Genomic DNA, 61,816 nt, shown 5'->3' on the forward strand with positions numbered 1-61,816 from the left:
CTTTATATTTTAAATTAATTCCCTTTAAAAATAGGAAGTTTATTTTAGACATTTAAAAAAATAAATGTTTCTATCAAATTTCTGTGTTACAGTAATACATGCACCTATGTTGCAGGGGCATAGAAAATATCTGGAGGCAAGATCACCACCTTATGAGTTTTGAACTGTCCAAAGAGGACAATTTAAAGAGTCACACTGTGGTAAATACTGGAAGTTTTCAATAGCAATTCTTTCAGAATACAGTCTATGTGAGCCTAGGGTTTTTTATGGCCACTGTTCCAGGTGAGAATTTAAAGGAAAGCTGAATTTCTCTGCTGTAAGTTCAGTAAGTGGGTGCTGTTAATAACTCTAGTAGGTTGGGGATGACTGCACATGACTTACAGCTTTGTTTACTCATTGCATTTTTTTTTTTTTTAATGACATGGCATAAGTCCAAAGGGAAACAATTAGTATCCATGTGCTGAGAAACAAAGCAGTGCTGGCTCTTTTACTCCTAAACTCAGAGGAGTGACCAAAATCTAGATTCAAGAAAGAGCTGTAAGTCACAGAAGTGAGACTTAAGTCCACCAAATCAAAACGACATTCTTGAGCATGTCCCCTTCCCTGTAACCACCTTTAAATGATCTCAGCACCTTCATTTTATCCAGAAGCTATTTACTGTAAAACACATTACTACTGAGAGGTAAGCAGGCTTCATCACTGAGTCACTCCAGCATTAGGATGCAAGGTCTAGGTTCCCCTTTCTCACCCAGCAAGTCTCTTAATGACTGTTTGCATGAAAGGGCCAGGTCCAAGAGGGATCCTTGCCTTCAACTTGGCTTTGTGTCATGGTCTCAAGGTGGGAGATGTTGGTCTGAATATTCTGGGTGAGGAAGAGGCTGACTGTGCTCCTATTTTGAGTCCAAATGCTCCCACCATTTCAGTGTTGTCTTTAGGATAAAGCTTCAAGAGACACTTCAGAGAGATAGACAGGGCACCTCAGACAGGGCTTCATCCTTCTCTCCATTATTTCCACATGCCCAGCTTAAGGCAGCTGTACATTTTTATTTTACTCATAAATCAGTGTAATGACTGCATTGGAAACCAGTAAGAAAACCTAAAAATTTAGATTCACAAATGAAGCTATCATCAAATGCGCACAAGGCCTATAAGAGCTCAAAGAGAAAGGTAACATATGGGTAAGGCTGAAAAAGCTAATTTTAACATGATTTAGTTCAGTGAAGAACACATCCTGATTCAAAATGTGGCTTTATTCTTATCTCACATTTGTTATACTGAGGGGTTTTTTTCCTGAAGATTGATTCTCACTTTTAGCAATTATTAAGACATGCTGTTTTGCAAGTAAGTGAGGTGTTTTTACTAAATTTGGCACTTTTTCTTTGGTAACTAGAAGAATATATAATTAGATAACTTAATTTTAAGACTGTATTCTATTAGAAAAAGGCAGATAATGCTTATTTCTAAGAGGATTCCTTTTTATTCATGATTTGAGTTAAGCTAATTAGGATGGAAATTTCAATTACATATAAAAGGCAAAAACTTGATATGCTTTAATCAATTAAATATAATTACATGAAATATTATGAATAATAAAAAACATTTATTGAATTATATTTTGAAGTTAAAACTATTTGGATAAGGAATTCGTTGTGGCCATCTGTCCTTCAAGGTATCTAGAAGCAGAGGAGGTTAATTCCTCGTCTTCAAGGTTTATTCATTAGGTTGTAAATTCCTTCACCCAGGTTTCAACTCTCAATCAACTTGTCAAGTTCTAACGGTCCTTGTATTGAATTCAGGTTTTCATGCAACAGAAAGCAGGAGAATCTACATACACTTTATTATTTCAGCAAATCTTACATGCAAAATCACTAGAGGTGATTTCACCTATTTCATTGACTGGACTTTTGTGACTGGCAACAAATACAGACCTTGTCCTAGGTGTAATTTACAAGGATTTAATAAATAATTCTAATCTGCAATGTACATTTTCATGGCAATATTCAGGTCATAAGCTGTAAACACATTTTAGTAGACAATATTCATGACAGTGGGCCCAGTTGCATGTCTTTTTTTGAAGCTGCCATTGTTTTATTCTGTCTTTTCACACAAAGACGGAAAAATAAAGCATCAAAATTACATTTTGTTAACCTACTCCTAAGTTAGTCTGGAAATGGGTCAGTTAATGCTCTTTCATTCTGCTTAAGATACTTTTCTTATAAATGAAGCAAAAGAGTTCTCTATCTTTATTTATAAAGCTGGTTTTGCTTAAGGCTCTTTATCTCTTCTTCTCAATCAGCCAAGACTAATATGTGTGACAAAGTAGGACAAAGTGACCAAAAAAATGAAATTACAAATAAGCTGGAAAAGATGCAGGGTCATTTCCCTTTCAGCTTCAGTGAAATACCTTGCTTTATGATTCAGCATTGAAGACACAAATAGTTTGCAATTATAAAAATAGTAAGATGATGAACACCAGACACTCGCAGAATGTATTTTGCCACCCCGGTTTAGCAAGGCAGGAACAAACAGGACTGATTGCTCTGAGATATCACAGTTAAAAAGCATAAACCCAGGAGATGAATCTATGTGTTGGTTACCTAATCAAGCAGCCAGAACACCAGGCCCTTATGTGACACAGGCAGAATCACCTCACAGAGAAAAACAGCCAAGAAGTCTAACATTTCGGAAGCTTAGCTTAAGAAACCCTCACATGCACAGAGAAACACGCTCCTAGCCACAGAAATAAACATTTTCTAGGACCTGAGAAAGCTAGAGGTTCATTGCCCCATAGCCTTCACCAGCCATTCAATACTAGCAATGTCCAGTCAAACTGCCAAGAGAATATCCCTTTTTTGATTTCTGAGTGGATGAACAGGTCAAAGTAGTTCAGAAGGTCCACCTCAGCTTGTACATTGAGACCTGACTGCCCTGCAGTAAAACTTGAATTATCTGACTCTGGGTTTTCTTGTTTTCCTTTTATACCAAATTAATCAAGCCAATTTTTACTAGATTTATTCCATTTTCCTATAAGCATAAATAAAATTAAAATGCGTCTGGAAGCATTTATGCTGGGTACAAATATACTCAGTTACTTCCAGTGCATGGACAGCAGCAGAACTTACAGATCTCTCTGAGCTCATGTTTATACATTTCACCCAGATACATATCTTCACGTACCCATGATTTTGACTTTGCTTTAAAACAGCAGCCCTTTTTAAAAGAAATGTGGCAAACTAATTAATTATATTGCAACAAATTATCAGATATGCTTCCCCCCCCCCCCCCCCCCATTTAAAACAAATGTTGAGGGGGAATAAGTAAGATTTTGCAGGTGGAAACAAACAGTACAGATACTCTCACTGATTCTCTCCCTGCCATTCTCAGATGAGAAAATTCTTTTTCCAGGAGAGCTTTAAAGTCATCAGTTCTACGGAAAGTGACAGGTAAATTAAGCCTGATCAAGCAAAGTAAATTACAGCATATTCCAGGGGAAGGCTGGGTCAGGCACATACAGAATTGCTCATGTTAATGCTGGGCAGCTAGTCTAAGTCTGAACATCTTATACAGAGACTGAGGTCTTGTACTGGGAGAAGATGGTAGTAGTGTGAGGTCCAGCTATATAAATCAATATTTTTGTGCACCTAATGCTTGTCATATACCCTCTGTTCCTGAACTTCTCCATCTCTGAGCAGGAATGATCGATACATGTCCACTGGGATATCAAAAAGGTCAGCTGCCTCATGTTTGTAAAGTATTTTGACAGTCCCAGATGGAAGCTGCTCCATGGAGTGTTGCCTTTGCCTCCTTGATGCTGCTGCACTTTTTAATCCACCCTTTTATCAACTGGTATTTCATGCACACTCCCTTGCAGCCAAAGCAGTTAGCGAACAGAAATGACAAAGTGCGCTTCCAAATTTCCCTCCCACTCACCTCTCCTCCATCTGTTGGAGAGAAAGATTTTATTTGCTGCAGAAGTGCTGTCTGGCTAAAAATGTGAGCACTTTTTACAGCATGATCCCACTCTCTCCTCCACACACACCCACTGCCCAAGTGCTTCATTTTGAAATATAACATCGCTTCTCAGCTAACACCCTGTGTAAGAAGAGGCTTCTACAGCACATTTTAATAGGTGCTGACTAAAAAGCTGCTATAAAATCCCACTGCTGATCATCTCCACCCTACCTTTTAGGAACAGAAAGGAACAGAGGATATCCGACAACAAAGACTATTTTTCTTTCTCTTTTTCCCTGTCACAAAGAGTGCAATTCAGTCATTTGCCTCACATTCCTAAATGTTGAAGTTTAATCCTGAGTCTTAGGACCAATTGGTACTTGTCTTTAATACCTGGCTCTGGGAAGGAAGTGCTCACTTCAGATTTTCTGTTTCTTTGAAAGAAAGCAAGAAGCCGAGCACCCCTGGCTGGGGAGGAAAATTAGGTTTGGCTGAAGACACTCTAAAATATTCAGGAAATAAGGGTATATAGAAAGCATCAAAATTTATTAAACACACAATGCAACCCTTTGGTTTTAAGCCAGTATGCAACACTTCTAAGTGGAACCAGCACTATGAGGAGTGGGGGAAGCTTAGGGTCATGAATACAAGATTGTCCACCATGTGTAGTTAAAGGAAATAAAAAGCCCCTGTGTTCAGACAGCTTTCTAGTCCAGATCTCAAGGTCTGGGCTTGAGATACTGTTTAAACAGAAAGCATGAGAGTAATTAGATGAAAATTTATCATTGAGGTAAAACCTCCCAAGTTCAAAAACCTCCCTTATTCTGAATATTGCAGCTTTCGCAAAGAGAAAGGTTTGTACAGTTTGGGACTTCTTTGAGTTCGAATGCTCAAAGGAAGTATCTTTCCCAAGTATGTATAGTGGTCTATCAACTTAACCAGGTAGACAAACAATTTTATTCCATATTTTCAGCTAATTTTTCAGTAATCTTTACAGAATGAGTACAAAATGGGGATGGCTGGAAGATGAGTGTCAGATGAGAAGTGGCATTTTCTCTTCTCTCTCACCCAGTTTTTGTTAGCAGGAATATGGAAATTGAGGTCCACACTACAGCTTTGAATTGGGAAAGGTTGCATCCTGTCTTGCATTAGGATGCAACTTCTTCAGATTGTGCTCTAGCAATTCCTATCAAACAGCTCCAACCAAAAAAGCAGACGCATCACTGATGCCAGTTACAGGCCTAGGCTATATTACCAGGCGATTACAGTCCATATTAAAAGCTCATTACACCTAGAAGGAAATTTCCAAGTGGGGAAGGTGACCAATCCCAAGTGGCGACCCCAGCCTTGGACAAGCTTCAGTCAATCCTGACAGCTGCTCAAGAGAGTTATAGCTCTCCTGGCCAAAGGGGGTTGTCTAACCTAGGTCCCTAAAACACTATTTACTGAAGATTCAGCATCTTTAGCTTGATGACTCACAAACCACAAAAGCTTCAAAAAGATACTCCAGCAAAAACAGGCAGAGACAGTGACTTCTGGACTAGACAACACAAAGCGGGCAAGGTGAGAGGGTGAAGAACTTAGGTCCTGAGAGGGCTGGTGGTAGAAATGGGCAAAATTCTCCTCTCCACACACATATTCACAGTACAGTAACAAACAGTGATCTAATTTTAGTTCTCAACACAAAAAATATTCCACACAGCAACCAAAGTCTTTTCTTCCCCTCTACAAGACTGCTGCAGAGCATGGAGCTATAAATATCCCAGCTCACAGGTACAGTTCATTGTACTACAAGTTTATTCCTTTTTTAACATCAGACACCTCCAGCCAAAGTAAAGAGTGGTGAGAAACTGTGAGTGTAATTAGGAAATTCCTTCCTATTAGCTGGTGTTTAATCTTGTCTGAACAGCATCAGACTGAACAGCAGACTCATTCAAAGTGACAGGGTCAAGAAAAACTGAGAGTTGCCCAGGCATGTTGTTTACAGAGATGAGCAGAGTGACTTGGAAGCTGACAGGGTTTTTTTCTTACATACTTAATTCACTTCAGCTTGATCCCTCTGTTCTTTATGCACGTCTCCAGCTAAGAGTTCCTTGTTAACTGCTCAAAGTGCACCTTTAAGGAAACTTGACCACGTTTTATCCAGGAACTGTGGAAAATGTGGTTCTGCATGACTTGTTAAAACAAAGTATTTAAATGCTTTGTATCTGCCATAATCATGGTTCAAATAAATACAACAGCACTGCTAACTTACTCCAGCTATTTTCAGTGAAAAATTACCACATAAGATTGCAAAGCACCAGTTGTCCTAAATCTCCCAACTCTAAAAATCGATGGGAGTTATGTAAGCACTGTTAGTATCTGCATTTAATAGACACAAGGGCAGGAGTAGCCTCACCAGTATGGGGATGGCCTGTGAAATAGCATTTCTTGCCTTGAAGGTAACGTCGCTTTGAACTTGACCCTGCAAAGGAGCAGACTGCGGGGGGGGAGAAAGGCTTCAGAAGAAAATGGGTGGGATTAGGAGTTGGTCAATACAAAACTGGGCTGCACTGCCCTTGTTCTGACCCAGTACCTCCATTATACATCCAGTACTACTGTACTTTCACAAGGTTGAGCAGCTCAACATGTTACCTACCTGTGAGTCCAAGCAGGATCCAGAAAACAGGCAGCTGTTTCTCATTTTCTACCTTAGTCCAGTAAAGTACTCCCCAAAGTTCCTGCACGCCATGGGCATCCCCATAAAACATAGAATGGTCACTATTGACTAGCCTCTGAACTAGTTCTTGAGGGGAACTGGATTAAACTCCACATCACCCGTAGCAGGCTCAGTAGCCTGAAGTACTCTAGCCACTCATCTGTTATAAACGCACTCATCACCATGTCCTCCCTCCAAGTAAACTTTTTTCTGTCCGTCTCTGTGAAAATAAAGAACTCCCATCCGTTCTTTTGACAGAGAGACTACCAAAGGTTTCCATGCTGCACACTTTACTCCCCTACTCCCAACCCCCCCCAATGATACAGAGAGTCAAAACCTACCTGTATTCAGCATTTTCCTTTCTGCATGTCTTTTGACATCTGAAACACTGTATCAGATCACCAGTACCTCTCAGCTCAGTGCTCTTTTGCTCTGTATCCCATACAGAGGTACCAAACTTTCTCCACAGGATATAGGCACCTCATTTACTTCTGCTTCAGAGTCCTTTCGAGGGGACCCTGTGCAAAACTATTAGAAATGTAAACTTCCTGAGAGAAAGGCTATATAGTGCATGTAGAGTGCTCCAAACTACATAGACAGTGACTTTGCCTGGGACATCACTAAAACTGCAGTAACTCTAAGCTCAGCATATCTAAGCTGACAAGGCAAGTCAGCAGATCTCCTTGTAGCATTTTGCTCCAACCTGTCTATTTCTAGGGAAGCAGTCAACTTTTAAACAGCTCAAATGTTCTATCCCTGATGGTTCAAAGGCAAAAATCTCATTCCATGATTTCATAAAGCATGTTTAGCACAAGCCAAGCAAATGTCACAAGGAATAGTTCACAGAGAGGCACGCAGCACTGAACTGGCATAACGCAGCTTCAGTAAAGACCTACTCACCCATACACAAGAGGGAATTACAAGGATTTACTTCTACAAGATTCAACGAAAACTACATTCTAGCATCACTATTATTTGTTAGCAGAATGTCTTAGAGGTAACTTAACTCTGACAATTGTTTGCTAAAATTTCAGCACTGGTTTACAGGGGACAATTTAGAAACCAGTTGATCAGAAGCCCAATGAAAGTAACTTGTAAGTGTCTGGAGTATTGATATTTAAATCACCAGCAATTTCATCTTTAAACCATAAAACAAAGGATGGGCTGTAGGTACATAAGACTTTCCTATCAATTTCTTTCCAAACACTATTCCTGCAGATCAAGCAGCACAGAATGATCCTAACAGACTTCAAAGACACTACAATGCATCCTCTTACAAGGCCCGATCAACACAGCAAAAATGACAGTATGAACACACACCACCTATGCACATACACATACCATGCTCAGATCACAGGCTGAAAACACTATTAGAAGTCCACATCAGAAAACTGAAATAAACACTGTAATTCTCATACAGTGTTTGTAATAGCTATTGATATGAAAATTCAACTGCTTTGGTGTTTAAGTATCTTACTGTAAATTTAGTTTCACATTGACTTTGAGTGTACGGCATATGAATGTAGTCATGAAAACTACACACCAAAATATCCACTCCCCACTGTACCAGCTCTTATAAATGACCATTAGGGAAGACACTAAAAATTTCTGACATCTACTACACCAAGATAAACCAGTAAAGAGTATGGGTGTTTTCTGGTACTTTGCTAATACCTTTCTGAGTTACATGCTAACTGAAAGCCTGAATGACAGATGTACCACAAATCTCATACACAGCAAGACCTGGAGACACTTAGTAAGTGCAGGTGTGAAGGTTTTCACGGATGCTCCAACAACAAAGGCTTCTGCAACGGCTGTGGTCCCCTTTTGTACAAGGCAGGGTGCTTCATAATCGGTTTTCAGCAAATAGTGTCACAATGATTGCTGGCAGGAAAACCTTTTATTTTATTTACAGTGACATAAGACAATTTCTTCTCTCCTATGTCTTCACTGAGCATAAAGGCATATGGCTCTCCTTTAGGAATGAAAGTAAATACTTAAAAAAACGCAAGTGTTGAAATGTTTTGCTGAGTCAGAGTTTGTAACAGCTAATTGTTAGCAAAGTGTTTTGGAATAAAACATCAGGCAATACTGGCAATATTATGAAACAATGCTTTTAAGAGGAATAAAGTAAAAAGGTGGAGAGTACCCATCACTTACCACGCAGTCCTTTGTATTAATATGAGGTTCAAGCAAGCAAGGGATATTTTTTTTCCCTCAAGAAGTTTGGAATGTAGAGAATTGTCACCTTTCAGACCACACCCCTGTCTCCAACTACAGTAAACAGTCCATTTTTCTTTTTCATTTAGGTGTCATTTTTGTATCACCAGGGGGAGAGATTTTAAGTCAACAGTTTCTGTGCATCTGAAGCCTTTTCTAAATTCTTTTCAACTCAACGTGGCTTAGACAGGCAGAAGTGGGTGGATTAGCTTGACAGCCTGCATCCACTACTCAGTTCCAAGGTTTCAGTGCAGTATGTGTCTCGTGGGTACCAAGGCACCTGTCATGGCTCTTCAGCCCTTTGAGTCAAAGGCATTAGCTGGCGTCAGAACACTGGAGCTCCCACCAGGGATGAGAAAGATTCCTAAACAAAAAAAACTCCAAGGGTCGATCTAGACAACCCCTTTTGCTAAATAAACATTCAAATAGGATTAATGCACACAGATCATTATTATCTGAACAGACTGTCATGGAAAAAAGTTTTATGTTTATTTATGCATACTATCATAGGGGAAAAAAACCCTTTCAGCACTGATATTGGATCAGAGACCCAACTAGATTTCCCATCACCGCTTGACCATTACTGAAATCTCGGCCTAATACAGCTCTGAAACCATAAGCCCTGAAATTTGAATTGCCATTAATTTTGGCTAGCAATCAGTATTTCACATGCTATTGAAATAAGTTCCACCTGGGAGTGCTGACTCAAAGTCAGAGAACGACCGGTGGTTTGTATGGAACCATATCAAGGATCACAGGCCCCTGCACCAAGGAAATGTACCCAAGATGAAGTTCTTGATGCAATACAACTTCTCTTCTAACTTCTTCTTTGTTTTCCCTTTGCTTGGTGTTTTGCAATAATGTTTTTAAAGCTCCATTTTTCCCATGAAGAAAAAGTATGATCACTAGATCTTTAGACTGCGGCCAGCAAGGATTTTTAAATTGTAATTGTCCTTAAAAAGTTTAGGTAGTGTTTACTGCCACAAATATAAATACTCAAGCTGAGAAACTAATCAGGAAAGTTTCTTGGAGTAATCTCAAAAGCAAAATACACATAAATATAGAAAACAGAGACAAAGAAGTTACATTAACGATACAACTTTCCTAATTCTTGATTTCTATACAGTGTCAGTGACTAACGCCACATTTCATCAATGTACATTTTTTAACTATCTTCTAGATGCTTGCTTAAGCAACAAGGCTTCTTTAAGAAGCACCACTTAGTAAAGAGTCTTCTGGCAGACAACAGCAATTACAACGAAATAGATAACTATTACTGCTGCCCGCACTGCTCCATTCTACAGTAGCATTTCATTTTTACCCATGTAAAGTGTCCCACTTCCACAACATTGAGCATAATAACAAGCTACTACGTTTTTGGCAAAAGGTAATTATTGAAACAATTTGTTATGTATACAGAATGGCTCCCTTTTCAAGATAAAATATTTCAACAACTAAATAATACTCTAACTAATTATGTTTAACATGAAAATGCATTAATTTAAAATGTTGCTAAAGGACGCTACAGTATGTTGGAGATACTGAAATCCCAGAAGTAAAACAGCATCAGTCTGAACTGATACTCTGGACCCAACTTGTAAATCTCACTCATGCAGTTAGTCACATATGGCTCTCAGAAAGCATTCAGAAAAACAAGACAAGATCAAGCGATTTTAAAAGTCTTACAGGTTTTATAAAAATGTTATTATACATTACAAAAAACCTTTTATCAATTAAAACTTATAAAACAACTAAATTGTGTAATACTTTTAAAGAAAGACTATCCACATTTCAGTATGTGCAGGTAACAGTTTATATTAAAACTTGATCAAATAGAACACATAACTTTCATACCTATCTAATTAGAAGTATGTACACTGTCAAAAATATGAATGTGTTTAGAAATTACTGTTCTTGTCTATAAAAACAGAAAAGAGAGATACTCTAAGTATCTCACCTGAAGACTCAAAAATTTTCATACATACAAGACTCAGAATACAGCACATTTACAATGGTAACCTAAAAACATCAATTAAAACCTTTTAAAATCAGAGAAACTATCCTATTTTTTCTGAGTATCCCAGCTCAGAGGAATTATGATGTAAATTAACAAGGTATAAGAAAAAAGAAGACTGAGTGGAAAAACACCCCTGAGATAAGGCAGAAACATTATTTTGTCTTGTTGTTTCTTTGGCTTTTTGTTACTTCCAAGCTCCCACATAGGTTTGAAAGGGAATTGGTCCTGTCACAGGTTTTAACAATTACATCACCACCACATCGGTAATTACCCTGATACAATAAGAGCGATAAAAATCCCATAGCATAAGCTGCTCTTTTTCTTCAGACTCTACCCATTTCTGACCCCATCCCTTTGTTTTTCTTTTTATCATTTTTTTAATTCCAAAATTAGATTTTAAGAGGATAGAATAGCCACCTGCATATTTTTTCTAATTACTGTTTCCCAGATCTTCCTTTTTTTCTTGAGCGTTTTTTATAGACAAGTTCTTCAAAAGCCATGCTTTCATCTTCCACTTCATTTTCCAAGTCTCTATCATGCACAAAGCCTATATTAAAAACAAGAAATTAATGCAGAATGGAAAACACCAACACCTTTTCGCTTAATAGTATGACAAGCTACGGCACTTACTTTATGTCAGCAATATACCTTTATATGTGTATATTCACGTTTAAGAAGTATTAGGCTTAATATGAAAATGTGCTTAAGACCTCTGCTAGGAAGCAGAGACTGCTAAACCACTTGCTGCAACTAGTAATTAATTTTTATACTGAAAATCTGTTTCTATTGTTATTGCTTTTGACTTTAAGAAGTATGTCCCTCCTCTCTCAAGGCTGAGTTTCAGCAGACAATACATTTGCTCACTGACTTCAAAGACAGACTACAATGTTGTTTGTGAGACTACGTGAGCACTCCCATGTAGTCTTATTAACCGTATCTTTCATGGAATAGGAAGGTGTAACACAAGGCTTTATCACAATCAAATTTTCTAAAATAGAGCTACTTTAATCCTTTACCTACAGTGCAATTTGTAAGCCTCAGCACTTCACTGCTGCCTCTTTATGCAATTGTTGCAATCCCACCACCTAAATACGTGCTTAAACCTAAACACACAGGTAGGCACAATGCAGTCTTCAACTTGCCCTCAGATATTTGTGATGCAACAGACTGCATAAAGGTATGCTACTTTTGGTGTGAAACCAAGTGAAATAGAAGTGAAAACAAAAAACCAACTGCATATGATGTTTTTCCACAGGACTCCTAAAAGCAAGCTAAGGATTAGTTTTGTTAGGAAGCTGGTTTCCAAGAACTTGGATCCACACTGCCCACAAATGCTCTGCTGCAGTGAGTTAAGAAACAGCACTATCTTGTGGGTGAAGATGAAGATAGTTCCTCTTCTGCCCACCCACAATGTTTCTGTCGTGAAGACCGCACATGAACCACAGTTACACGTGCATCCATTTGTGCCTGTGTGCACAAGCACACGCGTACTTTACACAGGCTGGGATCCACTGAGAGCCGGAGAGGAGGCCTGCTCCATTCTGGCCACCCTGTAAGCAGCTGCGAGGCTCATGCTCTGTTTCAAAGAGCCACTGAGGAGACCTTGGTTAACTCATGTTTTCCAGAGTGCCCCTATGGAGGTGCCCCGTTGCCTAGAAGGTAAGTGAATCCCCACAACACTGCTGACTTGGAGACTAATGTGATGCTAAGAGACCATTATGGAACAGTGTCCTCTAGGGGCACAGGCACCTGGGCAACTTGGAAACATACCTTCTTTTATCCTGTTAGAGTCCATTTTCTTCAGCCACTTATGAGCCTCAGCAATGGTGGCAACCAGTTTGTTGGCATGTTCAGTTATTATTTCTTCAGCTGCAATGGAGCACAATTAACAAACATGTGATGTTAGTTAAGATGAGAGATGGACAGCAGCTAAAAGCCAAGCACAAAACCAAGTTACACAGAGCTGTGTGGTATGTTGTATGCAAAGCAAGAAGTCTCAGTCACCAGTGATCTCAAGTGCAGGCAAATTCACTACTGGGGGTGAAGATGCTGTATGTATTACTCCCCATTGCAACCAACATTACTCACACCATCAAAGAAGCAGCTCTCTTTCCTTGTGCTGTCCCTTTTAAGGCATACCTGAAACTCATGAAAACATCCTGGTTTATCTATTTTTGGGTATTAAAGTTTCTGGCTTTCATTATCCCTCTGAAATTATACAAGTCAAAGTAAAACATGGGCACAAAATGTTGCAGCCCTTGTTTAACTGCACTGTTAAGGACTTGGAAAATGCTTATTATAAAGTGAGGGAAAAGCAATCTCAAAGGCAAATAACTTCTGTAAACATATTTTCACTGAGTGGAAGAACAAGGTAACATTCATCAAGCAATTGTCATAACAAAAGCAACTATTACCTAATTAAGCCTACTACATCTATCATGTTCTTCACTATCATGGTTCATTGAGCAGAAAGCCAACTAAATAATAAGCAAAACTTTAAGGACTTCATCTGTGTGTAAACGCTTTCCACTAGGAGTAAAGATAAAACTTACATGAAGACCACAACCCAACATTTAGTTACAAATTTAACATATTTCACTGATTAGAGCTGATGAGCATATCAAATATTACAGTTTTACATTACTGTCAGACATCATGGGCACAGTGACAACTTGACAGGGTTGGTGAATTTCTACAACAGTAGAAATTTCTAAAGCCAGTAACAATGTTTTGACTTAAGATGTCACTTTCCCACAGCAAGTACCCCAAACAATTTTGCTCCTAGGCCACTCATTTAGTGACTGAATTTTACTTGCAAAAATCAGCACAGAATAATGCTTTAAGCACATTGGGGGGCGGGGGGGGCGGCAGCAGAAATCAAGTATCAAAATACGTATCTCAAGTACCATAATTTACTGGACTTTATAATACCAGGGTTGCCTTTCAGTGCCTGACACCCCACGGGGATTTGTAGTTAAGTATCCACTTTTGTTCAGCCCTAGCAAAATTACAAGTTCAAGGGCACACTAGTCAGAGATATCCTTAACCAAAGACTCCAAGTACTCCCAACACTCTATCTTTGCATATCCAAATTACTATGGCTGGCAGAACTAAGGAAGTAGGAAACAGCAGAAAAATTAGTAAAAATTACCCGGTTAACTTAACAGGCTGCTGTGAGACTGTATAAATTCAGAGAACATAGCACATGTGATCATGTAGTTAAAATTCACTTTACTATTTACTAAAACACACCACTATTCACTTTACCTGTACTATCTGATGTATTTCTGTTTGGAAGAGACGAGAATATGTGTTTTAATACTTTCAACTGTTTCAGTTCTTTTCCTTAGCTACCTGAAATACCTCTCTTGACCACATAAAGATTTTCAAATTGAGCTTTATCAAGTCCAGAAACTTGGCCACAAATGACATTCAATTGTTCAAAAGAAAACTGGAAAGGTCCTACCTTTAGCCCAGGCTTTTCTGTCATAGATTTCCTCTACCGCATCTGATATCTTCTTAATATTCTCTTTGATTTTTCTCTGGCATAAGTTGGAACCTTCTTTATACGCTAAATGGTCTTGGGTGCAAATCTTTTCTGTAATGGCCTCCACTACTTCCAGTCCACCACATATTATTGGATCTATCTTTCTTCTGAAAAAGTCAGCGTAGTATTGGTAGGCAGCATTATTATTTCTGTGTTGATCTGTGTTTCTGTGCGCTCTGTAAGCCTCACTGGCCACAGAAACTGCATTTCCTTCTGCATGCAAGTTCTCTTCCCCACTGTTCTCTGTTGTTGTCACAGCTTCAGAAGTGTCTGCCTCCATGTCTTCTGACCGGCTGAAATAGTTCACAGAGCTCTGGATAAATCTAACTCCACAGAGGTCACACTGGGTTTGGTCAATATCTGCTTTTTTGAAGATCTCCGATAAAAATTCCTCTTCTTCCATTGAAACAGGCTCAGCTTTGGAGCAGGCCTTCCTTTTCCACTTCATGCATAAAGAAATGAAATGAAAGACACGACACAGCTGGCGTTGAGCAGATGCCTTCTGCTCTTGCTTCTGTTGCTTGCTGAGTGCAATGACTTCCAGGGGATCCTTTTGGTCCTCTAAGCAACGAACACTTTCAAGTTCCTTTTCTGGTTCATCAGCATATTCTGTCTTATCCAAAGAGGTCACAAACCTGTCAAGGTTTATAACTTCATACAGGACGCCCCGTATGGGTGTACGCCCCTGAGTGTACGCCGAGTCCCACTTCCACTGGCAGTCAACCAAGTACTCTGCATCTCGCTCCGTCAGCAGCTCTTGCAGGACTACAGCGATTTCTCTTACACGTGTAGCATCACTCACTTGTTCCACAACCCTTAGCAATCTTCCAGGCACTTTAGAGGGAGAGTCTCTTCTCATTGATTTCAACATTGTCTTGATTTCAGGAAAGTGGTGGTGTAAGATGGATCTATATTTAGCATTCTGCACCTGGTCAGCATTCAGTAACATCACCAAGCACAGCACTACAGTCCGCTCAGCCTCCCCTGAAGTTATGCAATCAGGATCTTTGAAAGCATCCAGAAGGACATTGAACTTTCCATGAACTCCACACAAAACTTCTGTTAGATAACAGAGATGAAATCTGAAATTCTGTACAGCTATATATGCATCCTTTGGTCTATAATCCTGTATAATAGAAAACGTGTCTCTAAGTTCTTTGCTATGGTCCTTGCTTCTGAACAAAAACTCCCAGTAATGAATGAGGGCGATGTAACTCTTTGGAAAGCAGAGAGTAAGGTTCTTGGAAAGACGCATCAGGACAACACAACAAAGAATATACTGGAATTCCAACAACATCACCGTATTTCCTATGCTTGGAATCAGGTATCTTGTGCATTTCTTGACCAGGAGATTCATAAAACGGAAAAAAAATCTTTTACAGTTTTCCGGGTTCTTATGAACATAGAATTGCTCAAGTGAATTTTCAAGAAGTCGAATGAAGCACAAGTGTGTTCTTCCTGCATTTTCGGCATTTTTGTCAGGCAGCAACATACCATGTCTGCCCTCTATTCTTTTGGCCTTTCTTCCTTCACCTTTACTCTTTAGGGAGTTTTTTGCATTTGACAGAGCAAAGTTTAGCTCTTTGTAATAATCATCCTCTTCCTTAAAAAGAAGTTTCTCAAATTCTTCAGGATATCCTGAAGATAAGATGAAAACTTGCATGGCACTTAGCCATAAATCAGTTGATTCTCTTCTGGCTGCAGTGTCTTCATTTTTAAACTTAGATGTGATGTACTCCTTCAACACCACTCTACAGTGTTTGGAAATAACGTTACTGAATTCCAGTATTTCTTTGCATGCCTTTGGGTTCTCAGACAGTATTCTCAAATGAAAATGATTAGGAAAAAACATTCCTAGGAGGGCTTTACATGATGCATATTTGTCAGCAGTCAAAATGTCATCAAAGCTTTTGCACCGATTCAGTAGCTCTTTAGGGAAAGTGCGTGTGGCTTCCAACAGCAGTCCGTTTATTGCCACCAGATGCATTTTACATTGAAATACTGTCTTTGCCTCATGGCGCAACAAGGGCTTATGGTAATCCTCACAGGTTTTATCTTCACAGTTCAAGCCGACAATGAACTTCATACAAATATCAGGGTAATGTTTGTTCAGTAACTCACGGGTGATAGAGCACAACCTGCTTAACAAATGCTGCTTCAAAGCTGATTTGACTTCCTCTGTGCTTACTGAGAAATCACCTTTTGTCTTCCTCTCTTTTAGACTTGGCTTGTCCAACAAAAACTTGAGAATGAGTTCAGCTTCATTTTGAGACACCTGGCAACTGTCACCTGTCGGGACAATCCCAAAATAGGCAAAGCATGACTTCACCATATCTTTCTCCGCGTTGGTGGCTGCTTTCTTCAAAGCCCTAACTAGACTCAGAAGAGCCATTAAGCCACGCATTGCCATAAAGAGGATGTTCTGGCTGGGAGTGCTGCAGCGAGATAACGCAAAGAGAGCTTCAACTGCACCAGCAGAATGATTCAGAGATAGGAACTGACAGTATGCGCTGCTCAGCTTTGTGAAGTCTCCCTTCAGAGCTCCCTGCAAAAACATAGCCTCAGCAATGCCAGACTTCTGCTCAGTTTGTTCACAAAGTTCAAGGGCTTCTCTTAGGATGACTTCCACGTCCGCCAAGTCTGATTCTGAACAGCGAGACACACCAGCACGTGCTGCAGCAAGCAAACACGATGCACGAAACTCTTTTATAGCTGTGAGGTTGGCTGCTTCCAGAGCAAACCCATGTTGTTTCATTAACTTTGCAGCTTCTTCCTCTCGACCTTCCCTTTTCAGTAAGTCTGCTGTTTGGTGCAAGCATCCACGAGACTTCAGAAACTCAAGCTGATCCTCTACATCAAGTTTTGAGAGAACTTGCATCATTTCCTCAGTTCTATTCATACTCAGGTACTTTGCAGCTGCTTCCAAATACAACTGATTTGCTGTACATGAGAGTTTAGAAACCATGTGTCCTTTTGTATTCAACATCTCTTCATATCTGAAATAACAGGTACATCAATTTACTACCATAGATATCTAACCTAGACAAAAAAAAAAAACACACTGCACTTTTTAAAAGCCCCTAAAACATTAAACAAATAGCTGCCCCCAGAAGCCTGCCCTTCAAAAAGGCCAAGCGATATGTCTGCCAGGTGAAAAACAATCACACCATCTTAAAAGATCTACAGAAAGAATTTAGTTACAACATAAGGCTGTCTGAAGTAAGATCATTAAAACTTCTGGTACAAACAAGACCATGAAGTTTACAGCATTAGTGAATCTTTCTCCATGTGGGCAAATCACTGTATGAATTATTTTCATCATATTTTGCCAGTGATAATCTTCTGTTTATTAAAGTAAGCCTCAATACAGAGGTTGTTTACATGAACAGAAGCCAGAATGAAATAAATGTGAATTTCAGTGAATTCTCCACAGGCCAATATAGATAATAGTCTGCATGCAAAATTTACATGAAAGAGGTCTCTAAACTGACCGGGTTAATTTTGTCATATGTATCTAGATACACTTTGCTGCTCATTGAGTGCCTGTGCAAAGCACCTGGTTGCATCTTCCAAAACATGCACTTTAAAACACTCAGTTATTAATTATTATTGGCTGATGTGAAATTATTAAGATATCCCCTAAGCCAGTCTTACAAAAGTATTCTCTCCTACATGCTGAGAATGAGTAACTTTTTCCTGATGGGTGAGTAAATTATCATTAGCCTTTCATTATCATCTTTTTCATGATAAACGTGGGAGTACAGATTTTTGTACCTATGCTGATGAATTTGGGGAGGCTGATTTAAAAAATTGTTACTTGGTAAGGTGACTTTAATGCTTGAACTTCTTAATCAAACTATCTCTACACATTAAACAAGCCTTAATCCTTCAAAAAACAGTTGCATTATTAAAGGTACAGCACAAAGGATTTCAGTGAAGGTGTGTAACTGTAGACCTTGCAGGAATTCTAACTGGTGTATATATTCTTTAAAAGTCAAGGTGTAATGAAAGGTTGGCCAATAAATGAACTGTTTATGCAAGAATGCGCTAATGAGGGATGGTGCCAGGTCCAATGTTGTCAAAAACATACTACTCAAATCAGTTTATCAGGCACAGTGCGAGGCTTAACCAGCCTGAGCCAGCAGAGGAGAGATGGTACAGGAAAGTTCATCTCAGAGACTGAGACCAAGAATCTGTCAGAGAGGCAACTCAAGCTGTTCATTTAAATTACTATTCTTTGCTCTTAAGTTAGAGATTTTGAAAGACAAATATTTCACCTGCCACAACAACTGCTGCATTAGATACCACACATCCAATGGTTACACTCCTACAGAAGTCAGTGACTAAGTGGCTACATCCATTACTATTTCACTCTTAAAAGAGAAGTATTTGATATTTCTATTAAATGATTTTGTCGTATTTACCATAAGAACCTAGTTCAGAGGACTGGCTGAAGGAGAACTTGCATGACTAGTAAATACAGACTGGAAAAAAATCCCAGGAAAACAAAGCTAAGTCACTGCTCCAGCTGTGAATGCAGTAGAATGCTTTCAACGTACTATCACTACCCAAGCAAGAATTCTGACAAAGTTAATTTAACTTCACATAAAACAAAGTCACCAGCCACAACTTGTGAAAATGTTATGCTGAGCCAGTTGTATTACGTTGAAATTGGAAATGGAAAAGAGAATTATATTCGAATACCAACTTGGAAGACATACCTTTCAACTGCCTTTGCTGCTTCTTCATAGAGTTCTTCCTGACAATACATTTTAATTGCCAGATCAAACTCCTCAATTTGTTCGTAACATTCAGATGCTTCTTTGTAGCACCGGCTTTTCTGATAGTAAACTGCAGCATCCTTCACCTGCAATGCAGAAATCAGTAATGAAACTGAAGTGCTCTAAACAGTCAATACTACATGAATTGAATAAATTCAGTAATTCCACATAGGTGTCTCAGAGAAGCACAAGTTAATAAAACGTAATTGAAGTATCTGAACGTAATCAAATATGTATTAAAGTAACCATCATTAAAACTGAACAGCTTTAAAAAAAATCCTTCAAAACATTGTGTCCAAAAAACTAGAATGTAAAATTGAAGGTATTATACAGAAATCTATTTCCAAAGTACTTTTTATTCACCCAACTCTGCCTGTTAAAAAAAAAAAAAACACCACACACACTTCTGTTGACTTGCAAATTTCTCAGAATCAACAGGATCAAAGCACAACAGTTACGGATGCAGAATGGGAACTCTAAGCTTGTATCTTAAACTTTACATATTTGCGAACAATTACTTTACATTCTTTTAAGAAAAATGCACTGCAAGTAAAAAAAAATGTTAAATATCCTCATACATTTTGAAAACTATTGTTAGTACATTACTTAACCTTTGCAATTTTCAAGGCTCTATTTAGATGGCTGTAATCAGTGAAGTTTCAGTATCATCAGAATATCGAATGAAGTAACAGCTTAAGGTTAATGAAATCAGTCATTAACTAACTTTTGACTGCAAAGCAGAAATGGCTGACGGTCATATTTGAGGAAAACCAAAGAAATAAACCTAGACTGCATAACTGCATTATTGTCCTCCTCATTCCTCTTCTAGCTATTCTGTGACAAATGTTTCCTCTTCAACAGCCCAGGTTAAAGAAGTGGTTTAGTTCAGCTACTACAGTTATTACAGAAAAATACTGTTACCTCACGAATAATATGAGGGGAAAAAAATCTGTAGGAAAAGGAAAGTGATAAGGGAAGGATCATTTAGAGGATTTAATACCTTTCCTAACTTTTTACACAGTTCTGCACAAAGCCGGAACTCCTTTGATTGAAACAGACATTTTAGTGATAGTTTGGGTTCTCCACATTCCAAGTAAGTTTTAGCCAATGTCATATATTCCATCTGTTTTTCCCTGTAGAAAGTAAGAGAAAATTACTGCTTACATCCAAATTAAGTTTATGATCACATGACCTGTCACTGAATCCAACCAACACTGACATGTGTTCTTCTTCATACATAACCTGATGAGGTATTACCTTACAATTAGTTATATTTTGGGCTGACACTGTTCTGTCTTGAAGTCTGTTCCAGAGTCTCACTGTATTTTACTGCCAGAGCAGTAAAAAGCTTTTTTTAAATTCTGAAACTAAAGTATACTAGTGTGGTTTTGTGCTGCTTCTCTTTGCTAGCTTAACTTGCTCCTTCTTCTCTTCTGCTGTTTAGCCCCAATGCCATTAAAGACAACCACGACATTTGTTCTCAGCCTTTTACTCTGTATAACTAAACAAGCCCAGCCTTTCTGGCATCATTGCAGCATGTCTGTTTTCTTCCCAGACCTAGTTTGAACTCATCATTGTTATGCCTGGAGGATCAGAACCGTACAGAGCATTTCATATTACGGAGCACGCAGGAATCTTACTTATGCTTTTTACACCAGCACTAATATCTCTACTAAAAAAACCCCGCCACTTTCATAGCTTCATTCTTACATATGTTCTGTCAACTTAACATATCCTAATATACCAAATTTCTTCTCCTCAAATTTTAACCAGTTGACAAGCACCCCAGCTTACAGCCAACTGAAAAAGAGATTTTTCAGTCCCATCAACAAATTCTCAATGGTCATGAAATTTTATGACTACCCTTATACTTCTAGCCAGGGCCACTAATATAAAACAGGTAATTAAAAAAGGTAAAAACTTGATTAACTCCAGTAATAACATTTCTCCAAACTCTTCCCCTTCTCCCTTCAGTGCTAGCATCCTCTCCTCTAGTGATTCCTTACCAACTCTGCTACCACTGCTAGTTTTTGGCCTCCCCACCATGAAGAGGAATTAATTGACTTTGGTCTAGACTCCTTCCCATGAAGTTCTTTCTTGTCTTATTTGAGACAAGTCCCAAACTGTTTTTCAGCCTCTTCAGAAAACTGCAAACTTTTTTCCTGTCAAACCCTTGAGCTATTTTGCCCATCTGACAGCATGAACTAAATGATTCACCTCAAAATCTGTCCCTTTAAAACTGCCCTTTGGTTCAGACCTAGCTCTGCTTGTATAGTTTAGATTGACTCTAACGCTAATTTTACCTCAAAGCTCACTTTTTGTTAGCAGCTTTTCTTCCCCATGTACAACACCACCATTCCTCCTTCTTTATTAAATGACTATGCAGTGGGATTAACTGGAGTTGAGCACCACTGATGGCACAGGCTCTTCTATCTATATCTAAGAATATAAAGCCTCTTGAGGCAATGCAAATCCTATTGCTTTTCTCTCACATTACCAGTAAACCCTTTCAAGGGCCACATTTGGTTTGGACAGCCTACGGCACACAACTGCTTTCACTATGCCTCAGATCCTGTTGGAGCTGTGCTAGACTTTCCAATTTCTTAAATCTCCTTTGCCACCCACAAAGATAGATGTGAAGACCTTCACCTGCACGGTTTTTTGATGTTTCCAGTCTGGTCCCACAGTCATGGTGGGAATCTCCCCCAGCACACACTCGTCAGGTCTGGTACTGCAGAATGACACTCGCTTACCTGCATTTGCACTTACCTGGGGCTGCTCTTCTTTGAGTGCACTTTGAGAACTGCATCATGTGCCAGGGCCAGTTTTGATTTCTCAGCTGCTCCTCCCTTTTGGTAACATTTGGCTGCCACCTGGGGTGAAATCAGACACAGTATTCACACATGTGCATCCAGCCCATGGCTTACCACACAAAAAAGTAATACTTAATTTCATAGTTGCTGTAACAGAAAACAGAAAGACTGGCAGTATGCCTGGAAGAAGGAAAAGGTAAAACATTGCAGTATAATTTTAGGACAAAAAGAAGAGCTTTAAAGTTAGTCCACATGTGACTATTGCAATTAGAATTTTAATTACAATGTTTTGCAAGGAAGTCGTGAAAGCAAAATTCCTGGTAGGCTGATAGAACAAACAGCACACGCAATTTAAATGACGGCCTAAACCATTAATTGGTAAGTTACCAGGCATCTACCACATAAATTCTATTAATAAAAGTCAGGACAACCAATGTGGGCAAAGTTGTATGAAAAGCACAGACCATTTATTCATGCTTTTACCATACCAGGCCCTTTCTGTGATAAGCTAAAAAGAAACAGTGGGAGTTACCATGCTCCTAGCAAGGTTTGCTTCACTATCACCTTGCTCATTCTGCAACACCCTTAATTCTTTATTCTATCCATTAATTTAGTATTTGCTTCTGTTTGGAAATTGCACATTGAAAACTACTCTTAGAAATGCCAAATTCACCAGATAATTTATTCTTAATGTAGTAATGATAAGCAAAGATCAGGGTTATAAAGAAAACAAGAATCGCAGATAATATAGATAATACATTTCAGATTTCAAGATGAAATTGTTTCTGCTGTGTGCTTTTCAATCTAAATACCTTTCTGTCCATTTAGGAAATTGCCTTTTTTCTTTTTCAAGGGGATATTAAGACTGTACAGTCAGTGCTGATTATTTTCATTTTTGCCTAGTTAGAATACCTATTTTCTGTACAAAAAATTTTATGTTGCTATTGGCAAAAAATGGAAGCTTTCCTTATGCTATGATCAAAAAAGTATGTAAAGTTTTACTTCATAGAAACATACAATCATAGAACATCTCAAGTTGGAAGGGACTCCCTGTTCCTCACAGGACTACATAAAACAAAACCACATGAATAAGAGTGTCACTCAGATGCTCCTGGAACACTGACAGCCTTGGTGCTGCAACTACTTCCCTGGGCAACCTGTTCCAGTGACCAACCACCCTTTTAGTGAACAACCTTTTCTTAATGTCCAATTTGAACTTCCCCAATGCAGCTTCATTCTATTCCTTGTGTCCTATCACTGGTCACCAGAGAGAGGAGATCAGCACCTCTCCTTCCGCTGCCCTCCTTGAGGAAGTTGTAGACTGCAATGTGGTCACCCCTCAGCCTTCTCTTCTCCAAGCTGAACAAGCCAAGTTGCCTCAGCTGCTCCTTGTGAGTCTTGCCCTCAAGACCTTTCACCATCTTGGTCACCCTCCTCTGGACACACTCTAATAGTTTGTCCTTCTTATATTGAGGCACCCAAAACTGCACACAGTACTTGAGGTGGGGCCACAGCAGTGCAGTGCAGAGTGGGACAATCGCCTCCCTTGATGGGTAAGCTATGCTGTGCTTTATGCACCCCAGGACACGGTTGGCCCTTCCTGCTGCCAGAGCACACTGTTGACTCATATTCAACCCAAACCCACAGACCTCTTTCTGTGGGGCTGCTTGCCAGCCTCTTGTCCCCCAATTTGTACATATAACCAGGATCTCCCCATGCCAGAGGCAGAATATAGCACTTGCTCTTGTTAAATTCCATGCAGTTGTTGACTACCCAGCTCTCTAGTCTATCCAGATCTCTCTGTAAGGCCTCTCTACCCTTGAGGGAGTTCACTCCTCCTAGTTCAGTATCACTGGCAAACTTAATGTACATAAAATTCTTGTGTCCAGATAATTTATAAAAACATTAAAGAGCACTGTCCCTAAAATTGAGCCCTGGGGAACCTCACTGGTGACTGGCCACCAGCCTGATATAACCCCACTTACTATAACTCTTTGAGCCTGCCCCATCAGCCAATTGCTCCCCCTACGTGGATTTGTCTAGCTGTGTGCTGGACATTTTTTTGAGAAGGATACTGTTAGAGACAGTATCAAAAGCTCTGCTAAAATAAAAAAAAAAATCCACTGTATCTACTGGCTTCCCTTGGTCAATTAGATGGGTGATCTTGTCATAAAAGGAAATTAAGTTGATTAACTTTCCCCTTGTGAACCCATGCTGGCTATGACTGATGACTGCATTGTCTCTCAAGTGTTTTTCAGTAACTCCCAGAACAACCCTCTCCATTGTTTTACCGGGCACTGAACTGAGACTAACAGGCCTGTAATTACCAGGGAGTTCCTTCTTACCCTTCTTGAAAATTGGGACATTTGCCAGCTTCCAGTTAACTCGGACCTCTCCAGACTCCCAAGACCATTGAAAAAAATGGAGAGAGGTCCTGCAATAAAATCGGCCAGCTCTTTCAGTACCCTGAATGAATCCCATCAGGCCCACAGATTTATGTGCATCCAGCTGGAGCAGCAAGTCTTAAACAAGTTCAGAGTTGGCTGGGAGTTTATCATCCACTCAGTCACGGTCTTCCAACATAGGGCTCTTAGGGTCCCAGGGCCCATCATTGCTGTTAAAGACAGAGGCAAAGAAGGCCTTAAACATCTCTGTCTATGTCCCTATTTCTGACCTCATGAAGTAATGGACCAATGTTATCTCTGATCCTCCTTTCACTGTTAACATATTTAAAAAAGCACTTTTCGTTGTCCTTCACAGTGCTGGCCAGGTTGAACTCTAATCAAGCTTTGGCCAAACAAATTTTCTCCCTACAGTGGCAAACAGCATCTTTGTAGCCCTCCCGTGTTGCCTGTCCTTGCTTCCAATGTCCACACACTTTCCTTTTCTGCCTAAGTTCTAGAAGAAACTCCCCGCTCAGCCAAGCCAGCCTTCTACACCATTTGCATGGATTCTGACACTTTGGAATTGCCTGCTCCTGCGGTCTTAAGAGATGGCTCTTAAAAAGTGACTAGCATTCACGGACCCCAAGATCTTCAAAAGCAGATTCCCAGGGGACCTTACTAACAAGCTCCTTCAGCAGCCTGAAGTCTGCTTTCCCCGTACCCAGGGTCAAAGTTTTGCTGGTAGCTTTCCTCTTATCACCAACGATTTGAAACTCAACTACTTCGTGGTCACTTTGCCCATGAGCCCCCTCTGTTTACGAACAACAAATCTAGGAGAGCACCTTTCCTAGTCGACTCCCTTAGTACCTGCACCAAGAAGTTACCTTCAACATGCTCCACGAATTTTCTGGACCTGTTTGTGTCCACTGTATGATATTCACAGCTGATGTCCAGAAATTTAGTCACCCATAAGGACAAGGGCAGTTAATCTAAAGATATATCCCTTAATTTCTTGTAGAGTAATTCATTGGTGTTGTCATCCTGACTGGGTTTTTCTTACATTCCATTAACCGTCATCCCGTATCTGGATTGTATTAACTATCAATTTAGGAAACAAGAGACTGTAAAATCTCCACGGTCTTTAAATAGGAAGGGAATGAAGCTATTTTGCTACTCTCTGCGGTTTTCTTAGTGCTCTCTTGTTTCTTACATGCTGTTCTTTAATGTGTGTTTTGTATCTGTACCTAATTACTCTCCAAAAAAACATGAAAGGGCTCTGAGTATATCACCCAAATCAATATACTTCCAAGAAATGTTTTCATTTTCCTACAGTAACGTGTAATGATATTGTCAAGCATGTGGTTTAGATTCACAAATTCCAGTCAATTCCAGTTACTGCTAATAATTGTTTTTTCCAACCATGTTTCCTTTGTGTGTATTAAAATGTTTTTCCCTCATTGGGCTGCAAATTTCCGAGTAGTAAATTCAAGATTACAGACAATAGGCTTGCTCTCCCTGCTTATTTCCTGCAAGTCATTTACAAGTAGTCTGTAGACACCTACACAACTACAAACCACAAACTAAGATAAACTGCTACAGAGCAACTGAAAGTTTACTGATAATTTTATAGATGCAAATTAAAAAAAAAAAAAAAAAAAGGTTTCAGAATAGACAGGAATCCTTATTTCAGATAAGGATACATTCCTACCTCCCAGAACTGATGTTTAGCATAGTAGTCTCCCTGTGCAATCCATTCTTCTGGAGTTGAAGTTTTAGCAAACATGCTGTCGTCTAAGTCTAGAAGGTCAGGGGTAATCATTTCACGTTAGAATGGATAAACCACTTAGGTACCAAAACTAAGCAACTCTAATTAACATCTCGTAATGTTCCACCCTCTATGATTCATGCTCACACCAGAAATAGCAACTGTGAGTTAAATACATCTTATCCCTCTCAATCAGCACTGAAAATCAACAAGTTCAGTTTGGTTTTAAAAATCATGATTGCTTTTTGGACAAAACTTTGAGTAAATCAACTGTCTTTATAGAAACCATTCTTTCATTTGACGATCTCTTTTAACTGGGATTTTTTTTGTCAACAACCTTCATTACTGTGCAGGTGTGACGGATGCACTCTTCCTGTTTGAACTAACTGAACTTTGGTCCAGGCAGATACTCAGCAAGTAGGCCCAACAAAAGTTAATCCTATTATGTAAGGCTATCAGTGAGAACACAGCACCAAAACTAAAAAAAAAAAAAAGGTCTGGCTGAAGACTGGGCTGATAAGCAGATGAAACTGTACAAATATAGCAGAAAATCTGACTACAAAGTCAACCACTTTACCCTATAAATATCTGCAGCCATCAGGGTCCATTGAGCTCTCTCTCCGTATCTTGTCTTGAGGGGCGCCTCTCAAGGTTACCCCTCGAGACCGAGAGAGCCCTTACCTGACACCAGACATCAACGGGTTGGTAACTGACACTTTTGCATGCATGTGACATTTAAGGTATGTACAGTAAGTTTACATGACAATCTTTGTAACCTATACTAAGTGTAGTAAATAGTATTGACTGCCAATCCATCTGTACTTATTGAATATTTTACATACCTAAATTTACTTGTTAGAACTTAGTAAACTAACTCCTAGATCAGATATGTCCAAGTCACCTTTGACTCTTCTCCTGCGACAGCAGGAAAACTTCCACTAATGAATTAGCAAGGGAGTTATGTATTAACATATACAACTGATCTTTAGAGCCAAAAGAAATAAGACCAAATGAAATCAGTAGAAATTTGCAAGGGCAATTAACCAAAGCATACCGCTACAGGGACCAAGGAATTTAACCTTCTTTATTACACAGCCTAAAAGCAAGAAAGCATGAGCAGGCTGTCCTGTTTGACAGTCTTTTAAGAAACTTTGAGGATAACTTTACCTTTTTTTTCATCTGCTTTGACAACCTGAACAAATTCTCTGTCGATGAAATACTTAAAAGCTGGAGCCCGTTTATCACTGTCTTCATCGAAGATCCAAAGATTGACTTTGGCTCTTGTCACAGCAGTATACAATTGCTTTAGTTCTCCATTCAGCATCTGAAGCAGAACAAAAAAAAAAAAGAAAAAAAAGCAACACACCAAAATAAAATAAAATAAAATAAACAAAATGCCAGATGAGCTAAGTTGTTAGAAAGAAACATACTTTATATCGTTATAAAAAGCCACAAATATACAGAATGAGTAACAAATAGGGAAGTATTTTTAAGTAAGCAAGTCTAAATATTAAATATGTGATTTTTTTCAATTACATAAGCCATTGTCCAGCTAATTTGCATGCAACTCCTGCTACAGAAAATCTAGCAGTTGCAGGTGTGACAGTCCATTTTCCTGCTAATCACTTGCACATATAATTATTCATTTTTTACCATCCTGAAAAATTATTCGTTTTTTACAATCCTGAAAATATCTGACTCACTAGATTCTAAGAAGTTTCCTTAATTTCAAGGTAGTGACACTGATCTGAAACCATACTAAAGTATTAATAAGCTGATTCGCTATTTGCTTTAACCACAGCTGTTCTGTAAATACACCTAAAAGTCTATTACATGTAGTCTTTGTTCTCTTATCAAAAAAAAACCTCTTGCAAAAAAGGTCTTACCTTTCGAAATCAAGATTATATTATACAAATGTGAACAACTACCAAAAAAATAAAGCAACCTCAATAAACATGGAACTACAGGATTAAGAAAGGACTTACTGAAGGAATTTCCCTACTTCTAAGATGTGATAATTTAGTTTAGCCTTCCTATTCCCACCGTTACAAAAAACTCACCTTGTACATTTCTACATTAAAAGGAGTCTTTTTCTGCATACCAGTAGCATCCTCTAAAGGCATTTCGATTAGCAATTTGCTTCCTACTTGAACATCTGAATCAGAAGTATAAGAAGAAATTATCTTCCATTCTTTGCTAGCCTAAAACATCAAAGAGAATGAGTTTTATTTGCATGCAGCAATCACAAATGCCCACAAATGCAAAAGATAAGATCACATGTTGTGATTAACCAATGCACCCCCACAACTTAAGATGACTTAGAGGAGATGAGTGGGAAAAAAAAATTCTCAGGGAAGAACGTAAAGAATAACCACCAATTTTCATCAAGAAAGCTGAACTTCATCTCAACGCAAATGGGATTGGAGGGTAACCTTTGTTTGAGACATGTCTATACGAGGTGGTCATCAAGCCGAATAAACAACTTTCCTTAAACAAGCTAGTAGAGAGTAATGTCCTTGAGTACTGCTTCAGCTCTGGGGCCCCCAACATAAGAAAGCCATGGATTTACTCAAGCAGGTCCAGAGGAGGCCACTTAGATGATCAGGGGGCTGGAGCACCTCCCCTATGATGACAAGCTGAGAAAGTTGGGGTTGTTCAGCCTGAAGAAGAGAAGGCTCTGGGGAGACCTCATAGCAGCCCTCCAGTACTTAAAGGGGGCCTGCAGGAAAGCTGGGGATGACTGTTTACCAGGGATCGTAGTGATAGGACAAGGGGTAACTGTTTCAAACTGAAAGGGGGTAGATTTAGATTAGATGTTAGGAAGAAATTCTTTACCATGAGGGTGGTGAGACACTGGCACAGGCTGCCCAGAGAAGCTGTGGCTGCCCCCTCCCTGTAAGTGTTCAAGGCCAGATTGGATGGGGCTTAGAGGAGAAGGTGTCCCTGCCCATGGCAGGGGGGTTGGAACTAGATGATCTTTAAGGTCCCTTCCAACACAAACTATTCTATGATGAGGCGCCCAGACCAACATGGGGGAAAGTGAATACATGGCTCAGCCCAACAGTGTGTAAAAACTGAGCAACAAACAAAAACCTGGAAGAGTGCAACTGGCTTGAGCCGGCTTCAAGCTATGTATTACTTCCCAGGGACTGGGGATGCCCAGCATCATGACAGTGGAGCACACAGGGACCGCTAATGGGAATCACCTTTGTATTGTGATTCTGCTGTATATTGCCATTGTCACATTATGTTTGTCCTGTGATTTTAGGATACTGCTGTATCACTCTTCTAAATTCAAACCATATGCAACACCTAATAATATCAAATAAGTAGATTTGATATTAAACATGAAAACCTCATTGGGTGGACTATAAATTTTCAGCTAAACTTGAAGATACACCCCTACAAGGGATGGCCCACCTACAGGCAAAAGGAGGACATCAGGTTATCCTCACCATGGATGAGGCTCAAGGTTTAGTCCTAAGGCCAGGGATCCTCCTCTAACCCAAGTACTGCAACAGGCAGACTCACTGTGTGGATGTGCTGACTGCTGGGCCAGGCAGCTCCCTGACAGCTTGGGGCAGGGTGAAAGGTAAATGGTGGTGGGGTAATGCTCAAGAGTTGCAGTCTGTTGTGCTAAAATCTGCTAAGACATGTTGGATAGATCTTAGCCTGTAGGTCAGGATGGGCAGGCGCCAAGTCTCCTTGACATTACAAGACTGACAAGCTCAGTAAGTGGCAGACCAGCTGGCCCACAACTCACCAACCTCCTCATCACTGTAGCACCAAGGAGACTTGGAGCAAGAAGGATCCAGACAAACACAGGTAAGCAGTTGCTGTTGGTTGGTGCACCAACTAGGCAGTTCTCTGAATAGGGACCAGATCATTCTCCTTGGCAGGAAAGGGCAGTGATTAACAAGAAGGACATTTGGGACATCATTTTTGGTGTGCAAGTCATCACCAGTGCTTGTGCAAACCTTGATGAGGTAGAACCCATGGACAAAACAAAGGTGTTGAAGCCATGGAGATGGACACACCAGTATCCCATATAGGCATATATTCTCACCCTCACAGCGCCCAGACAAGAGGGCTGGCCATTCACACAATGAATGTATTAAGCTCACTGTGCAACACCAGTAACCACTAGTGCTGGTCTGAGCCAAGGAGTGGAATGGCAACCGCCAACACATCTTGTTTTGCCAACACACAACCTTGGAAGAAGGCTCAGAGATGAGCCTAAAAACCCTCTTCGGGAATATCTAAAAAGGCCTGCCCGAAAAATATTTGACTCTGACATAGGGACATGTGAAAAGTGTCTACAAATGTGCACAGACATGCTTAAATATCTGTTAAGTGTGGCGGCAGATTGGTGTTGTGCACTCCCATGCCATGTAACGAATGCCAGCTTCTGATCACACCATTCTATAGGTTCCTGATCCCACGCAAAACTAACAAGTATATTAAGTTATGTTCACTTTTCCCCCTTTCTAGTATTTAATTGAAATCTTATTACACAGTGCCAAGTTTCTGGCACAAAATAAAAAGTACTCATAATAAGGATGAAACAGCTCTTTTTATATAGAGAGAGAGAAAGGGAGAGAGAATATATCTGTGTATATACATATATATATATATATTAGTTCAGAGCTTTAAGCAATGTGATACAGATTAACTGCCTTCCTATGGGGAAAAAATAGTAGGAAATCTTTCTTGCAAAATGTATTTTGCAGTTAAGACTGCAATAAATCAGTCAAAACATTCCTAAGCCTGTCATGGATTAGAAAACAACAACCAGCTAATGGTATCACTTGGTTACCAGCTTGCTGGGTTTTGGGGGTTTGTTGGGGGTTTTTTCCATTTTGATTCTTCATTCAAATCTGCTTCTTGAAACAAAACTCATTTCAAACCTCATTTCTGAGCCCAATACAAAAAAAACCCCACCCACCACATTACAAACAGCACATAGCCACATTTGCTCTATTTACAACAGTTCGCAGATTCAGCTTTTCAAAACTAGAAAACTTCAGGGTGAGATGCTTTCTTGCCTGTTGTTTAACTGCTCAAATCAACTTGCTTACTCATGACTCACAATAAAATGGAAGAATTGTATGAAAACAGTTCTCCCGGCCTGACGTACTTTACTAAGCTAAAACGCTCTACCCAACTCAACTCTGTTAAACTGATTCTGCTAAATTCTGATACATGGTTTGTTTGTTTGGTTTTTTTCTGAGTACAACTTGCATCACCAAAACCAAATCAACTTTGGAAATCTACCATGACATCCAGTCTTGTATTGTCTCCAAATCTCAGTAAGCCAGATCCAAAGTCATTTACCTCAAGTTCCTTCCTGCTGCCCTCACCACATAATGTCCACTAACCTCTATGAAGAGCCACCAGTAAGCTGCCCTCAGTTTTCCTTTGGTTTTCATCTGCTGAAAACCACATCTGAGACACTGTTTTGAGGGCTCGAGGCAGAGGGCATCTGCAACAGAGATGTTCACACTGAATGTTTAATTGCAGAGCAACTCAGTCATGGGCATTCTCAAGTCTCTGCAAGCATGTTCAGTAAGAATGCTGCCTACTGCCTGGCTACAGGCGGGCGAGAGGTGCTCAGCGATGCTCCAGCAACAACAGCAGGCTGCTGCTGTGGATAGCTCTTTGCAAGAAGCCTCAAGGACTGCACCCCTGCCAGGTCTGGAGTTACAGGAAACCCTAGAGAGACAGGGTCTGAGCTCCATGGAGAACCAGAAAGGGGGAAACGGGAGTACGTAAAAATACAAAACCACAAACACCTCCCAGAAAGAAAGTCTTCTTTATCTGAGGCCATTCTGTGGGCGATGGTCTGTGCTATAGACTGTGAGACCTTCCCAAGTTTCCTGACAACTCCTGAGCTACACCAGAATGAGTTTTCTGGAGCTAAGCTGTGGATGGCTACAAAGCATGCTCCTCCCACTTCTACTAAGCTTTCAATAGGAAAAAAAAAAAAAAACACAAACTAACAAACCAAAACCTACTCTGTTTCATTTTGTCTGACGCTGAGAAATTACTTCAAGTCCAGTGCAATTTTTTTGGTGTGCTAGCTCATGGACCAGAACGAGTTTTCTGGAGCCAAGCTGCGGATGGCTACAGAGCAAACTCCACCCACCCCCCCACCCACCCCCCAACCACATAAACACACTGTTTGATTCTAAACACAATTGTTTTACAATTTTGTGGTGAAGCAAAGCAGGGGGTCTAAGGTGCTTTTCTAGGACCCAGCACTCCAGCAGAAGGTGAAGAGTATGAGATTGCTGATGGAGTGCCCCTCCACCAACAGCTCTGACCTGAACAGGGAGCAGCCAGGAGGCAGATGATGTAAGCTAGCAGAGTTGTCCTGGTATACAGCAGAAGCATGTGTGTGTGTGTGCATGCACCATCGTGGGAAACCCAAGGCTCTCCCTTAAACTGCAACAGCCAGCCTGAAGGGAAATGCAGCACTAAGGGAAGACTGTCTCAATTCACGAACCCGAGTCCTGTTTTCTACTGTGATGAAACCACCCATCTTCAGAGGAAACAGGGAATCCTTTTCCTGCTGGAAAACCAATTAGACCACATGTAAAATCAAGACTTAAAAAATGCAGGAAATAGGTAAGAATTAAATACCTCTGAATCTGTGAAAAAGTTGTAAAGAAGTACATCATCAAATTCCAAGCCCTTTGCTTCATAAATTGTCAGCACAAGTGCTAAATGAAGTTCCTCAGGTATCTTCTCCTTTGCAGTGTCATTTGCCACTAATACCACCTGTCATGAAATACATTAGTAAAAAGAACGTATTAAGAAGCAAAAAAAAAAAAAGTAGTAACAGCTGCATAGAGAAAACATACAAACATGTCATGATAATGCAAGAGCCTTCTCAAAACCAGGCATTTAACGCAGACATTCCACCACACTCTGCAAAAGGTCACAGAGCTGCCACTAGAAGACTGACAAATATATGGTATGTGTAGAGAGTTCTAGACTGGGTGTAAGAAAATTTGGCATTAGAAAGGAATGAGACAGGCAACACTTGTTGCAAAAAAACGAAACCAACACAATAAAGGTTTTAAGTTTTAAACATGTAATTTATTGGTGAGATATAAGGGCTTAAAAATGAAAGTTGCAAGCGGTCCATATAAAACCATGGTTTAGCAACACAGCTGGAAGAATCTGCAAAAAGCCATATACTAAAGAAAAACAAACCTGATGTGCTCCAAATTCAATGGGTTGCGTTTTTCTTTTGTTGCCCCTCAGTAGAATTGCTAGATCACTAATACTGCAGGACTCCAAGACCGTAGGTTTTGGCCCATCAAAGAGACCGCAGTCCTTAGGAAGCCGATCAAAAGATTCTGGGAAATAATGCTGAAGCAAATCAACCACTCCAGATGCTAAACAGAGAATACCTGTAATAAGCAGAACAGAGATTTTAAACTTCAGTTTGACTGTCTCATACTCTCTCACAAACACACTTTTAAAGGATTTTGTTAAATTCTGAAATCAAGAAATATGATGACAAAAACATTAGCCAGGAAAAAAAAAGAAGCTGTAAGGACCACTTTATGTTTCTGCCATTTTAAGTGGACCTCATTGCTGGGCCTGTAAAGATCAGAAAGCACGCTACAAAGGCTTAGTAGCATCCTCAAAAAATGAAGGTCATAAATGAAAAATAGGAAAAGCAGAAGTCTAGGAATTCAGGGATGGGACAACAGAAATACATATGATTGCTTGTTAAGTTTTCCTTCAAACAAATACAGTCAAAACATGCAATAAGCATGAGTGTTCAAAAAAATGACACTTTTAAAAACATTCATTCTTTGTTTTCCAGTTGAGATGCCAAAATACAGAATTCGCATGTCAGAAAAAGCTGACCATGTGATCTCTTAAAAAGCCAGACTGCTTAAAGATACTTTGAATTTGCCAGTAGAAAACATCAATCACTAGTGACATCTGAAGAGCACAGGCTCAGATCATAAATAAATTTGTTACTCTACCTGAATGGGACCTGTAGTTCTGGTACAACTGATAGATCCTTTTTGGTTTTCTAACACGCTGCTTCTTGTTCATGGAGTTCTTGCTTGCGTAATGAAACACTGACCTCAGATCACTAAAACGAAAAGCAACTCCTTTCATTATGCTCTGGGCAGTGTCACCAGTTAGAAACATAGCATTAGGGTCATTGATGCATTTCATTAACAGTGCTAGCTCAGCTTGGGTGAAATCTTGTATCTCATCACCATAAAACTCATGGATGGACCATGGCAACTCCCTGAGCTTTGAGAGTCTTTGAGATAAATTATACAGCAAATCTTCTTCATCGAAGTAACCTCTCTGTGATCGTATCTGCTGATAAAGACAAAAGAGGTGATAGATTTCACTCCTGTCTTCTGTGAAGTTCGGTGATCTCTTTCGGCCTAGCTTTTTGTACTGCTCCTCAGTAAGTTTACCCCCAAAGCAACGCAGTGCTTCAAAAGATCCTTTCAGAAATGATTTTATTTCTTTCCAAACCAGTGCTGGATTGTACAAGCTTTTACCTTTTATCATTTTTGGCCATATTTCATTTGCAAATACGTCGTAAGTCACAAAAGTCCGAGGATCACTTTCCCTAGAGCAGGCATCTGCAGCTCCTTCATCATCACCACATTCTGCTCCAACACTACCTTCTTCATCCTCGTCTTGCCAGTTTGGTACAACCAAGCCTTCCTGAGGACTCCAACCAACAATGATTCTTTTAAGGCTCCCATCCTCATTTCTTGGAAAAAACGGGTCAGGCATGGATGCATCGAGTAACAGCAACAACTGCTTGGAAGTGACAAACAGTGGAAAATTTTCATCTTTAATGTCTTGTAGCCTGTGAATATTTGGCTCCAGAGGCTTGAAGTGACTGGTTACCTTGGAAGACTTGCTAAGTTCAATGAAATTCTTCTGAACTTCTTGGCACAAGACAGGATTTTTTGTCACGAAGAGCTGGTGCAGGTGCTCCAGCCTGTCCGATTCTTCTGCGCTATACATCTGGTCTTCTTCATGGTCATCACAAGAATTCATTTCTGCACCAGCTGTGCCTGCAGGAAAACTTTCATCCTCGCTGTCCTGGTCCTCCTCGTCACTCACCTGCTCCTCACTTGAATCATCACTGTCCTGTTTTAGTTCACTCTCTTCTTTCTCTAACCCAGCTTTTTCAACCTCACAGCACTCTCTTTGCTGCCATGTTTGCCTCTCCAGCAAAGGACTATTTGCCAAGGTGGATTTTTCCCAGTATGAATAGAATTTCTTCCAAAGCCTATACAAGCAGCAAGTTGTCTTCCCTGTCCCACTTCGCCCAATTAAAATGATTGGTTCCATGGGCTTTGGATTGAGATCAATTACTGCATATTCCAACTCCCCAACTCGGAAAGGGTATTCAACAGAAGAATGTACATCATTTATAATGTTAAGAGCCATGTTAGTACTGAAGCTGTGAAATTTCATTATATTGTATTCCAGTTCTGCTGCACTGGCTGGAGGGAAATACTCAGGTATGGTATGTTCTTTTGATTTTTCTGCCTCCGAGTCTTCAACATAACAACGTGGTACACGCTTCTGTGTTGTCACATTGTGGTTCTGATGTCCTTCATTTATGCCCTTGAGCTTTTTCCTCAAGATGCAGGATAGGCCACGATTGTAGGAAATACATATATTATCTAAGACACGGTCCAGCTTGCAGTGGTCAAGAACAATGGCCCAAATTCTGATCATTTCCGTGTAAACTCTACCTGATTTTTCTGGAAGACTTTTTGTCTGTTCTGTCTCCATGATCTTTTCCGCACTCTCACTGCAACGAGGAGAAAAGTCAATTGCAAGTTCCCATAGCATCCTTGCACCTTTGCCCAACTTGGCTTCATACAGCTGGATATCAGCTTTCAAGTGTTTCAGTGGCTTCTGAAGGCCCCTAGTCCATTCCCCATTGCCAAGCTGCTTAATTGTCATTATAGTTTTAGTTTTCAGATAATAAGGCACAGCTTTGCTGCCCAACGTCTTCAGCATTTCAGGAGTGCACTCTATTTCCCAAGTCATGTTATCAAACTCCTGCACATATGCCTCAATATCCAGAATCTTCCCCTTCTCTTCCTCCTCTTGATTAGGCAGGGCCATACTAAACTGCCCTGCTCCCTTCTTCTTCTTCCAATCATCCCCTTTTCCTTCAGGATAAGCTATGCTTCCACAAGGTTGCAACGACTCACTTCTTCCCTCCTCCAAATTAGTTCGGGCTAAAGATGGTTTTTGTAACAGAGGATGATCCTTTCTCTGGGTGTCACTAAATTTCAGTTGCTGAATTAAAGCTGTGATTGCCTGCACTAGGCTTTCCTGCAGCGTTAAGGGGCTATTTATTCTTTCTGTTTCCTGCTTTGCCAACTGATCTTTTTTTGTCTTTACAGAACACGGGGGTTTTAAATCATTATGCACTGCATTTCCAGATGGTGCTTCTAATGAGGACCCAGATGAAGAATGCCCTGCGCTCTTTGGCTGTGAAATCCCAGAGGCTGGAACAGGCTTAGATCTTTTAACCAACTGCCCTACTATATCCTGCCGGTATTTCTTTTTCTCCAGTGAAGCAGTACGCCAAACAATAAGCAGTGGGTCATTTTTTTTAATTCTATACCTCACATCTCTTCCTAATTTGTTTTTTATATTAAAGTTAACATCAAATTTCGCCAATGACACCATTATTCTCTTAGCCTGTTGTGAAAATCCTCTCTGAAAAATGACATGCATCACTGTATTTCCATTCTCATCTTGTATGTTTGGATTAAGATATGGAAAGTCACAAGGTCTTGAAGCAAAGAGATCAAGTAGATAGTTCAGGATGTTTAAACCAGTGCCACCTGAAAGCAAGAGGAAAGAAAAAAAATCACTTGCTTTACAAGGCTGCTTTGTAGACCAAGAAAGTGTAGCATTTTTTTGCTGCAGCTATTAAATGAAAATCAATTTGCTTTCAAAAGAAAAAAGATCTACATTTCATGTTTGTAAAACATGCATATTTGAAATGGCTCAAAACCGAGCTTTTCTAATATCCAGGGAAAATAATACAATGGCAGAAAAGCTTTAGAAATCCCTAGTGCTGCAATTGTTCCCATAGCATCAGTCAATTTAACCTCTGGGTGCAGACAAGATTTCGTTAGTCTTCCAACATCAGACCTGCCTGCTACACAAGGTAGGCTGGTGACTGGTCATCTGGACAGGCAGCAGCTCTGAGTACTGCTCTGGGGTCCCTTGCTTCACTTAGGCCACTCAGAAGTAATCTGCTGCAGGTAACTTTGGTTTACTAAAATAACCTGTGGCAAATCCCAGTTATTTCCTGATATCTGAAGTCCCTAGAGCAACTTCCTACAAAGTAAGATTAGTCCAATACTTCCCTAGGGAGAAAAAAAGAAAAGATATTCTACAGCCTTCAGGATTTAATCCAGATAATGTATGTGAAGCATTTCTTTCCTAACTGTAAAACAGTGACACACCAAAATCATTGTAAAGAAATCCCGTCTCAAAAACTTTACACAGTAAAAAAAAAATACTTAAAAGAAGATATTGTCATTGGACTTCTTAATCTTTTGATCTAAAATTTACAACCGGCAGTGTCTATGCTTTTAATCTCTCTAAAGCTATTAGATTAAATACTTGTGCTTTAAAAATTAATAAATTCAGTATTTTTAGTTATTTTAATCCTTCAACTCAAAGACGCATTTTTTCCTTAATTTAAAATCAAACCTGACTTTGGGGCTTAATTTGATAGCTTATCTTGATTTCTTACATTTTTATGTAAGCCCTACAGTCCTCTCACTCACTCCTCCTCTGAGCAAAACTTTGCTTGAGTTACAACTGAACAAAAACTGGGAAACATATTTCAGATGTCACTGTAGGATGTCCTTCAAAGTCTGCTGCCATTGCTCTGCCTTCATCTTTGTTTCTTCTCAGATCCTTCCCATTTACACCACTCCCACCTAGTACACTTCACAAGGTTTCAGAGAGGAGTCTCCCTTTCTAAATCAGCTAGATTAAATCAGAACACATTCACAAAACAGTAACTGACAGAGACATTACAGCTGAGCTGCCATTAACACAGTCCCAGCCACTGCAACCAGAAAGCAGAAGATATCAGCTTAAAAGTCTGGTGTGTATCCTCTGGCCTGCAGACTTTGGGGGCTCAGACACACTGAGACATCTTGATCTGCTGCCTCTGCTATCAAATCAGTAAATAGCAGTAGAAGGCGCAGTGGGCTGGACAGGTAAGAAATGGGGACGTTTTCAACAGCTGCTGTGAAAACAAACAGTGCGCATCTGCTAGAGCTCTTCGACTCCCCTAGTCCCAGGCTCACAAAAAAAAAAACTTACCTCTGTTATTTAAACAGATGGAAACTGCAGCATGCAAAGGAGTATCTCCTGGTGCAATGGAGAAATTTTGAGGATCTGCACCTTTGGTCAGCAGCAAATATACCAGTTCAAAATAATTCTTTTTGAGGCATATTTGCAGCGGTATTTCAGAGCCAATTCCAATCCCACCTGGCAGAGCTGGTGATGAAAACATCAAGGGTTAAATCTGATATACCAGATCTGTAAGCCACAGAAAGTTCTGAACAGATGAAGGTACATGTCAATTGCTGAGCCAGACATTTTTTTTGGTCATTTTTTTACATGTATTTGTTAAAAAGTTTTTGATTAAGAAAATCATCAGAATCTCCTCTTATCTCCCATTAAGCTGAGCAACCAGTCCTCCTGTTGCGACAGGAAGACAGAAAGGCCAGAACATATTCAAGTCAGTCAGTCTCTGACTGAAACAGGAAGCCTCCTTGCACTTCTGGCACTTACAAGGCTGCAGCAGAACTGTGTGTCCATAATTTATAGCATCAAGCTATAAGATGAAATTAAAAATGCCAGAGTAATCCTAGAAATAAACCTCATGCAAAAGAAGAAAAACGGTGATGTCTACACTAGCTAAAAAAAGAAAGACATCTGGTCCTGCCTTTGAAATCACTATAGTAGTCAATTACTTGTAACATAACAACAGACTGAACCCAAAGACTGTGGCTTACAGTTTCTATCAGGATAAAACTGGAGCAACAGTAATCTTTGGCCTTTTTCCAACTCTGACAGCCAAATTTAATTTGAAAAACATTTTCCATCCCATGTAGCTTTACTAGCTTCCCCATGTTGCACACAGTGGATGCAGCCAATGGACCGCACTCCAACAAGCTGCTGCACTTACACAGAACCACAAAAAAACATGCGTTGGTATTTCTGAAACTATGTTGCTCCAAACATAATACCAGATCTTTTATAACACATCAATACTGCACAGTTTTTCACCTCCTCGTTCAATCAAGCATCTTATGAGGTCTACTTGCTCATCCGATCTGTCACACTGTTGGATAACATCGCCAATGTCGACATCTGAAAGACTGCAGTTTATGAAGAGTCCTCCACCTGACGGCTCTTCCCCACTGGCTTTCCCTGTTAGCAGCAGCAAAACTTCATGCCACATTTGCTTCTCCAGCAACTGTTTTATGAAGCTGTTAGCATAGTCTTGGGAGATGTTGCAAACCACCCCTTCAGGGATTTCTGCAAGACAGTCAAGACAATATCACTCACTCAAAGCCACATAAAATCCATCTCACTGTAAACTAATTTCAGAATAATGAACTCGACAAATTCAAACTACAGAACAGCAAAACGCAACACTTGCATCTTTCCATCCTTATTCTGACAGCTAAAAAAGTTTGAGCATTTTGATTCATCATACTGAATTTTTGTGCATATTCCAGTGGTTCTTAGTGAAAAACAGTAAAAATAAGTAAAAGCCCATTGTTCCAGTAATATCAGTTGCAGAAACAGGGAGAACGAAGAGTAAGAGAGCAAAAACTGTATGTTAGCAAACACATTTTTCACAATAATTAAGTTTTGTGAAGGGCAGAAATGGGAACTCACTGTACCTTTCACAGAAGACAGCAGTTCCAGAAATCGCTTAACTGCATCTTCCTTGAACACATTTTTATGATGTGCTCCATCTTCAGACCTGTAGAACTTAACAAACCGTTCAAGAACATCCAGGAAGGAATCTGTATCAGCTATGGCTCTGCTTTCATTCTCCCCTGCAAAACATTAGAGAAACTGAAAATCCAGTTTCTTGCTGGTATGTTTTCAGGGCAGGACTGTAACATGTCATATCTCAGGGCTCTAAGAAATACTTAGTGGAATGTTACAACCAGATGGCTGAAACTCACTGCCAAAGTCAGTCCTGTAATGGATTTCATATCCCAAAGGAGATTTGATACACTCATCAAATAAACTCTTTACTATAATACACCAGCTTGAAAATTGTAATAGTTCACAATTTGATCTGCATGCAGCTGGACACTGCTGCCTCACAGTGATATCATTGTTCAGAATTTTTAGAGTAGATGACTAAGAACAGTAATGTTTTCAGCATAAAGTTTAAATCAGATTTCCTGAGCTCATCTGATTCCTCAATTCCATTTAAGAAATACAGTCATAAAATAACGTGCCCTCTTAAAAGAAAAAAAAAAAAACAAAACACACAAAACAAAAAAACCCCACCACACCAAAATGACACCTACAAGTTTAAGAGACACTCAGGTAACAGGCAATGGCAGATTTTAAATTATGTCCCAATAAATGCTGCTAAATGAAAACTGAAAGATTTGTCTCTACTTTCCTAAGAGCTTTGAGGAATTCAGGTACATCAAAGGAAATAAAAACCAAACAAAACAGTAGCTTTACCCCTTAGGACAAAAAGATAGACAATGTTGGTCATCTTTTTAGCAATAAGGACTAACTTCAGACCGCTACCTGTAAAGCGGCGGCTTATTCTCCAGCTTCTCATTTTGTGCTAAGCCTAGAAAACGCTTGTGGGCTGTGCGATGCCAAAAAAACCTAAAAAAATTGACCGCAAAAAGAGAGGCTGAGCTACCTGGAACATCACCACGGCGATTACTACCACAAGGGTACTGATGTCAACCTCCTAAGTGAGAACCACTGGGCTAAGACCTTCTCCAGAGCAGACACCTCTACAGCAAAGAAACTGTGGGAGTCTGCTTGCCAGGAACCATAAGATGCAAGTGCAATGAAACCCTATGCAATACACACATGAAAACAAGACATGTAGCCTAAAAACTCTGCTTTTTGCCAAGTTTGATCCGCCTGTGCAGTCTTTTGCTCCTTCTATGTTTTGAGATTTGCAGGACATAAGCAAGTTCTGGTTTGAAAAGGTTACGCTTTGGGCTAATACAGCAATATTGCTAATACAAGCACTACCTTAAGATTCTGGATGCCAGAACTTGGTGCCAGGGAAAACAGCTTGCTGCCTGATCCGCTCATCTCAGAAAGACTGTACTGAAGAAATGATGAGATGAACTTTCAAAATGAACAATGTTCATGCTTGGGACCTATTTTTAAACAGCAGTCTAAACCATGGCTTGAAAAGATCAGCTGCAGGATCTACCTCCTCAGTTTCTGAACCTCAAAGTCCTGCAGGAACATCTTGCCTCACAAGCCAGTCGGTCAGTTCTCATGTGGACACTCACAAGAGCTTCTCCGAATGGCCTCCTATCACTGGATCCTCTGCTGGAAACGTCTGTGGCCCACTGCAGTCTCTTTCAGAGCTAGGATGTAAGCAGCAATCAAACTGTAGTGCCATGCTGCCACTAAGGTGCCTCCTGCAGGGACCTTCCAGTCCTGAGGATAAACAGCTCCCCATCTCCTGCCCCAACTAGCATCTCTCTGAACATACTGCAGTACAGGCAGCTCAGGTTTGCTCCATTTGTTAGGGCAGACAAGAAACTATATAAAAGAGTTAGCCAATCTCAATACTGTCACACCGGGGTGGTATTGCACAATTCATATGTTTTCTCATTCTCATTTATCAGCATTGAAGAGGAAATTCCCATTATTTGGGCAATCGCTTCTGATACATTAGTTTCCAGACTGGAAAATGATAAAAAACCAGACAAGTCAGAATCCTTTTCAGAACCAACAGGCTACTATAAAAAAGCAGACTGGAAACCAGTTTATCATTCCAGTTCATGAAATTTCGTATTGGAACATGACGATTACGATTTATGTCCTTCTGTGTGACAATAGGTCCTTTGCAAACTGCCTAGAAATATCATTAATAATTCTTAAAATTCATCTTGAAGTTTCCCCATACTTCAAGAGTGCAACTAAATTTTAGCTCCCCTGTTTTGGTTACAAGAGGCTCATAGTTTTAGTCTGATAGTCTGCTTTGCTACTCTTTTCCCTTAACATGTGCAGAAGTTAAAATTTTCCAAGTAATACAGGAGTTTTAGCTGCACATGACCAACATAGAACAAAGAGCTCTTACTAAAATGTTATTTCGTATTTAAAAATGCCATCAACTTTTTACTCATATTGTCATCATTTCAGAACTTCTCTTTTTTGTCAATATTTTTTATTAAGAGCATTTTAAATACACCACCAGTATTTTAACAAAATTTTTCATTTTCCAAAAAATAAAGCGAAGGTAAAAGGTTAAAAGTGAAAAAGCATGAAAAAGAAGCAGTTTCTACGGTGGGGGGAGGCTCATGTTAAGGGTGAGGAAAAAAAAAATGGTTGCTTATAGTAACTAAGAGCAACATGTAGTTACTTATTGCATAACACACTAAGACCATCAGTTGGACAGGAGGACACCTTCAGGCACAGACAAAACGTTAATCATTGACTGACAGGAGATCAGAGTGACAACTCATAGGAAAAGTTACATAAAACTCACCTACTGTTACCAATTACAAATAAAACAATTTTGTAACTAAAGGACACAATTTTGAAATGAGAAAAGCACACAGTCCATGTAGTACCTGTCCATTTCTCAAGGGAAGTGTATTTCTCAATGTGATTGCTGACTGCTTTCACAGCATCGAAGTTTTTGTTCTTTTTCAATATATCTACGATATATCTTGACCGCGCATCTGGAACAGTGGGATCAACCCCAAAATTCAGGAGCATAATCACATCTTCTGTTTGGCCTAAAACATTACATGAATAAACATTAGAGGAAGAATAATTCTCACTGTTCAGGAGTTTTGTTCTGCTTTCTCTTGTATTTTAATTTCCTGGCACAATTTCTAGCATAATTTTAATTAGAAGAAAAAAAAAACAATCTAAGTTTTTCTAGTGTCATAAGAATGAGGTATTGTTAGGTATTTTTCTCCAGAAGAAACCCCTTCAAAAAAGTTAAAACCTCTGTCTTCATTATTATTAACTGGGAAACGGGAGCACAGAAACAAAAAGCAACTGGGCACCTCATGAGCATCTCACCAGCCAGAGGCAGTATATGGAATTCACCTCCTCCCTTATGCCCCAACCCTGTTCTCCAGGCTCTAGGCAAACTGCTCCGCACATGAAGAAAAAACAGAACAAGGGATTTTGCTACTGTTTGGAAGGTGACTCAATAAACCAAAATATTTCACATATTCAGGCATGAATATACACATCTAGGCACTGAGTTTCTTTCCTATGCAACACGAAACACATGATTTTCTTGGTAATAAGCCTTACAAAAAAGCTGTTTAGTTTGACTAACAGTAGGTGCCATTTCTTTCAACAGAAACTACTATCCTCTATAGCATTTCACAAGTATTACAGATTACACAGAAACACAATAACTACAATGGTAATTGAAAACCTTGACACAGTATCTAATATTCTGGAAGATGACATGCTCGTTGTCAGCATGTCACACTGCACTACCAGGGGAAACTTTACAGCCTTGCAAGCAGCTGCCTGTACTCCTCTTGCCTCAAAGATGGACATTCACTACAAGCCACGTCCTCAGAACTGCGAGGAGAGCACAGGAGCACCGAACCACCAAGTCACAGAGAGGACTGAGCGATGGGGAGCAAATAAGTGCAAGACCACCGCACGTCCCTTGGGCACACCACCACAGCGCGTGCCAAAGACAAAACCTAGATGAGTAAAAAGTGATGCAGGCTAACTCAAAGGTCTTGCTTTGTTTGTTTAAGCCTTACCACTCAAGCTATTTTAGGGATTATTTTTTGTCAACAGATGGGTGCAAGGGTTTCTTTGTATATGTATATTTAAATATATTTATAAAAATTTATAATATATATGCTATAGAAATATAAAGAAGCAAACTTTAATATACTATAGAAATATACCTACTCTATAATATATCTACTATAGAAATATACACAAACTTAAATAAATACATATTAAAAGATATACTCTCTATATAATACATATACTATATAAATATAATTACAAATTATTAAATAAACTTCAATCAATATATCTATATACACAGTCACTTCTGAAAATACAGGAGCCACTTAGCAACAGATGCAACCACTGCAAAAGACACACCTTTCTAGAAAATGAAATCGTTTAGATATAGGTTGTGTGCATTTCATTCATACTATTAAAGAGAACCACCAGAATGTCATCGCATCTAACTACCTAAAACTCTGGTGTAACCTTGGCATTGCTGCTTATTTCCTTTGCCACCTAGTGGGCAGAGCAAGAAATACAAGAAAAAAAAGCCAGGCTAAGTTAACGTAAAAGAAATCCCACAGAAAACGTAAAGGAAAGCATTTTGTTCTCCTCCTCTGACAAGGTACACTGCTACTTCGTTTTTAAATCTTTAAATCTTAATATGTAAAAGAACAGGACAGATCTCCAGGTGGTCTATTACGACTTTAAGGGCACATGAAACTTTAAAAGGTAACTTCTATGATTCTAAAAACTGAAGCATACTTGTGGGAAAATCATAACCAGTCAAATCAAAGAGCAAAGAAAATGGTCACAAACCAGGTATACAATTTTGAAAGGGAACTGCTGAAATATTAGTTACCATTACAAAGTCCACATTCAGATGAAAGGACTTTCATTTTCTTCCTTAGCATGAAATAGCAAGCACCAGGGTCTGAAGTGTTCTTCCATTACACATTATTTCCATATGAAAACAGAACACTACACACACACAAAAAGAAATTGTATTTACTGCGTTTCTGGGAATATTCACTGGAAGATGCCACAATATGCAGGAGGGTGCATCCATCTCTGTCTTGCTGGTTGACCCTATCCTTCAAGTCTGGCCTCTGAGCCAGTAACCACCTGAAGAGATGGTTCTTTCCTGAAATGATAAAAAAAAAATCCACTTGCTATAAATGGTAAACAGAAATACAGCAGCAACAGATCCTGGCTTCTTCCCCTACGGGCTGGCAAGATGCATCTGCATGAAACCTGTTCTCAAAGACAGGGAGTAGGAGAGGGAAGAAATACAAGAAAGAAATCATGGTAAGAGCCACCTGCATTGTGGGAGACATGATGCTACATTCTCACTGACTTGCAGCAACTGCAAATCTGAGGTGGACTCACGACTCTTCAGCATGTATAAAAACTGTTGCTCCACACTGAGGTTGCAGGAAGAAATATTTTTGTCAAAGCCGATATATTCAGGTTACGAAAGACCCACATCATTCACACTGTCACTTCAAACCATGGAACGTTTTTAAAGTAGTGCCTTATGGGCACATACCTAGATGATTGGATCTCATTAGCTTTTAAAAAAAAAAATGAAAAAGCTCTAGCTGTCAGTTCTCTGATGAAGAGAAAAAACATTGATTTTAGCTGTGGATGTCACTCACTTGCTTTGATACACAGTTTGATAACAGCATGAAGCAGATACACTCCAATGGTTTCAACTTTCGCCCCAATGGAAATCAGCCACTTGACTAACTCCACTACTTCTTGCATCTTCTCACCATTCCCATACAACTCAGAAGTCTGATAATAAAGAGAACAATTACAACACGTTATTTTTATATACACAAAAGGTGTTTCTTTTTTAATCCTATTTCCACAGTTTTTATGACAAGAATCAGTGGAACAGTAACAATCAAGCCATATCCACCGTAAAACGAAACATTTATTATATATGCAACAATTCCAGTAGAAGTTCAAAACAAACACTCTTCTCCTATAAGATGTTCATGAATCTTAAGAGAATCTTGTCCTGCTCTGAAGAGCACTGAACCTAGAGTCTCTTTTACAATATGTATTTCTATATTTCACCTCTGTAACTGACCATGACTTTCTGCCTCACACTTGTCTGTTAAATGTGACTGTATCTAAGTGCACATATTGCTGTAACTGGACACTGTGCCTTTTAAGCTTGGATGAGGCAGCTTATGCATGCAGTTACCCCAAGGCAAGAAAAAGCTGGAGAAACACTTGAAATTGTCAAAAGGGAGTCAGGGACTGGGGGAAGGCGGTTTAAGGAACTCAGGTAACCATTCCTTTTACACTCAGGAACGTCACGGATGGAGAACTGGGAAAAGCCCTACTCTCACCCAGCTCAGGAAGCATCTGGCATTATTAAGACAACAATGCTAATTGACTGCTCACACAAAGAAAAGGTGTTAAGCCTTAGGAGACAGATTTTTGGCCAGATAAATTCTTAGAAGGTCATCTGATAAAAGTATGGAATTTACAAGGAAATTTACAGACCAAGATTGAAAGCATACATCCTGAGCAGAAGGCAGCTGAACTGAAAAAGCATGTTCTAGCAAAGACTTAATGAACATGAAGCACAGTTTACATGGGGTACAGCAATACAGGGAACTCTGGAGGTGGGCAGAGTAAGCTCAGATGGAAATTGAGACAATATGCCAGAAGGATCAGGACACAAGGGGGTGGTCGGAAACAGTGTTCAGACATAATTTCTCTATTTGTGCCAGTCATCTTTTTAAATAGCAGTCTTCACACATGCTTCCAACATCCACAAATAAATCTTTTTCTAACACCTCATGCCAAATTTTGACTGGCAAGAATTACTGTTTGCGCACAGCTACAAAAATCAAAACACAACAAATTACAGGGAGAATGCAGTGGCAGCAGGAGAAGTTTGAGTTGTCAGAAAGCCGCATTTTCTAATTTTTGCAAAAGAGAAGAGGTGCTTAGGGATCTTTCATCTTGATTTTTCCAGTCCTCCACATGTACAACAAACCCACTAGAATAGCTAAGACTGGTGGGGCCAACTTAACAATGAAGAACATAATGTTTTGCAAAGGCAACCCACTTCTGTCCTTCCCAATGAGGAATTTTGATTTGCTTGCCTAGGAGGAAAGACTTTTTGCTAAGATACCCTACATGTGCCCTCTACTGCATTGTCATGCTTTACTGTCAGTGTGAGGAGCATGTTCACCCCCTGCAGGGCTGCTTTATTGCTCTGCCCCAGGCCAGGGTGCTGCTAAGACCTGCAAATCGCAGCAGCGGGCACCTTTGCTTGCGAGCTGCTTTAAGCTGAGGCTCTTACGCCTTTGCCTCCACTACAGCGATGGTGCTCTAGCACCACAGCCATGCTGCTACCTGGCCATGGGCCTGGCTGGTCCAGGACCGAACCCTGACCCACCCTCCTTTCCCACAAAAAAACTAAGCAAACACACAAGGGATGATGGCGGGTGGCATAAAGTCCTATATGGGTGTGGGGGATCTCAGCTGGACTGAGGCCCCTGGACAGGATGACTTTGACCTTGAGAGGATTCCAGTCTACCCATGAGAAAACAGACAGGAGCAAGAAGAGCTGCAGCTGCAAGATAAGCAAGTCCTGAGAATGTGTCGACTACAAGTCAAGACATAGATGTCCTTTTGGCAGAAGAGCTGAGTTATTATGAACTGTGCAAATAACAAGTGATAAGATTGTATAACAATTCTGAACCAAGTAGAAAGAGACACATCTGGGAAAGCTAAGGGGAAAGAGAGTATAAATGAACAGGCAATAAAGGCTTTTGTACTACCAGGCTTTCAAAAAGATTTGTTGTCTTGTCGCTTTGTCTGTCTCAACCGTGACATATGAGTTACTCTGCTAGCACTAACACAGCATACCTGCCTAATGATAGCTGAGGCATGCTTGCATATATTCATCCACTAATTCTTCTGCTATCACTACAAACAAGCCTATGAATAGATGCAAATTTATTTCTTTGCGTTACTCTTCTTTTTGAGAATTACTCCCGCTCACTCTGTCAGGCAACTAACTGAAATACATCTATGGAAAAAAAAAAAATTGAAATTATTATGACAGAAGCACTACAAGCACTGTAACAGCCAAATGGCAAGTTCTGGCATACTCCATCAATATGCCCTAAACTGTTATTTGCCAGCCAGCAAACGCCAAGCAAATGTACTGTGCAGCCTACAGTTAACATCTTCTAACGCTTCCATCAGGAAAACCACAGTGCTGTAAGAAATCTAGCATACTTCAGCATAAAGCCTCATGTAACTTCTCAGTAAATGCGCAACCATATCTTTTAAAAGTAGGTTACATACAGTAGAACTACAGTTAACAAACTTATACACCCAAAGAAATGGAAGAATAAAACAAAAAAAAAAAGCATACAGAGAAAAATTTTTTAGTAGTCCATAAGAAATGCTTTACTTAACTGCAATTGAAACACATTGGGTATCCACTGTGTGGTAACCACTGCATAACCCTGCATGACAGGATACCCATGCACAAAGGGAGGGGCAAGCAGCAGCAAGCCCTACAAGGCCACCTAGCTCACACAGCAATGTAGGCAGAGCCTCTAGGGCATACCAGTGTGCACAGCACAGCACACACTCCAGGCAGGCACAGCCAAGCAGCAGCAAAGCACATGTGGACCAGCTGGAAGATTTTATTTTATCCTGCCAGCACAGAAAGCTTTGGAGGTTCCCAAATGCTGCAGAACATAAGGAATCACAAGATAAAGAGCAAGTTTCAGAAGAACAACATAGAGATCAAATTCTGCTGTCTGCAAATACCATCATCTTGGTAAAAGGCACCGGGAATGTTCAGTATTTGGTCTACAACTACATGTTTCCATCTTGTCAAAATCTTCTAAGCCCTTTGGAAAGTGTCAAAGCCTTCAGGGAGAAAGTTTAGCAGTCGCTGACTAGGTATAAAGCAACCTACCAAAAAATCCAACACTGCACCAAACTCAACTCCCTTTAATCATACTCAGCACCATGAAGCAGTCCAGAGACAGGCTAGACAAGTATGAAAACACTCTGTCCCAAGTATATCATCAGTTCTCCTGGCTGGAAAACATATCCAGCTTAACTATGTCAGACATTTTTCAGCATTAAATTGTCAGGTTACAAGCTTGCTGTATGGATATGAATAGCTTGCTGTACTTGAGAGGAAGATGTCTTCTTTCGATCAAATTAGAGGAAATATTAGACTACAGAAATAATGCAAAGTAAGGATTTTTACATTTTCAAAGGAAAAGGGACAAAATAGATGATTTAACATAATCATACAAGGTTCATCTATTATTTTCCATTCAATTTTTCTTTCATCTGTTTTAGCCTTCCACACAAAATCTTTCACTAAAGTGAGCAAGAAGAAAAGAAACAGACTTGAGAAAAAAAAAAGAATGCTTTTACTTCACCTCAAAGAGATTCTTCAGTGATAACTGGTTGACTCTGAGATTGGCAGGCAGCTCTTTCTTCTCGGAGAACAACAACAGACAAGACTGAAAAAGAAAAAAGAACCAGTGGTCTTATGAGCACACTTAGAAACTTCGAGTCTCTCCAATACACCTTGGAAGAGACCCCTCTCTTTAGGAATGGACCTTATCATAGGCATAAGCCTCCCCAACTACACCAACATGCTGAGCAGAAAGCAAAAAATGCATACTTTATCTTTTTCCAATTTCTCAGTTTCCCTAAAAGCTTTACTTTGCTCCTCAAAAACCCACCTACCTTTAGCAGAGGACACAGGGAAAAAACTATGGATGTCATCTACCTGGATTTCTGTAAGGCCTTTGATACAGTCCCCCACAACATTCTTCGCTCTAAATTGGAGAGATATGGGTTTGATGGATGGACAAGGAATTGGCTGGATGGCTGCATCCAAAGAGTTATAGTCAATGGCTCAGTGTCCAAGTGGAAATCAGTAATGAGTGGCGTCCCTCAGGGTTCCATACTGGAACCAGTACTATTTATCTTCATCAATGAAGTGGGATTGCATGGTGCACGCAATCACTCAGCAAGTCTGCAGACAGCACCAACCTGAGTGATGCAGTTGATATGCTTGAGGGAAAGGATCCCATCCAGAGGGACCTTGACAGGCTCAAGGAACAGGTCCAGGCCAACGTAACTAAGTTCAATGAGGCCAAGTGCAAGGTCCTACACCTGAGTCAGGGCAATTCCCAGTATCAATACAGGCTGGTGGATGAAGGGATTGAGAGCAGCCCTGTGGAGGAGGACCTGGGGATACTGGTGGATGAAAAATCACTATGAGCCAGCAGTGTGCTCTCGCAGCCCAGAAAGCCAACCGCATCCTGGGCTGCATTAAGAGAAGCGTGGCCAGCAGGTCAAGGGAGGTGATTCTGCCCTTCTGATGAGATCCCGCCTGGAGTACTGTGTCCTGTTCTGGGGCCCCAAGCACAAGACATGGGCCTGCTTCAGTAAGTCCAGAGGAGGGCCACAAAGATGAATGGGGGGCTGGAGCCTCCCCTGTGAGGACAGGCTGACAGAGACGGGGTTGTATAGCCTCGAGAAAAGAAGGTTCCAGAGAGACCTTATCACAGGTCTCTCCGGAGAATATACTGAAAGAGGGCTTATAAGAAAGACTTTTTAACAATGTAGTGACTGGACAAGGGGCAACAGGTTTAACCTGAAAGAGGGTAAGTTTAAACTGGACAGAAGGAAGAAATTTTTTATGATACAGGTGGTGATACACTGCAACAGGTTGCCCAGAGAAGATGTGGATGCTCCATCACTGGAAGTGTTCAAGGTCAGGCTGGACGAGGCTTTGCACAATGTAATTGCTCACCACCCGTTGATGAATGCCCAGCCTGTTCCCAGCTAACAATCACAAAGGAGAGAAAGTCCCAAAAACTGCAATCCCGGAAGAGCGAGCTTCCCAACCCACCCTCATCAATATACTAAGCGTGATGCTTGTCTGATACAGAATGTTCCACTGGCCAATGTGGGTCCATTGTTCTGGCTGTGCTCCCTCCCTGCTTCTTGTGCACCCACACTCTACCAAGACACGGGAAGTTGGAAAGTCCTTGATTTCTTAACTAAAAAACATCAGTATATTATCAACATTCTTCTCACACCAGTTCCCATACCGAATCCAAAACACAGCTCTATTCTGGCTACTAAGAAAAATTAGCCCTATCCCAGCCAAAACCAGGAGAGTCATGCAGAAGGAAAAGTAAAAGGGATCACAAATAAACATGTATTTTTTTCCCCCTCAGATTTCTTTCACAAGTGATGACTCTAGATGGCACTGTAATTATAATTTCAAGTTCACTGTGTATCCCTTTGAGAAATAAATTTCAGAAATTATTTATCACTAAAAGTATTTTTCAAGTCTTAAAAATCAAGGCATTTAATCCAAGAAACAATAAACATTCACTGGTTTGGATTTTAAAGGTAACACAAGCTTACCCTGAAGAGGTAAGACATGAGTACCTACCGCGCAGCAGTAGGTAACGCAGCAACAGACTTACCTGCCACTTCCCTTTCTGGGCTAACCTTTCTATCACCATTTGCCAAATCAGTGCATCAAACCTTGCACTGAAAATATAATCATATGCAGGGGGAAAAGTTGGTGGAAAGACTTGTTCATCTGCAAGAATAAGCGGTGAAGAAAACTACTCAGTATACACAGCACTTTTAAAGTCGAAGCCTCCAACTAAATGACTTCATTGCACAGTGACAATTTTAGCACTGACTAATAGCCAGGAGAATGCCAAATGGGGGCTTAAATATCCCTGGCCATTCAACTGATATGGCATCTTGTTATCCATGGCCAGTCTTCATTAAACAAGAGAAAAAAAAAATTTAATTCCTGCCCTCAAAAACATCCCTCTAAGCCCCAAGACACTGTCAATGTCATGGCAGTTCTACTTGTGGGTGAGCCCAGCTATGGATGCTGCTAAAGCCAAACAAGGTCCTTATCACTGGGCAACAAGTTCAAGTAAACGCAGCAGGGGCACAATCTGAAGTCTCCTGGCATGCCTGCAGGCCCCATCAGACAAAGCCTGCGAACCAGACAAAAAAGCAAGTAGAGGAGGAGAGACTGAGGAGAGGGTAGGGAGACACGGGATGGACACTGTTCAAAAAATCCCACACAATGCCACAGAAAGGCCAAATTCCCTCTTTTCATTGTTGCCCATTACTAGTGGAGGGAAAGTTCCCCTCACTGGAATACGATGCTCTGTAAACTCAAGGTTAAGCAGAGAATCGTCTCATTGTTTTCAAATCTATCTAAAAAAAAAAATAAAATAAAAAAAAAAAGCAGAGCAGTTTGTCCAAAAGCCACTAAAGCCTTAGGGGTGCAAAGCTCCAAGTCTCCAACTTTGTCTCTGACTCTAAATTTTGACCTTTTCTAACTATTCCATGATTGATGTGTTCTTCTGAGACAACACACTCTCCTGCACAGTGTTTCAGGATTGTTGGCATCTGCTGTACACAAACTGGACCAAGTTCACCACATCCTTTTGATTGGGCAATATAACATATTCATAATCCTCCAATAGACCTGAGGCACTAAGGACCAAATGAATGATCTCATGAAGGATGCCACACCAAGGACTTGTGCTGTCATCACTAATGAAAGACTCTTAGAAAAATTAAGCTCTCAATTTGAGCTTACCATTGACACTTATGAAGATTGATGCTATAAAATCAGCAACCTGAGTTCGATCTGCAGAAGCATTCAGAAGAATCAATCCTTTATGAAACATAGAAATCGCCTCATAAGAGTCTGATAACATGATCAATGACTGGCCGGCTCTATAATAAGCCTGAGGGGGAAAAAAAAAATATAAGAAACAACAAAAGAGACCATTGTTGGGAAAATATTCAGAGACATTTATTACAAAACAAAATGTTGTAATTTTTTCCTAAATTCTCTAGTTATGCTATAAAATGACATGTAGTCCTACTTTTACAGTTTCTTACACACAGATCCAAAAAAAGTGCAATAAACATCCCCTGAAATTCACAATATGCTACTGATGTCATCACAGATACTAAGAGTGATAAATCCTGGAATACAAAACTTGGAAAATAACTACAGGATGAAAAAACATACTGTTAGCAACTATATTCTAACCTCCTCTGGACAAGGGTTTTTTTTCCTCACAACATCCAGAACGTATGCTTACGTCCCCACATCACTGCATTTTGCAGTATTTATCACAATGCGTATGTTCTTCAGCCAATGGCACCTGAATGTGTTTATATTCACCACTGAACTAGGTTGTACTGTCTCAGAGTCACAGTGGAGTCAATTCGTTCAAACCAGCTAACTGGCATGCTGCAATACAGTGAAAGTTAAATTGGCATTTGCATGCAATTTTACCATACCTAAATCAAATACCTTCTACTACAATCTCTGGGAGTCTGTAATGGTTAGTCCAGAAGACCACTTATTGTACATAAAAGCCAATCCAAGTGTATACCTCCACATCATAAATACTGTAAAATTGCTACTTATTCCTAACAGATAAGTATTTGACTCAATGTGTACTTAATCACGAGCGTATGTATAGCATATTGTTCTGTCCACTGGAAATACAACACGACCTTGATCACCACGCACTGTTCCAAGGAACTGTACGCTTATTAGCATGCAAAGAATATTAGGGCACACTGCCCAAGGGAGCCTTCAGAGCTAAGTCCCCATCCCAGACCTGACTGCTGTCAGTGACTGACAGATCTCTACTGTGAGCGAGGCTCTATAAGACCACAAGTGAACACAGAGCTGGCGACCCTCACCACAGACAGGATCTGCACAGCGTGCCATGGCTTGATCAGAGATCTGGCCAGTGCTGCATCGTCCCCAGGTCTCCAGCATCACAAAGGCATGCAAGATTTTATTACTTGCTATCGCTTTGTCTGGGATATTAATAAAATAGCTATCTTTCTTGAAAGCATTGGTGCCTCTCCTGTTGGGACCCAGAAAGAACCAGTATCTCCTAGTGCAAAAGACAGCTGCTTCATTTTATTTTAAGTACTATTACAGTAGTAATTGTGATGCTCATGTACAGTCAGACACCAACTCTGGAATTTTGTGCTGTATTTGCTTATCACACCTCAAAACCAAAACACAATAAAACGCAGATATTGACACTTGTTTTAAAAAGTAAGGCATGCAAAAACTGCCATCTTAAATATCTGAATACCTTCACATACTCCGGATCCCAGCGTAAGCTCTGGTAGGCTGACAACATTGCTTCTCTCCATTTACCAAGACTGTACAAGGCAGTTGATTTGTTGCAGTGTAACACAGCTATGTCCCTGGAACACCTGAAAATATATTTTTAGCATAACTACTTATTCTCTTGAAAAAGAACACATCATACTTTACAGTTAGCAACAAGAAAAAAACGAAAAAAGTCTACATATCACCCACCTAACAAAATTAGAGGTAAAAACAGTTGTAGAAAATAAAGATCATTTGAGTATCAGTTATAAAATCCCTTAGTGACATCCTAAATGATACCTTAGTGATACCCTTAGTGATATCCTGGTCTCTTCCGAAGCAGAAAGCCAACCCACTGGAATAACGCAGTATGAGGTTTTAGAAAGAGTTTAGACCATCTCGACACACCTAGATATGGCTCAGTGAAAGCCAGTGGCCAAGAACAGGAGAAAACAGACACATGAATGGAAGCTGCTAGATGGAAAGAACGCTAAACACATTTTGGTCACCAAAAAACAACCTAAACACATTTTACCATATTACCAGTGCATGAAGTCAACAGAATTATGCACATTTACATCAGCTAAGAAATAAAGAAATGTATCTTAGAGAATAGAATACGCTAAAATATATAAAGCATCTGCTGGATTCAAGAGAGTTTCTGGGAAGAGCTGCACACAAGTTACAGGACCACAGTCCACAAGGTACTGTGGAGCCTGCACTCAAACAAACAGTCCATGTCACAGAGCTGCATCCTTCATCGTATTCTTATCTACTAATGTACACTCAAAAAAGTTGTTTCGACTGCACTCAGTGTGTTCAGAGCAGGCTCTTGCATGCAAGCAAATCCTGATGAGGCAACCTATGGCAAGGGGAAAGGAGACACTCAGGAGCAGATCCCCAGGGTATCCAAAGCCCCACTGCCTACAAGGAGAAGGCACTGGAGGTAGCCTGCTTGGCTGTGTCCTCGCTCCGTCCTACTCCCTGCATATGCTCCAGACTTATTTTACTACTTAGTCTAAATGGCCAATAGTTAAAATCAACAAATGGCTGGTGTTAAATTTGGTTAACAGCAGTGTTAATGCATGGTAGTAATGAATATTTAATAGCTAACATAATACTCAACTATTAATAACATTTGCAACCGATGTTAACTGATGACAACCAGCACTTAACATCTAGAAAGAAATATCCAAAGTACTCTTTTGCTGAAAAGCTATTTTTTTACAAATCTGAGACTACCAAGACAGACCAAATAACAAAAACAAAGTAACCTGCATGAATCACTGTAAAGATAATCAGACGACCCATGTAACAACAGGCCATAGACATAGCCAGTACGTGGCTGAATCACAGCAGGATTAATCCACAGCATGTCAGCTAAGAAACAGAAGTAAACTAACAAAACCCAACACAATTCATAAAAAATTAATGTGAGCTTTAATTAGACTAATTTATAATTGATGCTTATATAAAAATATTCAGATTACAGTCACTAACTAATCTCCCACATATGTCAGGAACTGCAATTCCTCTTTAATTATAAAACTGGTACACTAAAGAGTGTGACAAGAGATGCAAGAAAATCAAGTGTCAAGGCAAGAAATACAGTTCTGAGTTAACCGTAGTACTGTGCAAATTTCAGACTTGTCTTACGGTTTACATCTTATAATTCAAGAATACTTACGGGACCCACTGCATTAAACAACCAAGCATATATAGAGCTTGATCATACTTTCTGATGGCCAAAGAGTAATTTCCGTTTTTAAAATCCTGGTTCCCAGCTTGTCTCATAAGCTGTGCATATTCCATGGGATCCATGCTAATTAAGAGCAAAAAAAAAAAAAAAATCAAACAAAAGCATTGATTTACAAGACACTTCTTTCTTTAAAATCCACTTAAGTTTTGTCATGGTTTGAACCCGGCTGGCAGCCAAACACCACACACCCACTCGCTCACCCTCCCCCCACCCCAGGGGATGGGGGAAAGGATTGGAACAGTAAAGAGACTTGTGGGTTAAGATAAAAACAATTTAGTAATTGAAATAAAATAAAACAATAACAATAGTAATGATAGACTATAAAATGAGTGATGCACAATGGAACTGCTCACCACTCGCTGACCAATGCCCAGCCTGTTCCCAGCTAGTCATCCTGGAGAAGAGAAAATCCCAGAACCACAATCCCAGAAGAGCAAGCTTCCCAACCCACCCTCATCAATACACTAAGCATGATGCTTGTCCGATACGGAATGTTCCACTGGCCAATGTGGGTCCATTGCTCCAGCTACGTTCCCTCCCTGCTTCTTGCGCACCTGCACACTAGCAAGACACGGGAAGTTGGAGAGTCCTTGATTTCTTAGCAACAACTAAAAACATCATAATATTATCAACATTCTTCTCATACCAATTCCCATATTGAATCCAAAACACATCACTATTCTAGCTACTAAGAAGAAATACTAGCTCTATCCAAGCCAAAATCAGGACAATTCTCACCTTAGTTTTTGAATATTTGAAAAAAAAGAGGACAAAAGAGCACATCTTTTCTGTTTGTTGCAGTTGGAAGAGTAAAATACAACTCAGGTGATAGCCTCATCTTTGCTGTTGATGCCTTGACTTCCCATCTATTTTTTAATCTACCTCAGCTAATCAAATCTACCACCGGCATGCATTTTTTTCTATTTTTCTCCTCAAGTCTTAAACTATATTTCTTAAATTAAGATTCAAATTATTTATGTGTGAACAGACACGAAATGTGGGAGGAAATACCCAAGAGAACAAACAGAGCTCACATGCTTAAGAAATACATGATGCTATAAAACTCAATCACAAAACTCATTTACTTGCTTTTTATTTATCTGTGACTTTTTTGTTCAGCCTCTCTGGCTATATACGCCAATGTATACAAAACCACAGTGAAACTTTATTATCTCATGGAAATACTATAACATAAGTATATTAATAGTACATGAGGACCTTGAATCAGGTTTAAAACAGTTATTAAAATTAATGTAGCAAGCACCTGAAGGAAACAAAGGTTAAAACAGGCATCAACTGCAACTCAACAAAAAAAAAAAAAAACACAACCAACATTTCTTCATTAAAATTGTAAAATCAGGTTCATTACACAAAACTAATCACATGGTCAGGCAGGTAAATGAAGGAAACACAAAAGAAAACCAGCTACATGTATGTTGGAAACCAGCACAAAGTCACAGACAAAAGGAAAATCCAATGCTAAAGGCTTGTGTAGAATCATTCTTCACAGATGGATTTTATGATTAAAAGCCATTTCCATTACCTGCAAAAAACTGTTGTTGTGGCTTAGGCCCAGCCACCAACTAAGCAGCACACAGCTGTTCGCTCACTCCTCCCCTCCCTGCGGTGGGATGGGCAGGAAAATCAGAAGAAAAAGGTTAAAAAGTCGTTGGTTGAGATAAGACCACTTTAATAGGATGATACACAATGAGAGAAGAAATAATAATAACACTAATACAAGAATATATGAAGTGAGTGATGCACAATGCAATTGCTCACCGCCCCCCGACTGATGCCCAGCCAGTTCCCGAGCAGTGGCCCCCAGCCAGCTTTCCCCGTAATTTATGCACTGAGCGTGACACCATATGGTATAGAATATCCCCCAGGTCAGTTGGTGCCAGCTGTCCTGGCTGTGTCCCCTCCCAGCTTCTTGTGCCCCCCTCCCCATCCCTCCCAGCCTCCTCACTGTCAGGGCAGTAGGAGAAGCTGAACAGTCCTTGACTTACTGCAAACACTGCTTAGCACCAGCTGCACCATCAGTGTGTTATCAACACTATTCTCAACCTAAACCCAAAACACAGCCCTGCACCAGCCACTCAGAAGAAAATTAACCCTATCCCAGCCAAAACCAGGGCATCACATGATCTGTAAGATCTCTTCACAACTGATCAAACCAGGTATTTTTAAGTATATGAACCTACAGACAAACCAAGAAATACTACCAACATATTTTCCCTACATTACTCCTCACAATCAACCTGACACGTTGAGGATCAGTACTGTATTGCGAACAAGAAGAGGCATGCTATGGAAGGCACTGCGCCTCCCTCATTTATCCAAGCGCAAGAGGCCCTCGGCAGGATGACACCTGCACTTAGCAGACAGGAAAGCAGCAGCCTGGAAGAGGCAACAGCAGAAGAACCAAGTGCAACCACAAAGCTCAGATCCAGACTGCTTCAGGCTGGCTGGGAAAAGGCCTGTTGGAAGTTACTTCTTAGTTAACTAAACAAATAAACACTCTGTGATGATGTCTGCAATCCAAACACCACCTCGTTAATTCCAGGGAAGCACCAAGAACAGATGAAACTTCGGGCTATAAACTAAACTGAAGAAAAATAAGTCCTATTGTCTTGGTTTGAAAGACAGGTGTCTGCTGAGGAAGGCAGAAGCTTCCCTTGAAATGGAAAATGCAACCCCCTTCCCTCCAAATTATTATAATTTTGAAATTAAGGGGCCTTCAGACAAAGATATGGGGAATAGGAATAACAGTTCTTTACATATATATATATATATTAAAAAAAAAAACAAAGCAGAAAAAAAAACAAAACACTGGTTTAAACTGACAGAGTCAGAAATACAACCTGACACCCTGTTAGGGTGGCAGTAGCAGTCTGATAAGATGGTGGCTGCAGATAAGGGATATGATACATCCATTCGATTCCATGTTCTCTGGCCCAAGTGCTTATGAGGCTGTTCTTGAAATGTGTCCCGTTGTCTGACTCTACTCTCTCAGGGGTGCCATGTCTCCAAAGAACTTGCTTTTCCAGGCCCAAGATGGTGTTCTGGGCAGTAGCACGAGGCACAGGGTAGGTCTCCAGCCACCCAGTGGTGGCTTCCACCATGGTCAGCACATAGCGCTTGCCTTGGCAGGTTTGGGGAAGACTGATGTAGTCAATTTGCCAGGCTTCCCCATACCTGTTGTCTTGGTTTGAAAGACAGGTGTCTGTGGAGGAAGGCAGGAGCCTCCCTTGAAATGGAAAGTGCAACCCCCTTCCCTCCAAATTATTATAATTTTGAAATTAACGGGCCTTCAGGCAAAGATATGGGGAACAGGAATAACAGTTCTTTACTAATATATATATATATAACACAAGGCAGGGAAAAAACAAACAACCCACTGGTTTACACTGACAGAGTCAGGAATACAACCTGACACCCTGTTAGGGTGGCAGTAGCAGTCCGATAAGATGCTGGCTGCAGTCCTCCTGAAGCGATGGGTGTAGTTCTGTGGAAGCAGCAATCAGGTAAAAGAGTCTGGTCTTCCTCCGAAGGTCCAGTGGTAGGTAGGTAGCTCTTGTCCTCTGGAACTCCAGTGGGAGGAAAAAAGCTCCTCTGGGAATCCAGTGGAAGAAGGCTGCTAGGGTGTTTGAAATCTCAGTTTTTATTTGGCATGGACTGCTTGGCTCCTTCCCCCCCCTCCCCGGGCGGAGCATCTCACAATGGGATGGGGAGTCGTGAGGCAGTTCCTTGATGGGCCATTAACAGGAGGTAGCCCAGGAGCGAGTTATCGATGGGTCAGGCGATAAGGCATTGTTGTGCCCATTAACAGGAGATAGTCCAGAGGGGGGAGGCAGGGAACACCGCCCCACCTGGTCTCAACAGCTCCTGAAGATGGTAATAGAATATTTTTTTTCCTTTTGGCACATTTTACACTGTAACCCAGGACATAATCCATCACTTATTCTATTACCATCTACACCATACCCAACCCAATGCCCCCTTACAGATACATATATACACAATGAAACCTTACACAGAGTTCTCACTTAAAATTAGGTCTCCTTGTGGTACACAACGGGTTTCCCCATTTTTCTGCATTACCCACCAAGTGTAACCAGGTCCTTGAGCAAAAACAACCCCACGGAGGGGTATGCCTTTGCCTGATGTGGGATTAATCCAAACAGTCTTTCCTAACATACCTCTCCTATGTACCACAGGGACTTTATCTCCGTCCACTGTGTGCAAGGGTCCAGACTGGGCAGGACCAGCTCGATTGATGGACCCTCGGGTATTGACCATCCAGGTGGCCTTGGCTAAGTTCAGTTCCAAATTTTTGAAAGTCCCCCCTCCAAGTGCTTTTAGGGTAGTCTTAAGTAGCCCGTTGCACCATTCAACTTTCCTGGCAGCTGGTGCATGATAAGGGATATGATATATCCATTCGATTCCATGTTCTCTGGCCCAAGTGCTTATGAGGCTGTTCTTGAAATGTGTCCCGTTGTCCGACTCGATTCTCTCAGGGGTGCCATGTCTCCAAAGAACTTGCTTTTCCAGGCCCAAGATGGTGTTCCAGGCAGTAGCATGAGGCACAGGGTAGGTCTCCAGCCACCCAGTGGTGGCTTCCACCATGGTCAGCACATAGCGCTTGCCTTGGCAGGTTTGGGGAAGACTGATGTAGTCAATTTGCCAGGCTTCCCCATACCTGTACTTCGACCATCGTCCACCGTACCACAGAGGCTTCACCTGCTTGGCCTGCTTGATCGCAGCGCAGGTCTCGCAGTCTTGGATAACCTGGGAGATACTGTTCATGGTTAGATCCACCCCTCGGTCCCGTGCCCATTTATAAGTGGCCTCTCTGCCTTGATGGCCTGAGGCATCATGGGCCCATCGAGCTAAGAACAACTCTCCTTTATGTTGCCAATCTAAGTCTATCTGGGACACCTCTATTTTTGCAGCCTGATCTACCTGTTCGTTGTTACAATGTTCTTCATTAGCCCGACTCCTGGGGACATGAGCATCTACATGATGGACCCTCACAGGTAGCTTCTTTACCCAAGTGGCAATATCTTTCCACTCATCAGCAGCCCAGATTGGTTTTCCCCTACGCTGCCAGTTGGCCTTTTGCCACCTTTCCAGCCAGCCCCACAGAGCATTGGCTACCATCCACGAATCAGTATAAAGGTAGAGCTTTGGCCATTTCTCTCTTTCAGCAATGTCCAGGGCCAGTTGAATGGCTTTGAGTTCAGCAAGTTGACTTGATCCACCTTCTCCTTCAGTAGCTTGTGCAACCTGTCATGTGGGGCTCCATACGGCTGCTGCCCACTTCCGGTTCATCCCTACGATGCGACAGGAACCGTCAGCGAAAAGAGCATATTGTGTTTCCTCTGCTGGTAGTTAGTTGTACGGTGGAGCTTCTTCAGCCCGCGTCACTTGTTCCTGCTCCTCTTCGTCAGTGAGGCCAAAGTCTTCACCTTCCGGCCAGTTCGTAATTATCTCCAAAATCCCAGGGCGATTTGGATTTCCAATACGGGCGCGTTGTGTGATGAGGGCAATCCATTTGCTCCATGTGGCGTCGGTGGCGTGGTGGGTGGAGGGAACCTTTCCTTTAAACATCCACCCCAGCACCGGTAGTCGGGGTGCC

At 40.4% G+C, this 61,816-nt stretch overlaps 1 protein-coding gene across 1 annotated transcript; it reads right to left on the bottom strand.

The window, feature by feature from the left end:
- Nucleotides 1-10,758: 10,758 nt before the first annotated feature.
- Nucleotides 10,759-56,240, bottom strand: TRANK1 (tetratricopeptide repeat and ankyrin repeat containing 1). Its single transcript, XM_086467662.1, has 23 exons — nucleotides 56,107-56,240; nucleotides 54,400-54,523; nucleotides 52,866-53,016; nucleotides 51,718-51,836; nucleotides 49,645-49,728; nucleotides 45,859-45,997; nucleotides 45,213-45,344; nucleotides 43,051-43,218; nucleotides 40,150-40,308; nucleotides 39,527-39,778; nucleotides 38,555-38,731; nucleotides 34,183-37,050; nucleotides 33,395-33,594; nucleotides 32,819-32,956; nucleotides 28,237-28,377; nucleotides 27,344-27,500; nucleotides 26,120-26,208; nucleotides 21,984-22,087; nucleotides 20,215-20,347; nucleotides 19,155-19,300; nucleotides 14,353-17,429; nucleotides 12,657-12,755; nucleotides 10,759-11,433 (listed from the first exon to the last, which is right to left on the bottom strand). Exons 1-23 carry the CDS (start codon nucleotides 56,238-56,240, stop codon nucleotides 11,321-11,323), a joined length of 8,904 nt encoding a protein of 2,967 aa, XP_086323788.1. The 3' UTR covers nucleotides 10,759-11,320.
- Between the last annotated feature and the right edge of the window lie 5,576 nt (nucleotides 56,241-61,816).

This window comes from Leptosomus discolor, chromosome 7 (assembly GCF_034619465.1).
Source record: "Leptosomus discolor isolate bLepDis1 chromosome 7, bLepDis1.hap2, whole genome shotgun sequence".
Taxonomy (NCBI): domain Eukaryota; kingdom Metazoa; phylum Chordata; class Aves; order Leptosomiformes; family Leptosomidae; genus Leptosomus; species Leptosomus discolor.

Bases quoted from the DNA above. Each gene is read 5' to 3' on its own strand.
- TRANK1 (XM_086467662.1), bottom strand. From the start codon at position 56,240: ATGGATCCCATGGAATATGCACAGCTTATGAGACAAGCTGGGAACCAG. The intron at 45,345-45,858 runs GTGAGTGACATC...TTATCATTTCAG, and splicing joins CAAACTGTGTATCAAAGCAA to GAAAGAACCATCTCTTCAGG. The intron at 32,957-33,394 runs GTTTGTTTTTCT...ATTTCATGACAG, and splicing joins TTGAATTTGGAGCACATCAG to GTGGTATTAGTGGCAAATGA.